This window comes from Miscanthus floridulus, chromosome 11 (assembly GCF_019320115.1).
Source record: "Miscanthus floridulus cultivar M001 chromosome 11, ASM1932011v1, whole genome shotgun sequence".
In the NCBI taxonomy this organism is placed as follows: Eukaryota; Viridiplantae; Streptophyta; class Magnoliopsida; order Poales; family Poaceae; genus Miscanthus; species Miscanthus floridulus.
Genome location: NC_089590.1, coordinates 50061018 through 50121177, shown reverse-complemented (window position 1 = coordinate 50121177; position 60160 = coordinate 50061018). Strand labels below are relative to the sequence as shown.

The window sequence follows — 60160 nt, the reverse complement described above, 5'->3', positions numbered from 1 at the left end:
GCATGACACGAACGCACGGCTGAGCAGCGATCGAGCTCTTAGCATCCACTCACTCCTTCCACCAGAGACTTGGGATCCCTTCCATCTTTCGCTCATTTGTAACCCCTACTACAAACTTTCAGTGCTAGTAACACGAGCAGCAGCGAAGATCTGGACGTAGGGACTTTCTGTCCGAACCAGTATAAACCTCGTGTCCTCTAAGCACACCATCCGAGCCAGACGCGCAATACTAGAAATTTACTCGTCGGTGGTAACTCGAAACACTAACACCAACGGTTCATAACACAAATCGACGTAGTGATAGGTTATCACCACCGGTTCGTGTTACGAACAGTTGGTGCTAATCGCCCTTATTTTCACCAACAGTTCGTAACACAAACTGACGGTGATGAGTATCACCGCCGGTTTAGAGCAAATCGCTCTAAACTGGTGGTGAAAGTGGCGGCGGTAGTAGTGAAAGTGCATCTAGCCCTTTAGTGAGTTTTGGATGATTGAATGACAACGTGATTAAAGGACTAACCCGTTTGCTAAGTGTGAACAGGTAATAGGTTATCTCATAGGTACTTAATGAAAGCCAAAATGACGTGTTGTTGTATAAACAATCTAGTTCAAGCATAAGACAACAATGCAAATGGAATTCATGTGAAGGCTTATTTCTTGTGGGATTTCCATGTACTATGTGAAAGCAAGCTCATGATTATTAGTTAATGAGACATAAGGGATTGCATATGGAATGGTCTCATATTTGAAGCTTGCTAAATTAAAATGAAAAAGATAACAATACATATGAATGGATGATTCAACACAAGATGTGACTTGATGGCTTGAGATGGTGAAGATGGCAAGGAAAGGCTTCGAGGTACTAAGCAAGGGTGAAGGGCAAGCGACGGCTTGGCGGCCGAAGAACCTAGCTAGGGTGAAGAAGAAAGTACTTGCATTTAGTTGAGGTACTAATCAAGCTAAGACGGTCATATTGATGTGAAGGATCAAATCTATGATGAAGTATTTGATGGAAGTGACTTGATACATTTGGGATTATTCAAACTTGATGAATGGAATCAAGTCACATGCTCAAGATGGCTATGCTCAAGTGAAAAGATCAACATCAACATGTTAGCACCCTTACTTGATGAAGATTGGAAGGGACGACATCAATTCAAAAAGAACAACTCAAGTGGTACAAATTCATATTTCCATTTATCTTGAGTTTAATAGGTATGCCGTACTATTAAGAGGGATGCATCATGTTGATAGATAATGTTTCATAAGTGCTCAAGCCAATCCATGTGAGTTTTGAGTATTTGAGCGACAAAAGTGCTAACTGATTTTTTGCTGGTCTTGCAATACCGGACGTGTCCGGTATTCATACCGGACGTGTCCGGTATTTGTCCAGCAGCAGTAAAACTGTTGTTCTCGGGTTGGTTCGTCGGGAGTTTCGACATAGGTCGGGAGTTTCGACGGTCGGGAGTCCCGGCATGGGTCGGGAGTTCTGACGTGTCGCACTTCGACCGACTTGGAGGGTTCACTGTCCTGGTCATACCGGACGTGTCCGGTATTCATACCGGACGTGTCCGGTATGGATGACCAGAAGCCAACGGCTAGTTTTCAAAAGCCGTGAGGGTCGGGAGTTCCGACGTAAGTTGGGAGTTCCGACGGTCGGGAGTTCCGACATATGTCGGGAGTTCTGACACCTCACTAACTTTAACTCAGTTACATGTTTTTCAAAATTACTGAGGGTCGGGGGTTCCGACTTGTGTCAGGAGTTCCGACGGTCAGAAGTCCCGGCGTTCTTCGGGAGTTCCGACGCCTCACAACTTCACTGTAACTTAGTTACCGTTGGCGCAGTATGAGTCATACCGGACGTGTCCGGTATGCTTACCGGACGTGTCCGGTATTGCAACGGCTATAAAACGGCTAGTTTTTCAAGGGGGCTATAAATACCCCTAAGCCTCCACCTTTGGAGGCTGCTGATTCTGCTGAGATAGACACATGTTTTTGAGCCTTGCCAACTCTCCTAAACCCTCTCTTAGTGAGTGTGTGATCCAAATTGCAAAATCAATTTATGGGTTAAGAGAGAATTTGAAAAAGACAGCAAGCCACCACTTGAGCACTTGTGCATATTGTCAATCTCATGATTCGCATTTGTTACTCTTGGACTCTTCGGTCCTAGACGGCTAGGCGTCGTCGGAGAGCAACCGAGAGATTGTGGTTGCTTCGGAAAGTTTGTAACGGTCGATTCCGCCGCCTCGGAATCATTTAGTGGAAGGAGGAAAAGGAGTTGGAAAGACTCCGGTAGAGTGACCTTCGTGGTATCCTCTAGGGCTGACCTTCGCTGGGTCGCCCGCAGCCCCCTCAACGGAGAGTAGGACTCAACGAGTCCGAACTTCGGTAAAACAAATATCGTGTCTCAATTCGCATTTCATTTGATATTTGTGTTGCTTTAGCTATTCTGCAGATACTCTGTGTGTATTACTATCTCTAATAGTTTCCTGCAGTTTGGATTGAAGATAGAAATCAAAAGGAGCAAATTCGGGGCTGTTCCACTGAAGTCGTGAATACCGGACACGTCCGGTATTAGCCCCTGCGCCAAACTGAATTGTATTGTGTTCTAACTTTTTGGTTGCAGGTGTTTGGCTCCTAGATTCTTTTAGTATCTTTTATATACTATGTGGCTAACTTGTGAGGGGTGGTACTACTCGTTATTTGGAGTTTCCATTTTGGAAACTCTCTTTACTTATCGTTTCCGCATTTAAAGGTGTTAATTTTCAGAAACGCCTATTCACCCCCCTCTAGGCGGCATCCTAGGTCCTTTCAATTGGTATCAGGGCAGGTTCTCACCTAAAGCTTCACCGCCGTGAGAAAAGGATGTCGATGCCTATCAAGTCGGAGCCGGTGCTTCTCCAAAATGATGGTTCAAACTTTCTACCTTGGTCAATACATGTACTCAATGCTTTTAGAGATATTAGTCCTCTTGTTGAGCATATTGTGGATGCAAGCATACCTCTTTCTATAGTTGATTGGAGCAACTACAAAAATTGTCAAAAGAGGAAGAGATATGCGTGCAACTCAATGCTCGAGCTATTAATATTATTTTGAGTACATTGAGTGTAGAGGTTCAAGATGAGGCAATCTTCAATGGACAACCACCTCCGGAGAGTGCTCATCTCATTTGGACTAAACTTTTTGATTTGTATGGAAAATCCAAATGTGATGATGCACTTGAGATCGAGTCAATGGAAAGTATGTCCATTGTGTCATCATACAGCGAAGAAGCCTCACAAGACCTCAAGAGCGCCGAGCCGGAGCAAGAAGTGCAAGCAGCGCATGACCAGCTGTCTGCCTGCACATACCGGACGTGTCCGGTATGGCCGAGGCAGCAGACCAGCAAGCTATTGTTTGCAATGATGCTCAAGCCCGGCGGCGAACAAGTGATGAGCCAACCTCAATATCTCATGATACTCATCACTTGTGTCTCATGGCCAAGAAAAGCAAGAAGAAGAATAACAAGAAAGATCAAGAAAAGGAGAAAGCACAAGTAGATGATCAAGATAAGAGTGATGTTGAAGTTGAAGACAACTACAACCTTGATCATCTCAACCATAAAGACAAGTTCATCATCATGAAGATAGTTGAAAAGAATGATGAGCTTGAAGAGGAGATTGAGAAGCAAGAGCAATCGCTTCAAAATCAAAAAAAGTTTCTCATCTCCAAATTGCAAGAGCTAAAGGCAATAAATGAGAGGTATGAAAAATTGTCAATTGAGCATGCTTTAGTTACTAACTCCTCTTCTAGTATTTCACAACTAAAGAAGGAAAACTTCGAGCCTCAAGGCAAGGCTAGATGAACTATCAAGCAAGTATAATGAGCTACAAGCAAATTATGTTCATCTAAAGTGCTCTCATGAGGAAGTAGTAGGAATCAAGCATCATGCTTGAGGTGGCTCATGAGGTTGTGATTACGTCGGTAAAATTCTCTCAACCTCTCACACATCCGCTCACTAGTACACCATCTCAATTAAATATTTCTTGTACTAATGAATGTGCTCCTCAAGCAAGCCAATCTTCGATTGAGCTAAATCTTATAGAAAACATAGAGCTCAAAGAAGAAGTGCAAAGATTAAAGAAAGATGTGATTCGGTTGAAGGGTAAGGAGAAAGCACAACCTTCTCAAGATAACCGTGATAACATGGTGAAGAAGCTTGAGAAGGGTTCAAACCTTGCTTCCTCCAAAGCCCAACAAAAGATTCACATCTCAAGGAAGGCCAACACAACCAAGAGCAAGAAACATGGAAAAAGGATGTGCTATGGCTATGGATTGTATGGACATGAGTGGGCTATGTGTCCACACAAGAGTTGGGCCAACAAGGTTGAAGCCGCAAATCAAAAGGCTTCTACCAAGGAGGCCAAGCAAATAAAGAGTCATGGACAAAGTGCTTGTCTCATAAGCAAGAAATTGGGGCATCCTACCAAGAAATGCCCAATGTACAAAGAAGCAAGAAAGGAAGCCCAAGTTGCAACTAGAAGATACTATGGGTGCAATGAGATGGGCCACAAGGTTGATAGATGTCCATACAAGCAAAGTAAGCATAGAGCACACAAAGGCCGCATATGCTATGCTTGTAGAAGAAAGGGGCATCTAAGCCATGAATGCCCAAATGGTAAAACTCCTAAGCCAAACACATTTGTTTATAATGATATGCTTAGGAAGACGACAAATGGAGTGAGCGCTAGTAAGGTGATGTGTTCACCACAAACTAATGCTAAAGCCATTTGGGTGCCTAAGCACTTATTGACTAACTCAAAAGGATCCAACAAGAGTTGGGTACCAAAGTGTGCTTAGGTTAATGATGTAGGTACTTGGTGATGAGATGAAGGCTTCGGGGTGGTTGAGCAAGCAAATTGACAATATTCACTCAATCTATCAACCAATTCTCATCACAATCTCTTATATGGTTGACCCGAAGATAATTCAATGAACATATCATAGATTTAATCCTCACCATTGGTAACAAGTACCTAAACCTTGTAGGATAGCCACTTTGTTTGTTTCGTGTTCTATAGTTCATAAATAGGTACATTTGTGAAATAATGAAAGTGGCTAATAAGATTCAATTAAAAGGAATTCTACTTTGCCATATGATGCTTTTAACGGCTCTCTAGTAAAGCAATTTCATTTGTTGAGATGCAAGTTTACAATAAATACTAGAGCTAAAATTACATGCAGTGAATTAATTGGTTCTGTCCTGCACCTATCGGACGTGTCCGGTATTACTTCCGGACGTGTCCGATATGGCCAGGGACAGAAAAGTCAGTGTTTTTGTTCTGTGTATTCCGGACGTGTCCGGTATACTATCGGACATGTCCGGTATTGCATGGACCAGAACACTAATTATGTTGCAACTGAGTATTCGATCCATACATTTTTCATATATCCCTAACATACTCAGAAGCTTGTGTTTTATCAAATCTAAGTGGATTATGAGCATCTCTTAAACTCACTTTTAAATATGGCAATCTTATTTGGTTCATGGTCAAAATGAAAATTGGCTCTCAAATTCTTATCAGAATAAAAGTGCTTGTTAAAAGTCATTCAAAATACTTGAAGCACTTATTTAGGGGGAGCTAAATTTCTATTTTGCACCATTGTGGACTAACAAATTTATCTAGCACTCTTTGTAGTCCTTTGAATGAAAAATTGAATTTGTATCAAGCATGATTACTTGGCAATCAAGGTCAACATAAAGATTATCATGCCATGTGTCTTCTTAGTGGTATTCTTGTGGGCTCAAGGCAAAGGTATGTTTTTACATACATGTATTGTAAGTGCATCTAAGGCCCTTTACATGTTAGAATGTGCATTTGTGTGACATAGGAGAGATGTTTTTCAAAACCCATAACTAGCATGTGTAGGTGGTGTGAATTTGAAAAACTATTTGAATCTTGGTCTTTGCGACCTAGCCCTGTCATGTGGTGATTATAGCTCTCCTTGATTGTTTGATCGGCTAATCACACATGACATGGTTTTCTTAAGTCCACAATCTACTTTATCTCACTTTATCTCTCTCAAGCAAGCAAATTATTGTTTATGCCATATATTTGGAAGAGAGAAAATAAATTGATGGCATTCGATAAGAAAAGTGATAGTACTCGGTTTGGATCAAGATCATACACCTTTTTGGACTGAGCAACAACAGAGAAAGGGATTGGAAGAGACAAAACACATTTTGGAATAATTTGGGCCAGTCCGTGAATACCAGACGTGTCTGGTATGCTACCGGACGTGTCCGATATGAGCGGGACTATAAAAACAGAAGTACCCCTTCAGCCCAGACTTGTCTGTCTCCTTCCAAACAAACCAGCTGATGCCCTTCTTCTCACCTAGGGTGACCAAGGATTTCACCAAGGAAAAGAGAGAGAGAGGGAGATTGCATTGGAGAAGGCTTGGATCAAGGATTGAAAGCCCGTGGATTTGGGTTTCACATCGCTCTCTCTTCTCTTCTCTTAAGGTACCCTAATCACGGACCTCGTCTGATCTACTTGGTCAATACATGATTTGAAAATTCCTTCGGTCAATATGCTGCATTGGTGATGGAGAAGCAATGCCCAAAGTTTGGTATTAATCCGTGTTGGTTTGAATCAGGGAACCCTAGTTAGGGTTGCTGGTGGCCCATACCGGACGTGTCCGGTATGCTACCGGACGTGTCCGGTATTACCCAGCAGAGCAGGCTCTCTGCTTCCTTTGATTCAATGCTATCCTAGAATTATAGATTAGGCACAGTTTCTTCTGTATCTATGTTTTGCAAACCTTGTGACAATGGTGTGTCGAGGTGATTGTAAAACCTTGGATAAAAGAATCTGTGTCTAATTACAATTCAAGAATAAGCTATGGGCATGTATCTAAAATTCTTTGGAAATCTTTGGATACAGGACAGCAGCCATGAGTGGATGACAGGAGCCGAGGTCCAAGCATAGGCATGATCCAGCACTTGAGAAGTATAAGAAGGCGAGACAGGATATGCATCCTGGATTTTAGCCAACCAGCAGGAGGTCCACTAGGGTTGCCTCTAGTGCAGTAGCTCAGTATGCAGAGGGGTCCGGGAGCTCTTCTTCTGACACAGACACTGATGAGTTCAGAGTGGAGTCTAGAGATGAAAGAAAGAGAAAGAGCACTGACAGAGGATCAGATGGTGACAGCTCAGATGAGGAGCAGGAGATTGAGGAGGAGGAGTCAGTTCCTCCAGTTCAGCACCAGCCTGGTCAGGGGATGCATTATGGTCTTCTTGAGACACGTCTGCCCAATGTGCCCTCCTATGTTCCCAGAGTTGACTACAGGGGAAAGGGTATGACCAGGAAGGCTAGAAATGAGCGAAGGGTTGATCCGAGGAGCTTACCTAAGGTTCAGTACGATCACCACTTCCAAACAGCCTTTCACTTGGACTTCTACTCCAGTGTGATTCTTACCAGGAACCCAGTAATTGTCAGGTCTCAGTGGATTGACTGGCAATATATTAGAGAGTTGCAGAAGGCCTCAGTTGATCATGCTATTGCCATCTACCAGAGCATAGGAGTTTATGAGATCATGGAGTTCTAGCATGACTGGAACATAGAGGTAGTAGCTCAGTTCTATGCTACTCTGTTCGTTGAGGAGGATGAGAGGCGGATGCACTGGATGCTTGAGGGCCAGTGGTACAGTGTTGACTATGATGTATTTGCCTGCCCACCTTGGCTTCTCTGAGGATGATCTCTAGAGGGACAGGATCCACACCGAGCAGGTGTTACCCCCTGAGTAGCTCGCATATATGTATCCTCCTGGTGGTGAGAGAGGAGCTGTGGGGAAGGTTCTAGGTCTTCACCCTACCTACAGGTACCTGGATAGGATGTTCAGGAAGACTATTGACTACAAGGGTGGAGACAAGGGCACCATTGCTGATTACTCCAGGAACCTACTCCACAGGATGGCACCTGATGCTCGGCCCTTCAGCGTGTTTGACTTTATTTGGTCCGAGATCAGGAGTGTTGGAGAGAGGCCCCTCAAGGGCTGTGGTTTTGCTCCTTATATCATGCATATGATTGAGCAGGTGACAGGGTACACATTTGAGTATGATAAGATTCACAAGGCCCTGAAGATTATTGTAGATTTGCCTGAGACAGGGTTACCTCCAGCAGGACCAGGAGGAGCAGCAGCACCAGAGGCAGATGCACCTGGGAGTGGTGCACCAGTAGGAGCTTCACCTTCACCACGTGCACCTTCACGTTCTACTTCATGCCGTGGCAGTCCTCCTTCGCCTATCCGCAGGCTTTTCAGCTCCATATTTGGGATGTGCCGTGACATCCAGACTAGATAGCAGAAGGAGAGGGAGGCTAGGAGGAAGGACACTCGGACTTTGAAGCAAATTGCTTCTAATCTTGAGCTTGATCCTCCTAGGTCTCCTCTATCAGATGAGGCAGCTAGTGAGCCTAAGACTGAGGAGCAGCAGCAGGCTAGATATGATAGAGAGTATGTTGAGTTCATACAGCGACAGCAGCAGCAGCAGGCACCTGAGCACCCTGACACTCTACCACTTCAGGCTCATGTGCCTACTCACTCTCAGTCACGTCCCAGCACTGCCAACGACTATGCTACAGATTGGTGAAGTGACTTGACAGGTGGTGGTGGCTACTACGGCTCTGGTGGCTACGACCCATCTGGTGCCGGTGGTTCTCGTGCGGCTGGTGTTACCCGCTCTGATGACGAAGATGCAGGGAGAGATGATGATGATGATGAGTGATGCCAGAGATTAGTGACAGCTTATAGCCCCTTTGTCCTTAGTATGTCATTGTTGGACCTTTGTGGTGATAGATGACAAAGGGCGAGAGAGACTGATTAAAGCTTCAGGATAGTTTCATTTGCTTATCTTTGTACCTGAAGATATGTACTGTAGGCTGTAGTTTGTTTCTGAGCTTCATTGATGTATCTTGGATTTGAGATAGATTGTATCATGTGAGAGATGAGACTTACTTATGCTTTATCTATGTATCTCTTGAGACATGATCTTTATCTATATATATCAGTGGTTTCTGGACTTGAGAAAATTTGTAATGAGTGCTATATGTGAATTACATATGTCATATTTATTTTCATAAGGACTATGCATGCTAGAATGAAAATATTTGATGTGATGCCTTTATATTTATTCTTGTATAATATATCTTGTCATATGCATCACGGTTTCTCTTTGTCACACACACATGCACTACATGGATGCAATGATTTAGGAGGAGTCTCCTATTTGTTTTAGTATGTGCAATTGACATTTGAGGTCATTTTGTGGATTCTAATCATAAGCACATATTAAGGGGAGCCTCTCATAAATCATTGAACCCAAAAGTTTAAATGTTTATATCATTTTGTAAGCTTTAATCAAGTTGTCATCAATCACCAAAAAGGGGGAGATTGAAAGTGCATCTAGCCCTTTAGTGGGTTTTGGATGATTGAATGACAACGTGATTAAAGGACTAACCCGTTTGCTAAGTGTGAATAGATAATAGGTTATCTCACAGGTACTTAATGAAAGCCAAAATGACATGTCGTTGTATAAACAATCTAGTTCAAGCACAAGACAACAATGCAAATAGAATTCATGTGAAGGCTTATTTCTTGTGGGATTTCCATGTACTATGTGAAAGCAAGCTCATGATTTTTAGTTAATGAGACATAAGGGATTGCATATGGAATGGTCTCATATTTGAAGCTTGCTAAATTAAAATGAAAAAGATAACAATACATATGAATGGATAATTCAACACAAGATGTGACTTGATGGCTTGAGATGGTGAAGATAGTAAGGAAAGGCTTCGAGGTACTAAGCAAGGGTGAAGGGCAAGCGACGACTTGGCGGCCGAAGAACCTAGCTAGGGTGAAGAAGAAAGTACTTGCATTTAGTTGAGGTACTAATCAAGCTAAGATGGTCATATTGATGTGAAGGATCAAATCTATGATGAAGTATTTGATGGAAGTGACTTGATACATTTGGGATTATTCAAACTTGATGAATGGAATCAAGTCACATGCTCAAGATGGCTATGCTCAAGTGAAAAGATCAACATCAACATGTTAGCACCCTTACTTGATGAAGATTGGAAGGGACGGCATCAATTCAAAAAGAATAACTCAAGTGGTACAAATTCATATTTCCATTTATCTTGAGTTTAATAGGTATGCCGTACTATTAAGAGGGATGCATCATGTTGATAGATAATGTTTCATAAGTGCTCAACCAACCCATGTGAGTTTTGAGTATTTGAGCGACAAAAGTGCTAACTGATTTTTTGCTGGTCTTGCAATACCGGACGTGTCCGGTATTCGTACCGGACGTGTCCGGTATTCGTACCGGACGTGTCCGGTATTTGTCCAGCAGCAGTAAAACTGTTGTTCTCGGGTTGGTTCGTCGGGAGTTCCGACATAGGTCGGGAGTTCCGACGGTCGGGAGTCCCGACATGGGTCGGGAGTTCCGACGTGTCGCACTTCGACCGACTTGGAGGGTTCACTGTCCTGGTCATACCGGACGTGTCCGGTATTCATACCGGACGTGTCCGGTATGGATGACCAGAAGCCAACGGCTAGTTTTCAAAAGCCGTGAGGGTCGGGAGTTCCGACGTAAGTCGGGAGTTCCGACGGTCGGGAGTTCCGACATATGTCGGGAGTTCCGACACCTCACTAACTTTAACTCAGTTACATGTTTTTCAAAATTACTGAGGGTCGGGGGTTCCGACTTGTGTCAGGAGTTCCGACGGTCGAAAGTCCCGGCGTTCTTCGGGAGTTCCGACGCCTCACAACTTCACTGTAACTTAGTTACCGTTGGCGCAGTATGAGTCATACCGGACGTGTCCGGTATGCTTACCGGACGTGTCCGGTATTGCAACGGCTATAAAACGGCTAGTTTTTCAAGGGGGCTATAAATACCCCCAAGCCTCCACCTTTGGAGGCCGCTGATTCTGCTAAGATAGACACACGTTTTTGAGCCTTGCCAACTCTCCTAAACCCTCTCTTGGTGAGTGTGTGATCCAAATTGCAAAATCAATTTGTGGGTTAAGAGAGAATTTGAAAAAGAGAGCAAGCCACCACTTGAGCACTTGTGCATATTGTCAATCTCGTGATTCGCATTTGTTACTCTTGGACTCTTCGGTCCTAGACGGCTAGGCGTCGCCGGAGAGCAACCGAGAGATTGTGGTTGCTTCGAAAAGTTTGTAACGGTCGATTCCGCCGCCTCGAAATCATTTAGTGGAAGGAGGAAAAGGAGTTGGAAAAGACTCCGGCTAGAGTGACCTTCGTGGTATCCTCTAGGGCTGACCTTCGCTGGGTCGCCCGCAGCCCCCTCAACGGAGAGTAGGACTCAAACGAGTCCGAACTTTGGTAAAATAAATATCGTGTCTCAATTCGTATTTCATTTGATATTTGTGTTGCTTTAGCTATTCTGCAGATACTCTGTGTGTATTACTATCTCTAATAGTTTCCTACAGTTTGGATTGAAGATAGAAATCAAAAGGAGCAAATTCGAGGCTGTTCCACTGAAGTCGTGAATACTGGACACGTCCGGTATACCTACCGGACACGTCCGGTATTAGCCCCTGCGCCAAACTGAATTGTATTGTGTTCTAACTTTTTGGTTACAGGTGTTTGGCTCCTAGATTCTTTTAGTATCTTTTATATACTCTGTGGCTAACTTGTGAGGGGTGGTACTACTCGTTATTTGGAGTTTCCATTTTGGAAACTCTCTTTACTTATCGTTTCCGCATTTAAAAGTGTTAATTTTCAGAAACGCCTATTCACATCCCCCTCTAGGTGGCATCCTAGGTCCTTTCAAGTAGTGTATATGGGCATTGGCTGAAGTAGTCGCAGCCTCAACCTCTGCTATTGTGGCATCAGGCTTGCCATAAAGAATGTTTTCAAGAATTATAGTTGCAAAAAGTGCAAGTTCCTGATTCACAAACCAATCTGGTCCCTGAGCCACTTCAATTGCAGCGTCTTGATGTCCACTTTATCCAGCAAAACTTGCCCTGCACCAACAATCATGACCACTTATTAAAAAATAAATAGACTGACAAGTGACAACAACATAAGGTGAACAGTTCATTTGCTCACCCTGATTAGGATCGTAAAACTGCTCAATGAGAGCAACAATCGTGCTCTTTCCAGACCCACTGCCACTGCCACTAATGACCGCTCCGGTCTTCCCAACGGGGAAGAAGAGAGAAAAATCGCGAAAAATCATGACATCAGGGGGGAGGATAGATGAAGGCCACCTCCTCGAACTCTATGTTGCCATGAACTTCATCAAGGCACCTCCCATCAGTCATGTCCTGAACTATCGTTGGCCTCTGCCTTATCACCTCGAACAGCTTGTAGCCAGCAATCTTCCCTTTGCTGAATGCTCCAAGATTTGAAAATGACTGCAAACCAGTGTTTCAGGTCTCCAGCCCCTCCTTCCCTACCTTCGTTGCTACATATTTTCATGGGGCTGAGGGGGGTCTACATGTGCGGCCAGGGGAGGGGGCTCGAGCCCCCCCCAGCCCCGGTGGCAGATCCACCCTGCTTCCGCACTGCAAGTCCCCCTTCTTTCTACCCTATGAGACATGGGAAACATACTGAGGTCCTTAAACATCAATGTGCCAGCGGCGATTGCTATCGTCTGTGGTGTAGTCTGCGTCGGAGGACTAGTCGGCATCGCTCTCTGCACCTGCCGTGGGAGGGTCGACAAGGGGCTAGGTCATACCCGCGACCTGGAGGCGAGAGGCACTCCAGCACCGCCGTGGGAGTAGCGGCGGATCCTAAAAAAAATTAGGGGGGCTGAACAACACATACCTCCTACCGCTGCTCGATCTTAAGTCTCAGGCCCACCTACACTATAGAACTTTGCCTAAAAATTCATGGGGGCTACAGGGGATTCCACTGCTCCGATATGGGTAGGGGGCTTGAGCCCCCGCCCCACCGTTGGATCCGCCCCTGCGTGGGAGGGAGCGTGGTGTCGGCGGTTGGCGTCGTCCACGTGGTGCTGGAAGTGGGCAGGGCAAACAAGCACGAGAACCCGTAGAGTGGGGTTATTTGGACGCGGATCCCTCGGCTGGCCTTGGTCGGCGCCAAGCTCCGCGATGGCGATGAGGTTAGTGTGTCCTTGTATTAATACTTTTTTGGCTGATTGGAGGGGGAGGATCCAATGCTGCCATCTGTGTTGGTGTGTAATCTTTCTGGGCTAATGCCCTTTCCCATAAAAGGTCCGAGAACTTCTCTATTATCTCTAAATAAAAACGATGTCTATTCCTAACAGCAGCGTTGATTTTTTTAGGGGATCTAATAGCAGCGTTGATTTTTTTAGGGGATCTAATAGCAGCGTTGATGAAGCCGTGATTTTGTTCAAGCCCGTCTCCCAGAACCGAGGCCCATGCGTGGAGAATAAGGACCCTAGGACTCCGCTTCTAATTTTGCGCCTCGATTATTTCGTTCGGGCCACGTTTCACTCGTGTGTCAGTTTTCGGCCCGTTCGCTGGTTGGTTTCTGAGCTGGTTTAGACTAACTAATACTGATTTATTATGAGAGAAAAATACTATTGGCTAACTGGTTTGGATTGGCTAAAACCAACCAGCGAACAGGCCATTTGGTTCAAGTCGGCGATGAACTCTTCTGCATGACCGAGACAGGAGTTGCCTGCTCGGTTGCACACACCTGCTACCAACCAGGTGGCTGCTGCCAGGTGGCGTATAGTGACCCTCTGATGACCGTGCGTTCTCTCCACCGCACTGACAAGCCGTTGGTGCGCCGTGCCGTGCGCATCTAGAAGAACGATGAAATTCAACCCACCTGCTGGCTGCAGCTGGCTTCCTTGGCTTGTGGGCGGCACCAGGGCTTCTGGACGGGAAAAAAATCGGTAGAGATGCGCTCATCATGCACGTACGCAGTCCACACCTGGCCAGCTGGCCTCTCCGGATCTTTTGTTTGCGAATTGCGATCGATCGCACATGCCCTGACACTGACATTCTTACACGGCGGGTGCCGGGTCTTGATGAACAGTCGAACTGTCGAAGCATGAGTGGACGACGGATGTCTGTGGCTGTGATGCACACCCTGACAACCGTGTTCGATCGTTCTCACCTCTCCATCGATCGGCGGCGTGTGTATGTATACGACAAAACGCATCCATTGACTCGCCCCGTACAACTGTACAAGGTACTACCAACTACTTACAAGTTACAACTGATCTTTGTTGGTTATTACAAACAACGTTCACCTTATGTTACATGGCACGTACGCACGCACGCAACCACGGGGAGTACACGTACGTCCCATCTCTTGCAGCTGACAAAAAAAAAGAAAAAAGAAATCACCATCCCATGAGTATATTTTCTCGTCCCGGAGAAAGGCAGCTCGTCACGAGGGCTTCTACTGCGATGCCCCTGCGCCCTGCCCATCCTTTCTCTTTCCGCAGTGACACTGTGACAGTGACATCCACCCAATCGGGCTACTACTAGCACCAACAAACATAGTGCCACGTCGGCATCGAGACTCGCGTTACCTGTGACCTGTGAACAAACCCTCCGCCATCGCCTGATCCATGCATCATGGACATGCAAGGTGTCCCAAGCGCTCCACGCCACATCTCGATGGGCCACTCCTCCTGTTCCACTGGCCATCACCTGCGCCCCCAAACTCGTGCCATTAATTCCCCTGTCACGGGGCCATGCATCCTCTTCCTCTCTTCTTCTCAACTGTGCTTGATGGATCGATCAGGATCACCGATCATCGTTCTGTTCGACTGGCCTGAAACGATCGTGGATTATTACTGCTGACTGGTTTGGTGTGAGAGAAAAATACTGTTCTGGCTGAAAATTTGCGATCGTTTACGACCAAAGGAACAGGATGAATGACACCCTCATGCACAGGGACGGACCTACAGGGTATGCAGGGTGGGCCACCGTATACCCTGGGATCCGCCAGTCATAGAGATAGGTAGAAATTTTTAATGTAAAAAAAATTGCATAAGAAATTTTTTTGATTTACCAAATTATATAAGAATTTTTTTGCTGCGCATATCCAGAGATAAAGACCTAGGTCCATCGCTGCCCAATGCCATGCATGCTTTCTGCCTCTCCATCGCAGTCGCCGGCCGGCCAAGGTAGCGCTACGCAAGCAATCGATCTGGCGTGGTCGGTTGGCAACCTGCGCCTGTCGTCGCAGCCAGCGGTCTAGCTAGAGCGAGCAATGGAATGGACTGCATGGAGAGGGAAGGCTCGACGATGGGCCTGCATGCAGGCCCACCAGCAGCTGTCTGGAATCGGAATACGGACTTGTTTTATGTCTAATCTGTCTACGGGTGTGATGCGCAGTTTGTCCCCCCACAACGACTTCAGCTGAGCTGATCACAATTCGATGCATTTGCTGACTTTCCCCGCTAGGGAATTTCCTTTTGTTCGGTTTGCTGTGTAACCCGGGGGTGTTTGGTTTAGTCCGGCGAACTTTAGCAGGCTAAACTTTAATCCATTTAGTCACTTTTTAACTAAATATATGGATTAAATGGGACTAGAAGGGGAGCCAAAGTTTAGTCACCAGGGGGAGCTAAACTGGACTAAAAGTCAGGCTGCCTCACATTTTAGTCACTTTGTAGCCAAACGTCATAATTAAAAGAAACTAAAAGACCTCTGTTGATGCAAAAGTGATCTGCAAACACAAAGGGCTAATACCCGAATCGATATCCAAAGCGTGCCAGTCGATTTGACCTGCTAATCGACAAGGATGAAGAAACGAACACTTTGATCCTGACAACAGCGATACGCCCGGAAGTCACGGACAAGAGGTGCTCACGCGGAACTCGAGAATCGCCGAAGATCGCACTGAAGCGATGCAGCTCGCCGAATCAATGAGAACTCGTAAAAAGGAAAATATGCAAATTGACGAAGTCGCCGAAAAGTAGATGCAAATAGGAGTAAAAGTTGGTTTTGATATTGATTGATATATTCTATTACATTGCCCCTTACTCCATATTTATACCCTGATCTAAAGAGACACAACCAAACACAACTAGGACACCAATCCCATATCTAAGGAAACACGTGACTCTTACACGAATCATAACCTAACAAATACAGAAAAGGAAATCAACTCCTATCTATTTCCCTGTCCGCCTCAATTACGATGGAAATCTCACTGTCCTCCTTCCCATCGGCATACTCCCTATTTCATCGGCAGTAGGCTTCAAGTCTTCCTTCATCGGCATACTCCCTGCTTCATCGGCAGTAGTCTTCAAGTCTTCCTTCATCGGCATACTCCCTGTTTCATCGGCAGTAGTCTTTAAGTCTTCCTTCATCGGCATCGACAACAACTCCTCCAACCTCATCGGCAACGCCCGAGTCCAAATCAACCTTTCCATCGATCATCACCAGCTATCGGCAACCATTTTTACAAACTGGCTTTCATTGGCTATCAAAGTATTCAATAACTTTCCCCTTGCCGATTAGTCCACTCCGATTATTTTGACACGTGCAAAAAACGGTGTCAACACATGCCCCCCAATTTCGGAGTATAAAACCATTAATGCTCCGAAATTTACTCCAGATAACGCTTGCCTTCGCCCAATTACCGTAACTCATTCTCCAAGCCAAAACTTGATTTCGTTATCAAATCCAATCAAATCTAATCTTGATTCACGCACTTCAGTAAATATCGCACAATCGCCAACCACTCTTACCTTGATTATGATTGAGATACCAAAACAATAACCCATCGGCAAGATCTTAACATGATAATGCTGCCATTTTCAGAATTAAAATATCATGTATCGATATCCCTTCCAAGTCATGATTACTTGTTATCAACTCATCTGTACAATCCCCTGATTATCGCGCGAATAGTTACCATATCCCTCTGCACCGCCTTGACCTATATGCGCGCGTCATAGAGATAAGTCCAAAATACCCTTATTCTGGGCGGCTTATAAATAGATTTCTCCGGAACCCTCATTTTCTATCTTCAGCCTCCAATCCTTGGCATTCTCTCTCTCCGGCGGCGACTCCGACGAACAACCGCGCGACCTCAACCAACAAGAACCCTTCTCCGGCGCTAACTTCAAGTTCCCGGCTCGTATCTCCACCTTCCTCAAGACAATGGCCATCAACTTCGACGTCCCCGCGGTTCGCTCCACTTCCATTACCTTTTACTTTGATCTTTTTGCAAATTTATTCAGTTGGTGATTTTTCCTTTCTTCTGTCTTCTGGATTCCATAACCTTAGGAACTGCGCAACAAATTAATTATCCCAACCGATCAGCCACACGTCCAATGCCTTGGACCAATGGGCAACCCAGATCCAACCGATCTGATCAACGCAGAGGTTAACAGAATCCCCTTTAGAGCCCAAAATTTCTCTCTGAACTTGTGGAAAGACACATTCCGATCTTGGCCCAAAACCACCAAAGGGTGGAAAGATTGGTATTTGAGGGTTAATAGATCGATGCAAGTATACTGGGCAGAACGAAAGTTAGACCAATGTATCAGGCTCTCTATTGCCGATATGCAGAAAAATGAATCAATGATAATTGCAGCTGCTTATTTCTGGTCAGATACGACCAATACTTTTATGTTTGGACATGGCCCAGCTACCCCTACCCTTGCCGATGTCCACATGCTTACTGGCTTGGACATCTCAACTGCCGATGAAGGCTCCATCTATGGTAGAAAGCCTGAATATAGAGTGAATACCCGTAACATCGGCGGTTGGACAGGATATATTCAAGAATACCAGAAAACCGGGACACCTAGCCAGAGGGAACATGCCACATTCCTGAATATGTGGTTAGAAAAATTTATCTTCTGTGGTCGATCAGTAGGACCAACCAACGCCTTCCTCCCTGCAGCTGAACTTCTGGCTAATGGCGTAAGGTTTCCTCTTGGCCGATACCTTCTGAGCTCCACTTATCATCTTCTTCACCAAGTGTCTCAGAAACTTCTGCTTGGCGAACCCATCGGCAACCTGGGAGGCCCGTGGTGGTTCATCAACATGTGGCTGAATGCCCATATGCACAAACGTTTGCAATGGGACTTTTTTGCTCAACAATTCCCACGAGAAATTGCTGAAGATTATGTGCTCGGGGATGATGAATCGGCAACACGCTCACCCCTCAATTTTGGTGAAGCCATAATTGTCCTTCCTGGAACAGAAGCCAACGAAGACCAAATCGGCAGATTCTTTCAAAGCTTCTATAATGGTCTTTCTCGTGATCATAGGGCCTGGGTGCCTTATATCGACGAAGAAAACAGATTCCCCCTTCTTTTCAACTTTGCCGATGACACTCTGAATCAAGATAATGAGCTCATGATGGCTATCATCACTCCCAGGGCAATTCCAGTAAACACATTCGGCAGCGGGAAAAACACCAACATTACATATGAATTTTACAACCCATCGGCAGTATCCCGCCAATTGGCTTTTGGGCAACTGCCAATCAAACTCTGCTTTGCCGATGTGATCAAACCCAGGGAAACAATCACCTGCGGAACAGACTGGAACAAGGTAGTACAACTTTCTCCTGATGCCGATACCACAGATGTTGATATATCCACCTGGACACCAATATCTTTCATCACCGAGTCATACAAGCAATGGTGGCGAGAGTGGAAAGAGCAACTGTTCGCGACTTCTGCTCACACATATCGGCACATGATCGATTCTGAATATGCCATCCCTGACGACGCGGTAAGTTTCCTTGAACTCCCTTCTGCTTTTCCTTTCATTTATCAGTAACTGATTCCCTTGTAACAGGTTAACAACCCAGCACCATCGGTGAGCAAAAGTGGGAAACCCTTCAACCTCCGGCCTGTTTCCCCAACATCGCCGATCGGCTACAACGCTCCCACCTTAGCCGCTTTGACCCACCAGAAGATTCGTACCAAGACCATCACTTCTAAGTCCAAATTGGCTACATCCAGGGCTACCCCATCGGCCGCTGCTACAACCTTGGTCAAAGCCTTTAAGGTAACAACCTTGTTTATTTTCACTTATGCCGATCACAAACTATATTAACCTTAATCATCAGGGGGTAAGAGCTGCTACGGGATCAGTCATCGGCAATTCCGCCGATATCAAGCACCACTCCTTCAGAGGTAGCTTCTTGACTTTACATTTTATCTGTTAAATATCATATCTTACACTTGTTTTGCAGCAACAATTGGGTACATCGGCAAACGTACCAGATGCCCAAGCTTCACAACCAACAAGTGTCGATGCCCCCCAGCCAATCGTTGCCGATGTCCAAGCAAAGCGCAAAGCTTCAACAGATACTGAAGCACAGCCAAAACGACAAAGGTCTATGCCGATCCCTACATCTGCCCCAATGTCATCGGTCATCATACCTCAAGAGCCCACCACCGATGAAGTCACAGAGGATATCCCATCGGCAAGCTCAGCCGATCCACACGACATACTCCAGGTTGCTTCCTCCAGTCAAGCACAGGAAATTGCCTTGAAACAGGTAAACCGATCAACCTATCTGATTTTACAATACTCATACTTACCCCTGATTGATCTCCTTGTCTTTCTCTCAGGAACAAGATTCCCCGAACAGCCTATTTTCCTTTGCCATTGACATTTCTGACGACGATGGAGAGGAAACAAGTTCTTCCCTTGCACTGGGAACAATATCGGCAGAGACTAAATCCAAGTTGGAAACCCTCCTGAACTTGCTACAGCAAAGGTACCGCCCAACTGGTAGATGACTCGGACCCCGCAAAGGCAATTTTCAAAACAATTCGTGGCCAGGTCCCTGCCGATGTTGAAGAAATACTCTTCCCAGCAGCTCACTTAGAAAGCCGTCAACTGCAATATCAACGGGCTGCTCAGCGCATTGCCGATAGAGCAGCTCAAGCTCAACTTAAAGAAGAGATGCTACAACTGAAACAAATCGCTGATGAGAAGCACAAGGGCATCGTCAACTTGCAGACTTCGGGTGCTGCACTTAAGCAGAAAATCTTGGATCTATCGGCAAGGAAGGCAGCTCTATTGGCCTGAATTGAAAGAAATCGATGCAGCCTTAACTCATGCTCAACAAGAAGAAAGCCAGCTACCCAATGCCGTCAAAGCCCTTCAGCAAGAAAGAGATATCCAAGCTCGCAAAGCTTTAGCCATGAAGAAGAAACTCAAGCCTGTGGAGGGTGCTGCCGATGACGATATCAAAGAAATGGAAGAAGCCGACCAGATTCGCCTGCGTGCGATATTAGCTATCCAATCCTTGCTGAACGTGTAATCTTATTTATTGTATCGGCACTTTATGAGACATTGATACCCTTGCATAATTCTAGCCGATAGTACTGTTATCGGCACTTATACTTTTATGCATCTGTCCAGATACTAGGGTAATATTTCTTTAAATATTTTCCATTTAACGCTCTGGGAAACACAACCCCTTCGAGGGTTTCTAAAATATATGCATTACCAGGAATAGACTGATTTATCCGATATGGACCTTCCCAATTAGGAGACCACTTTCCAAACTTTGAACTTTTAGTCCCAATCGGTAAAATCAATTTCCAGACCAGATCTCCATCGGCAAACTCTTTTACTTTCACCTTCTTGTCATACCATCTAGCTACTCTTTTCTTATTTTCTTCAATACTAACTAAAGCCCTTAACCGATGACCCGCCACATCTTCCAACTCATCTTTCATAAGAGTATTATACTCATCGGCTGTCAGCTGATTTTGAGAACGTATTCGTCTAGAGCCAACCTTAATTTCCCAAGGCAACACTGCATCGTGTCCATATACTAACTGATAAGGCGTTACTTTGGTTGCACCATGGCATGACATCCGATATGACCACAAGGCTTCATTTAATACTGTATGCCACCTCCTAGGATTTTCTTCAATTTTGCGCTTAATGAGTTTGATGATCCCTTTGTTAGAAGCCTCAGCTTGACCATTAGCTTGAGCATAATATGGAGAAGAATTTAAAATTTTAATTCCCATACCTACAGCAAACTCATCAAATTCTCCTGATGTAAACATAGTACCCTGATCGGTAGTGATAGTCTGAGGAATACCAAATCGGTAAACAATATGCTCTTTCACAAAATCAATCATATTGACCGATGTCACCTTTTTTAAAGGAATTGCCTCAACCCACTTTGTGAAATAATCGGTAGCAACCAGAATAAATTTATGTCCTTTACTCGATGGCGGATAAATCTGACCAATGAGATCAATAGCCCATCCCCGGAACGGCCATGGTTTGATTATAGGATTCATAGCCGATGCAGGCGCTCTTTGAATATTACCAAACTTTTGACACCCCTGGCATCCCTTAAAATATTTAAAACAATCTTCAAGAATAGTCGGCCAATAGTACCCATTCCTTCTGATCATCCATTTCATCTTGAAAGCCGATTGATGTGCCCCACATACTCCTTCATGAATTTCACCCATCAAGCTTTTCGATTCATCATTGCTAACACATCTGAGTAAAACTCCATCTATAGTTCGATAATATAATTCATCATCGAGGAGCACATATTTGGTAGCTTGGAACCTTATACGTCTCTCAACCTTTCTACCTGGATCCTTTAAATAATCGACAATCTCTTTCCTCCAGTCATCGGTATCAACTGCCGATGTTAGCACTTCCTGAATGGCTGATACCCTGAAGCATGCTGAGCTAGTCGATTAGCTTCCTCATTATGCAATCGAGAGATATGTTCAAGACGAAAATCTCTAAATCCTTTCAACAATTGCAAACATCTTTCATAATACGAAATCAAAGCTTCACTTCGGCATTCATAAATTCCAGCTAATTGATTTATAACTAGCATAGAATCGCCAAAGATTTCAACAACATCGGCACGTATCTCCTTCAGCAATTCTAACCCCTTTATCAAGGCTTGGTATTCAGCTTGATTATTTGTCGCTGTAGCAACAATCGGCAACTGAAAACTCATACTTCTTTCCTTGAGGTGAAATTAACACAATGCCGATACCCTGCTCCTTCACCACATGTGGACCCATCGAAGAAAAGTGTCCAGGGAGCAATCCCCAGAGAATCCACCGTATTACAATGCTGAGTGACAAAATCAGCCATCACTTGCCCTTTAACTGCCTTAGTTGATTTGTAGCGTAGCTCAAATTCTGATAATGCTAAAATCCACTTTGCCGATTCTACCACTTAATATCGGCATCGACAGCATATACTTGACCACATCGTCTTTGCATATGACCGTACATTCGGCAGATAACAAATAATGCCTTAATTTGACACAAGAAAAGTATAAGCACAGACACAATTTCTCGATAGCCGAATACCTCGTCTCAGCATCCACTAATCTTCTGCTCAAATAATAAACAACACGCTCCTTCCCTTCAAATTCTTGAATAAGAGCTGAACCGATAACTGTATCATCAGCTGACAAATACAACCTGAAAGGCTTCCCATGTTGAGGTGGAACTAGCACTGGAGGATTTGATAAATATTTCTTAATTTCATCAAGGGCTAATTGCTGTTCAACTCCCCATACAAATTCCTGATCAGCTTTTAATTTAAGTAGTGGGCTGAAAGCCTTGATCTTACCCGACAGATTAGATATGAATCTTCTAATGAAATTAATCTTACCGATCAAAGATTGCAATTCAGTCTTATTGGCAGGAGCAATCACCTTGTTAATTGCATCAATAGACTTCCTACTGATTTCAATGCCCCGTTGATGCACCATAAAACCCAAGAATTGTCCTGCCGATACACCAAATGCACATTTATTAGGATTCATCTTCAATCCATGCCTCCTTGTGCACTCCAGTATCTTTCGCAGATCGGCTAAATGTGCTGTGATATCTCCAGACTTAATCACTACATCATCAATGTAGATCTCCACTAATGTGCCGATGTACTCATGAAAAATAAAGTTCATAGCCCTTTGATAAGTAGCACCGGCATTTTTCAAACCAAACGTCATGACTATCCACTCGAACAACCCCACATGTCCTGGACATCTGAAAGCAGTCTTGGGAATATCCTCCTCAGCCATGAATATTTGATTGTAACCTGCATTACCATCCATGAAGCTAATAATTTGATGTCCAGCCGCAGCATCAATCAACAAATCAGCAATCGGCATTGGATAGCCATCCATCGGTGTGGCTTTGTTGAGATTCCTGAAATCAATACAAACACGAAGTTTCCCATTTTTCTTATAAACAGGAACCACATTAGAGATCCACTCTGCGTATCGACATTGCCGAATAAACTTTGCTTCAATTAATTTAGTTATTTCGGCCTTAATGTCAGGAAGTACATTAGGGTTACATCGGCGCGCTGGCTGCTGATGTGGCCGAAATCCAGATTTGATAGGTAACCGATGTTCAACTATCGATCGGTCTAATCCAGGCATCTCAGTATAATCCCAAGCAAAACAATCTTTATATTCTTTTAACAAATCTGTTATTCGCTGCTTACACTTGGAATCTAACTTAGCACTAATAAAAGTAGGTCTTGACCTATCACCATCACCGATATCTACTTCTACTAAATCATCTGCCGATGTGAACCCTTGACCTAATTTTCCATCATCGGCAAACCTATCCATTAAAACTCCTCTTCAGAACCGACTGCTTGGATCGGTGGAATTTCATAATCAGCAACTCTAAGGAACTCTTTTTCCCAAGCTTCTCCTGATATGCATTTAGTTCGCTCATAAGTATCTGATTCTGCCGATGCGATGATATAAGAAGAATCACCAGGGACGACCTCAATCTTATCCCCAATCCATTGTACGAGGCATTGATGCATTGTAGAAGGAACACAACAATTAGCATGAATCCAATCCCTCCCTAGAAGCAGATTATATGCACCCTTGCCGTTGATAACAAAGAACGTCGTTGGCAAGGTTTTGCTGCCGATGGTCAATTCAACGCATACTGCCCCTTTAGCCGGTGACACATTGCCTTCAAAATCTTTCAACATCATATCGGTTTTGGTCAAGTCTTGATCTCCCTTACCAAGTTTCCGATACATCACGTAAGGCATAATATTAATCGCAGCCCCTCCATCAATAAGTACCTTAGACACAGGCTGCCCATCAACTCTGCCCTTCACAAATAAAGCCTTAAGATGCTGTCTCTCGTCATCGGTAGGTTTCTCAAAAACAGCCATCATTGGATCTAGCGTTAGCTGAGCTACTTGATCAGAGAAAACAACTTCTTCCTCATTATCAGATAGTGCCAGAAACTCCATCGGCAACATGAATACCATATTAACATCTGCCGATGGACCCTTATTTTTGTGTTTTACCTGCCACTGCTGATGACCAGGCCTTTCATTGGAGGAATTTTCCTCCTGGTATAAATCCTCCTGACGCTCACGTTGCATCCTCCTTCTCTGCGTCTTTGTCAGACCCTCTGGGCACCATCGAGGAAACTTGGTTTTCCAAACCGGCTGATAACAAGTCCTAGTTAGTTCTACGCGACGTATATTAGGGTCCCTGTAGAATATCTCCTCATCGGGAACTCTTGCGTTTGCCATTTCCTCAAGCTCCTCTTGATTCCTTGGAAAATATCCAGCGCGTTTACCAAGCCTCTCATGTACACTAAGTCTGCCCCCCAGCCGATCATGCACTGATGCTCTGCCTTTGATCGGCTCGTTGATAGACAAACCCTGATTACCACGTTGAAACCTCCTTTCTGAACGATTGACTCCGTAATAACCATTACACTCAGGGCAATTTTCAACAGTTGGCAATTTAATACCTTCTTCCCAGCAATGGATGAAGAACGGACATCTCCAATGATCTTTATGTCGATTCCACTCTTCCTGACGTCTCATTTCTTGCTGTTGCCGATATCGGTCATTACGTTGACGCCAACCCTCCTGCTGCCTTCGATGAGTAATCACAATGCCAGGTCGAGGAGGTTTTTTGGAACTACTGCTTTCCCCTAGCAAACCCTTACTCTTTGCATCATCGGTAGTTATCCGATGTTGGGGGTCTACTGACGCGTTTTTCTCAGCAGCCTCTGACGTCAATACCTTGGTCTTTCCTTTGGCATCCAACATATTTGCTGGAAAAGGGTGTTGATCAATTTTCATCGGCTTCTGGGTCTTGGAAGTACCAAACTTAATTCTCCCAGATTCAATAGCCGATTGTAACTGTTGCCTGAATACCTTGCACTCATTTGTACTGTGTGAAGTTGCATTGTGCCATTTGCAGTACAAAATCTTCTTCAACTCTTCTGCCGATGGGATCACGTGATTAGGTGACAGCTTAATTTGGCCCTCTTGAAGCAGAAGATCAAATATTTTATCGGCCTTGGTGATATCAAAGGTAAACTTTTCTGGCTCTTTTTGACCAAAGGGACATGATATCGGCTTTTTATTCTTAACCCACTCAGCTAAGCCGATAACTGGTTCTTCATCAGAGTCAGAATCTCCTACTTCTTCAACAAATGATACCTTTTTACTCCAGTTCTTTTTAGGTTCAAAAACCCTAGTATCTTGATCAGAGATCCTTTGCACAAGATGACTGAGGCTTTCAAACTCCTGAGAAGCATATCTGTCCTTAAGATGTGGCAATAACCCCTGGAAAGCCAAATCGGCAAGCTGCCGATCATCCAGCACCAGGCTGTAGCACTTATTTTTTACATCTCGTAGCCTTTGTACAAAGCTCTCTACCGATTCATCATTACGCTGTCTCAATTTTACTAAATCGGTAAGCTTCTTTTCATGGATTCCAGCAAAGAAATACTTGTGGAATTGTTTTTCTAGATCAACCCAAGTAATAATAGAATTTGGTGGCAATGAAATGAACCATGTAAATGCTGATCCAGACAAAGATGATGAAAATAATCGAACTCTTAATTCATCTCTGTTAGCTGCCTCTCCACATTGAATAATGAAGCGATTGACATGTTCCATTGTTGATGTATCATCTTGCCCAGAGAATTTAGTGAAATCCGGTACCTTGTACCGATTTGGGAGAGGAATTAAATCGTATGCAGGAGGGTATGGAGTCCGATAAGAATAAGTATTGACCTTGGGCTTTATCCCAAACTGATCCTTCATAATCTCTGCTATCTTATCGGCCCAAAAAGCATCAGCCTCCTGCTGACGAACTGGTTGAATTTCTACAGGAGGTGCCTGCTGACATCCTTCCACATATCTTTGTGGCCCACGATCTCCAGCAATCGGCATATTTGCCGCTACTTGTGGTCCATTAACCTGTTGGAAAGGATTCATCGGCTGGGCTGCCGATGCTTGATTCTGGAAACCAGCTTGCACATGACCTTGTTGAATCCCTGCAACCTGCTGATTTCGCTGAACTGTATGTTGAACAGGTAACTGTCCTGACCAATCATTATTAGAACTCATCGGCACAAAACTTACCGATGGCTGGTAATTTGCTGATATTGTTGGATAATTATAACTGGTTTGAGGCATGAACTGAACCCCAGTTTGACTCATAGCAGGGGCTTTCTGCTGCATCGGCAGTACGCTCGCCGATGGACTTGAATTGAATGTTTGAATCATAGGCATCTGGAAACCTCCTGGAGTTGGTTGTACAGAAGTAGTTGCGGCATATTGAGGCACTTGAGCCATCGGCGAAACGGCCGATGATATAGGCGCTCTTCCTGCTGCATCAAATACTTGAGGTAATCTAGGATTGAAAGCAGATGACTCTGGAGGCATGCCATATCCCCACCAATTAGTAGGAATCTGGTTATTCTGAGACACAGGGCCTGACATAGCTGATGCCGATAGATCTGTATTAAGCTGAACTCGCCCTCCTGGTAACACCTGATCTGATTGTATCGGTGTAGATTGTATATTAGGTGAGCCTGCCAATACTGGAGGGGAAGTAACTTCTGTACCCACAACGGCCGAAGGAGCCGATGGAGTTTTGACAGATGCCGGCTCTGGTTGATGATAGGCAGGCCCAACAGTAATGTGGTGCCGCTTGTCCTTCTTTGAGAGTTCGAACCACAGCATTATGAACAGTATTGGACAGCACATTGGAATGATTAATCAAAGCATGATTTACTGCAGAATTAACCATCTCTTGAAGTTTACCAGGATTGGAGTCAAAGGTAACCTGCCGAGGCAACGGCAAATCTTGCTTCTGGATGACTTGTCCACTCTTGTTCAAGCTAAACGATCTCAGACAAAGCTGCTTGTATTCTTCTACAGCCTTTTCCATAGCCTGCCTCTGTTCTTCCTTGAGATCTTCTTCTGATACTGCGATAATGTTCCCTGGATCGATCTCGGAGTTGAACATATTGGTTGAAGCGTCCCACCGGGCGTGCCAAAAGATGTGTTGATGCAAAAGTGATCTGCAAACACAAAGGGCTAATACCCGAATCGATATCCAAAGCGTGCCAGTCGATTTGACCTGCTAATCGACAAGGATGAAGAAACGAACACTTTGGTCCTGACAACAGCGATACGCCCGGAAGTCACGGCCAAGAGGTGCTCACGCGGAACTCGAGAATCGCCGAAGATCGCACTGAAGCGATGCAGCTCGCCGAATCAATGAGAACTCGTAAAAAGGAAAATATGCAAATTGACGAAGTCGCCGAAAAGTAGATGCAAATAGGAGTAAAAGTTGGTTTTGATATTGATTGATATATTTTATTACATTGCCCCTTACTCCATATTTATACCCTGATCTAAAGAGACACAACCAAACACAACTAGGACACCTAATCCCATATCTAAGGAAACACGTGACTCTTACACGAATCATAACCTAACAAATACAGAAAAGGAAATCAACTCCTATCTATTTCCCTGTCCGCCTCAATTACGATGGAAATCTCACTGTCCTCCTTCCCATCGGCATACTCCCTATTTCATCGGCAGTAGGCTTCAAGTCTTCCTTCATCGGCATACTCCCTGCTTCATCGGCAGTAGTCTTCAAGTCTTCCTTCATCGGCATACTCCCTGTTTCATCGGTAGTAGTCTTTAAGTCTTCCTTCATCGGCATCGACAACAACTCCTCCAACCTCATCGGCAACGCCCGAGTCCAAATCAACCTTTCCATCGATCATCACCAACTATCGGCAACCATTTTTACAAACTGGCTTTCATTGGCTATCAAAGTATTCAATAACTTTCCCCTTGCCGATTGGTCCACTCCGATTATTTTGACACGTGCAAAAAACCGGTGTCAACAACCTCTTTTAGTCCACCAAACCAAACAGGGATGACTAAAGTTTAGCAGCTGGTTTAGCTGGCTAAAATTTAGCAGCTTCAATCCAAACATGGCCTTGATTCGCTTGGCGACGCTAGCAATAATCTGAGCACCAATAGAAAAAAGGCAGACACCGGATGGAATGATCAGCAGCAAGCCAGCAAATTTGCAAATACACTACTCGTAAAAGATTAACAGAAGATAACCAGGTTCTGTGTGCTTGGATGCATGGAGTGCATGCAGTCTGAACTGACCATTCAATTTGAACCTTCTCTCCTAAAATCCTAACTGCTGCTTGGATGGATGCCAATTGATTATCGGATGACGACGCCCATGGAGTTCTTTAATGCCTGCAGGAGGCTTATAGAGTGCGCAGCAAGGCAGCCTCGACAAGTCATCCCACGACACCACTGCCTTCTCCTTGTCTGAGCGTCCGACGCCCGGTTCGTTTGAGGTACTTTCCAGCTATCAAATAACGTATTTCTCTCATAATATTTCAGCATAAGCATCAGCATACGTTAAATTTCAGCATAAACGAATAAGGTGTGACTCGCGTACGCGCGTCAACCTGCAGAGCGAGTACTCCTAGGCCATGTTTAGTTGGTCGAATTCGGCGCCGCCGGATTTACTGTAGCGCACTGTAGCGCACTGTAACATTTCGTTTGTATTTGGTAATAATTGTCCGATCGTTGATTAATTAGGCTCAAAACGTTCGTCTCGCAAAGTACAACCTAACTGTGCAATTAGTTTTTGATTTCGTCTACATTTAGTACTCCATACATGTACCACAAATTTGATGTGATGAGAAATCTTCTTTTTGCATAGTGCCAAAATTAAAAGTTAAAAGCAACTAAACATGGCCCTAGTAAAAAAAGGAAGGATGGCATCGTGTCTGAACTCTGAACATGCCACTGCCAAGGGGACGGAAGAAAAAACAAAGGGGATAACTGTACTCTTCACAGGGGATAACTGTATTCATCCCACATTCTCACCGAAACCCAACAAAGTCAGCAGCGGCAGGCTGCGACCGCGAGCTCTCTCCCTCTTCTCTTCATCATTTGCGTCCCAAGGCCTCGTTTAGATTGTAAAAAAATTTCAAACTGATGAATAGTAGTACTTTTGTCTTATTTAACAAATATTGTCCAATCGTGGACCAACTAGTCTCAAAAGATTCATCTCGTGATTTCGAACTAAACTGTACAATTAGTTATTTTTTTACCTACATTTAATACTCCATGCAAGCGGCTAAAAATTGATGTAATGGAGAGAGAGTGAAAAAACTTGGAATTTGGATGGCATCTAAACAAGGCCCAAGTTTCTGCAGGGCGAATCGGCAGATGTTTCCGTGGAAGCTTCTCCGCAATTGGGAGATTTATTTCTTCCTGCGCCGCCCGTGAGTTGTGACAGGAGCAGCAGCCGGAGAAATTTCCAAATATTGGTCTAGTGGCTAGTGCTACGTACTCCTATCCGTTAATTTGTTGGTTACGCGAGCGAACCGTTTGTTGCTGTTGGGGCTCAATTGTGTGTGCTGTCGCAGCCGGCAGTTTATTTTATCCGGAACTGACTCTGGTGGTTACGCTTACGCATCATTGGTTCTACTTCTACAACGGGTACCGTGACTCTCTCTCTCTCTCTCAAAAAAAAAAGAAGAACAGGTACAGTGAGCTGCGGAGTCTTGACTTCCACGGAGGGGGAAAAAAGGCTGTGTCCAGTAGGTAATAGCACGTGTGACTTGTGAGTTGTGATCATCCACCTCACCTGTTCACTTATAAGCCAGTCAATTGTGTTTTTCTCTCACGATAAATCAGCATCAGCTGAACTTATCAGCTCAGAAACCCACCAACGAACAAGCTGCAGGTAATATACTGTAACGATCGTATACTCTGATGTCATGTCAGGATATAGGAGTATGTGTTTACTTGCGCTTTTCTCTATGAAGGGATGATGTTACCTATGGTCTTCACGCGCCGTGCCACATCCATGACTGTCACACCTTATCAATGTTTCTAATTGGTTGATGGCGCATGTTCGACGGCCGTAGTAAAGTTCACTACAAGTGTGGCACCGTCATAATCACTGATGGCAAAGTGAGGCTAGGGACCAAAGACACTCTGAGTTTAGCATTTTGCAACAAAACCTATCGAGGTTCCAATCGGCGTTGGGGTCCCCTAGTTTATGCAGCCTCATGACCAGGCATAAGCCCCCACGGTACTCGTTTGGATCCAGAGCGATTTTAAGAATCCCGATAGAAAAAATCACAAAATCCTAGAATCTTATCAAAGACCCATTCGAGAGGATTCTAGCACACATGCACAAAGAATGCAAGAAACATTAGAGATTTTTTTTAATCTAGAATTCGAATTTTAGAATCCTATCAAACATGCCGCTCGTAGTACTCCTGCCTCCGTCGTGATGGAGGCATGCTGCAGCTCCGGCTCGGCAGGACTGCAGGCACAGCGGCACGTAGCCACGGACGCGCCATGTTCCAGGACACAGTTGTCGTGTGCACGTGTCAGCCGCTTGTGGGAGTGTAGCAGGACTTGCAGAGGTCCAGGAGCACTGCAGTGGCCACTGGGGTAAGGGCCAGCAGCACTGCACGTCTGCACCAGGCACCAGCACCTGGTAGCGGCAGCGGAGGCTGACACACAGCAGAGTCCAGGGAAAGCGTGCGAGGCCCGGACAAATCGGTCTCCATCCTCCAACTCCAAGGACGCGGCCGCGGGGGGCCGACGTGCCGCCTGACGCCGTTACCGGCTACCGCCGGCGCGCTGATGAGGTTGCCCTGGACCCCGGGCTGCGGTAATGGCCCCGATCGACGCGTTGAAATTTGGCTGAATTCGATGAAAAATAGTATTTTAGCTGAATTGTTACGAGAGAAAAATATTATTTTAATTAAAAAAAAATAAGTTAAATAGTATAAATTATAAGATAAACTGAACGGGGCAACGACAAAGCAACCACTCCCTATTATCTATACTGATGATTGTGATTGATGAGGGCATTCTGCCATCTAGTACTGCGCTGGAGTAGTTCGATCGGGCGATGTATTTGACGGGCTGACGACGGTTGATCAGGTCAGGTATAAACGAGACAAATACATGAGTGTAGAGCAGCTGGCCAACTGGCGGCCAAGTCAATGTAACCTAAAGATTGAAAATGTACGGATTGCCAAAAAAAAAACTAGTCCTGCCCTATTTTGGCAACTACTCGAATACCTATTTAATTGATTATACGCGCGCCAGAGCTGGCGCAACAGTTGGCATAAAAGGACTAGATAGGGAAGTGATGGTGTGGTACTCGAGACTACCAGCTCGTTCGGCTGGTTAACTTTTTTTTTAGTTGAAGCAATATTTTTGTCGAATAAAAAACCCGCTGCTACCATGTTTTTAGTTGCTACAGTGCAAAATTAATGTCGGCCGAACAGCTCGTACTCCCCCCCCCCCCTCCCCCCCTAACAACAGAAATGACAAACGTTTGATGACAGCATCTGGGACGAGTTTTCGTGGCAAAAGTAGCTGCCTATGCTTCGTATCACACTCCACGTATATAAGCTAATTATTATGTAGTGTCTATATATATATATCACCCATTGGGTCATTAGTGGTAAATAAGTCGGATATACGCGGTACTTTTAGTAATAATGGTGTTGCGGTGATTTTCAAGCTCTTTAAATTGTTGTTAGTTCAGATTATTTTTAGGATATGCCTATAAAATAATATAATAAGTAAGAATCACGTGTGTCCTTTCAACCTAGAAGCTTCTTTTATCGAGCTACTACGATTCGGGTTCTGCACACCGGAATGATTATTTTCTTGCCAAGACAGCCTGTTCGCTTGTTGGTTTCAGCCAGCCTAAACCAGCTAGCCAACAATGTTTTCCTCTCACAACAAATCAGCACCAGCCAGCTCAAACCAGCCCAGAAACCAACCAGCGAACAGGCCGAAAAAAGAAAGAGCCCCATTTCGACTGGAAAATGTGAGTACTATGTTTTAGACAGTTTATTATCCAACTCCCTCTATGAAAAGATCAAAACTCATTTAAGAAGCTTTTCACTCCCATGGTGTAGACATTTACTACCTGCTATTTTCCTCAAAGCATGAGGGAACAAGGCTATGCCTCAATGCCTTAACACATGGTCGTTGAAGTTCTTGGTTCCGCCGTAGCTCAGCTATCTACTCCCTTCATCCTAAAACACAAGATATTCGAACATTTAAGGACCAACTAAAGAGTATGATAAAAGATTAGCTTATCTTCACTAATTTGGCTGTCAACTTATTGCTTAATTTCCTAGTAACACATAACTTTAAAAGGCATGCATATATGTCACCGATTTCGGCTACCAATTACAAGAGTCATTTTGCACAAAATGTTGTTTTAAATACATGCATGTATCAGGTTTAATTGTTTAAAAGGCAAACACATATAGGTTGAGCAATATAGAATACCTTATGATTTCAGATAGAATTGTATTTTCTGATAGTAGGATTCTAGTGGGAAGTTTTTATCCACTTGGATCTTGTTTAGGTTGGATAGGGAATTTGAGAACTACTATCTAGATTCTCTTGATTTTTTAGATTTTCAAGTCTATCCATTGGAACACACTATAGAATATAGTATACTCCCTCTATTTCAAAATAATTGCACATTTTGATCCTTAAAAAGTCTTCTTTTAAAATAAAAAATGACTAGATATATAGAAAATAATATCAACATTGTATCACCAAATAAGTTCATTATGAAAAATATATTCCACGATCAATCTAGTGATACTTATCACGTATCAGAAATATTAGTATATTTGGTTAAACTTCCAAACATTCAACTACTCGAGAATGAGATACGCTTATTTTAGAGGTGAGAGTATTGGGTTAGATAGGGATTTTTTAATAAAATCATTAGATTTGCTTTGATAATTTAATGTCAATTTTGGCAGAAAATATGTATGCGTGAATGCGTTAAAAAATGTATGCGTGCACGTACGTGTGGTTGGATACACCCATACAGGTTCTAGTATGTACACTGGTGTGCATGCTATAAGGGACCTGTTTGGAACACTAGAAAATTTCCATGTTTCTATGTTTTTTTCTGTAAAATTAAACTCTGTAAAATTCATGTGTTCCAAAAGCATTAACCACTTTCGTCAACGCTCTAGAGGCAGAGAATCTCGAAGACCAGAGCCAGAGATTAATCCCAGCACGCATTATGAGCATGCCTGTCAATTCACCCATCGCATGCGGTTGTGGATAAACCCTGGCGATCGTGTCATGTCAACCTTTACCTGCCGTGCCGTGCCGTTAACTCTGACCTCTCTTGGTCTCGCTGAACGCCGTCAGGCGTCAGCCCGTCACTCACCCAGGGCCCACCGAAGGCACAGACAAAAAAAAAAAAAAAAAACTAGCCACAAGCCAAAAGGCTGCTTGCAGCTTGGCAGTTATAATAACAACAGAAAAATAATCCCGATAAAAAAAAAAGGGAGAGGCAAAAGCGAAAACCCCTCCTTCTCCCGCAAGAACTCGAGCGGTAGCGTGGCCGCGGCAGCCGGTTTGACCCGCCCGCGAGCTTATAAGCGGTTTCTCCGGGAACGTCTTGTCACGCAAGTCGCTCGAGTTTTCCCGCGCCGGCTGCCTCCGCCTGCTTCCTCGGTCTCAGATTCCCGCGTTCGAAAGCGAGGGACCGACCGGACGGCGGGCGGAGTACGCTTCTTTCTCTCATTCCCTGTCCTTGTCTCTCGTGCTCTCCGTCCGTTCCGTTCCGTTCCGGCAAAAGCGGCCCGCGAAGATAGTTTGGGAATCGCTGTTCGTTTCTTGATTCCGGCGGAGGAGGAGGCCGTGCATGTGAGGGCGGCGCCGCGCGCGGCCTCGGATTCGGACAGAGCGTCCGTCGGCCCGACCCCGACGGCGGCGGCGGCCGACCGATGGAGTCCGTGAAGGGGTGGGTGGCGGCCAACTACGCGGAGGCCATGGCGTCGATGCAGCACTCGCTGCGCGTCGCCTACGTGGTCTTCTCCTTCTGCGCCGCCTTCTTCCTCGGCGGCATCAAAGGCACGCCCTTTCTTGTAATCAATCGCGTCTTGCCTTGCCATGTTCTGATTTGGAGCCTTGCTTTGCTTGCTTGAGCGTGTTCTTATTTTTGTTGCCGCCTTCTCAAATGGATGTGCAGCGATGGTGGTCGGACCCGTTGCCGCCGCGCTGATGATAGTGGGCAACGTCGGCGTCATACTCGTGCTCTTCCCGGCGCACGTCTGGTGGACAATCTACTCGCTCGTCAAGTAAGGCGGCCAGCAACTAGTTCTTGTGTTCTTGCTTTGATTATCTACTCCATTCCATTCCAGCAAAATCCGTTGTTGTTTTTTTCCTGTTCGATACTTCTGAATAATAAATTTGATTTTCTTGCACTTTTATTTCTTTCCAAAATTCCTTCTGTCGCCAATTGCATCTTCTCGAGACCAATAGATGATCATACTGTTTGACTGATCGTTGTTGCCTTGCAATCTGCATTCGCAATCCAGGACTGACCGTATCAACGCGGGCCTGAAATTAGCCGTGCTCTTCGCGCTGCCCGTGCTGTTCGGCCTCTGGCTGGGGCTCGGCATCTTCGGCAGCGCGCTGGTGGCTCTCGGCTACGGCTTCTTCACGCCGTGGATCTCCACCTTCGAGGCGTTCCGGCAGGAAAGCGAGGCCAAGAAGTTCGTGCACGGCATTGTGGTAAGACATAGTATCAGACATCAGATCATCTCCTGCACGACGCAGGTCAAAATATTCAGGTCCCCGCAGCTGTTAACCATGCCTCCCAACAACACTGTCTGAGATGGTTCTGGTTTGAGCAGGACGGGACGTGGGGCACGATCAAGGGCAGCTGCACGGTGGTTAGGGACTTCGCCGACATATGCTTCCACTCCTACCCCATCTACCTCAAGGAGCTGCGCGAGTGCTGCCAGAATCGTGAGCCCCATTCGATGAGGTATCTATCTGTCCTCCCACTAGCCACCATTCTTTCGGTTGTTTTAGGATTAGCTCTGTGCTGTGTAATCCTCGTGACAAGGATGGGATTGTCATGACAAGGACGTCATTAGCCTTTTGCCATAAAATACCCTGCTCTGGCAGTGTGTCATGTGTCGTGTTAGTGTTACTTAAGTATATTCTCTACAAATTCTATCATTATGAATCATTTTTTTTTGGCATGATCTCACACTGTAGTTGCTTGAAATTGAAACTTAACATTGTAATTGTTAGATTACCGCAATAAAATAAAATGTACTGCTGGTTGTGGATGCTATTTTTTTTTCAAAAGGATGGCAAGAGATCACTGTGAATTATATTAGAGTCTTATGGGTATAACAATCTTCTTAATGTTGTTCTTGTAGGTTGCTTGATGTGCCCTCATGTATAGTTGTTGCTCTCCTGGGGCTAGTCGTTGACATACCGCTTTACACAGTGATTGCGCTGATCAAGAGCCCCTATATGCTCTTCAAAGGTTGGCAGAGGCTGCTGCATGACCTTATAAGCCGAGAAGGCCCGTTCCTTGAAACAGTTTGCGTGCCAATCGCTGGCCTGGCTATCCTTTTCTGGCCACTGGTGGTGGTTGGGAGCGTTCTGTTGGCTATCGTCTCAAGCATTTTCGTGGGGCTCTACGGAGCAGTCATCGTTTTCCAGGTTGCTAGATTATTAACAATTTGCTAAACTCACAATGTTTGTGTGAATGATTTTATGATGCAAGTACTTACAATTTTTGTACCTTACTGTCGCAGGAGAAGTCCTTCCAAAGGGGAGTTTCATATGTTGTGGCCATGGTTGCGGAGTTTGATGAGTACACCAATGACTGGCTTTACCTCCGCGAAGGAACAGTTCTCCCAAAGTACTGCATTTCCCCTTGATTGTTCCAATCTGACAATCCTGATGTCCTTTATCATGTGCTGCTTCCTTGCTGTGCAATTGTTTAACCTTTTGTGTTTTGGAAAAAAAAACAGGCCGTCCTATAGAAAGAGAAAATCATCCAACTCCACAGAATTCTCAGTCAGAACAAATGCCTCTGTCAAAGGAACTGGTCCCAGTGAAGCACCGGCAATGTTGGTTCCGAATTTGGCTCCTGCAAGATCAGTAAGAGAGGCTATACAGGAAGTCAAAATGGTCCAGGTATGTTCCTTTCATGTCATTCCATTTCCCAGCTTGTCTACAGTCTGCATGAAAAATTTTCAGACACATCCTTGATTCGCACTTTCACCTTAGAAAAAATTGTAATACTCACTGCAAACTTGGAAAAAAACGCATGTTCCATGTCCTCCTGTGTAACTATCCGGTAGTTGTATTTCAGTCATTTTATGACTAGTGAGTTAACATATTCAGTAGTCCTCCAGCATATTTTGAAGAGGGAAATGCTCCAACCCTTTCAATGTTTCCCCTGTCTTCAGAGTAAAGACAGTGCTGACAGATTTCAAAGGGCACATTCCTTATTTCCTTCTACAGTACTTTATGTGTGTTAACGACACAAAATAAAGACACACCCTTTTTTCTAGCTGTGTCCATGCTATCTTCTGTATCCAAGAAAGTTATTTTCATGAATGGAACTATAATGCTCCAAGTAGGGGATAGCAAGACAAATTTGCGTTGCTGTTGTCACGCTTTCTTCGGTAGGTGAGCCAGTTCTAGTTGAGGAAATGGGATAAATGATATGGGCATGCAAAGAGTATGTACAGGTAGACAGTTTAATTGTTGCATTGATGGTACCATAGATAAGGATGGCAACGGGTCGGGTTCGGATCGGGTGGAGTCTCCGTGCACCCAAAACCGAAACCCGAAATCAAAACCCGAATCCGCCCCGAAAACCGATTCGGGTGGAAATCCATCACCAAAACCAAACCCGCGGATACCCGAAACCCGAACGGATACCCGAAACCCGAATGGATACCCGAAACCCGCGGATATATATACACATATTCACATGTATAAACAAGAGGCAACAAATAATAAATATTTTCATGAGTCAACTTTAAATAAATTTAATAATCTAAGTAAACAAATTATTATTAGTATATTATAAAACATGAGTTTTAATTCCAAATGATTTATTTCGGATATCCAATGGATATCCACGGGTGGAAAACCAAACTCGAAACCGAACCCGATTGGTTTTGGGGCTCCGAACCCGAAAACCGTGGGTGAAAAACCATCTCCAAACCCGAACCCGCTAGAACCCGAAACCCGCGGATATCCGCCCCAAACCCTATCCGTTGCCATCCTTAACCATAGAGTATAGATTAGGCGAGCTAGTTCTAAGTGAAGCAATATCATGATTCACCAATGAAAGGAACCTCACAAGAGATGCAACTGCTGTGCATTTTATATGCGTGTTTGCTTTATACTGTAGCTAACTGTAAAGAACTGTAACAAGCACTTTGGCTTACTCTACATAAAGAGAGACAATAACACAGTCAATCTACAATTCCATGTCATGCTTCGCCTGGAATTTCATCGAGTTAAAAGACGCCTGAAGTCCTAATTTGGTTCCTGGCTTTGCAGATTTGGGAAAACATGATGAAGTCATGCGAACAGAGGGGCAGGGACCTTCTGAACCTGAATGTCATAACGACCGCCGGCCTGACAGAGTGGTTAAGGGCAAAGGAGAGCGGCCACGAGACCATAAGTCTGGGCCTGCCTTCGTACAGCCTGCTGTGCACCGTGCTGCAATCGATCAAGGCCGGCTCCGGTGGGCTGGTGCTGGACAACTTCGAGGTCAACCAGCACAACAGGCCGCAGGACCGGCTGCTGGACTGGTTCTTCCACCCCGTGCTGGTGCTGAAAGAGCAGATACAGGCGCTGAGGATGACCGAGGAGGAAGTGAGGTTCCTGGAGAAGCTGACTGTTTTCGTTGGCAACTCCGCTAGCACTGGTGGGTGGGATAATGGCGCCGTGATGCCCCAGGATCCTGTGAGGTTGGCACAGATTCAGGCCATCAGTAGAAGGTATGCATGCTGCATCTTCTTCCTATGCGTGCTGAATGAGGACAATGGTTTCTGCTCATTTCAGTAGAACTGTTGACATCCACTTCATGACATTGTGTGCTGAAGTTTGTGCCATTTCTCCATGTTCTAAATGCTGCCGGTTTCTTTTGCAGGCTGGTTGGAATTGTGAGGAGCCTGTCGAAGTTCCCGACGTACAGGAGGAGATACAGGCACGTTGTGAAGCTGCTCATCGCCTACTCCATCGAGAGGGAAAGCTCGTCGGCTTCAGGGCACTCGGTCTCTTACTTTGAGATAACACAGCTGGATGTGTAATTTGTGAAACAAGCAATCTCCGATTGTAATTAAGCTGTTTCTAGAATCAGGTAGCTCCAGTTCCTTTGTTTTTTCGTCCCCCTTCAGTAAATATCTTTCGCACACCGTTGTCAGTGCCTTCGTGTGTTTCAACTTTCAAGCCTAGTGAGGTTTTTGTAGAACACTAGTCGTTGCAGGAGATAGGCGCTCCATTGTCCATTGCAGATGCTGATCAGGCGTGTTCACGTGCCAAAGCTTCAGAGTTCAGACATAAGTCAGCCGCTGCACTGCTCAATTGTACACATTTTCTTTTGTACTGTATATAGCCTGTCGATCCAATGCACATGTGCTGTTCTTTTGTATCTCTTCCAAAGCTGTGCAGCCTTTTGTCACACGGTTCATCGAGTCCCTGTCGAAAGCTGGCACGGTTGCACCTGGCATTACAGCAGCAAGCGAGAATTCGTAGTAGTCGTAGAGTCTGCTGTCTGCCGGCTGCCGGTGCTTAAACCAATAAAAAATCTTGGGCATGTGCAAGCGTGCCCCGACTTGGAAGTAATCCAGCTCAGCTGCCATCCAGAACCAACAGCCGGATCAGCCTCATCCGTTCCTGGCTATAAAGTATAAACACCCAGATTTTCTCCTCCTCTCGGCTAATCCCGGCGAGATTCACGGAGGATTAAGCCCGTCTGTCCTTGACTCGTCTCGTCTGGTAGTGGTAGCACAACTTTCTTGTGTGCCCCGGCCCGGCCATTTGGAGGTGTCAGGTGTGTACCAGCTGCGTTGCTGATACAGTGATACCAGCTGGACATCTCGGATTTGTCGTTGAAACTGGTGCCTGAAACTGTGATTGTTCTGATCACACATAGTTCGCGGTAATGCCCGGCCTGCTGTCACTAATAAATGTGTTTCAGTCGAGACCGTCGTCCGTCGTCGCCTGAAACTCCAATGAAATTCCTAGTGCATAGCGTTATCAACGGCAGTACAGCACGGTGACAGTAGGCGACGAGGTCTCGTGACTCTCGTCGGTCCGGTCGTCACACCCATGGCAGCGCGAGTCCCAAATGTTTGCCCATACCGCCGCAGTCGTTGCAGTCGGCGGCCGGCCTCCCACGCCACGGGCTCCGTCGTCTCTCCACCCACCATGGAGAACAACCACCAGGTCATAAACAACCACAAGAACTAGTAGTAGTATATAAAACACAGCAGGGCCCTTTCATCTTGGAAGAACATGTACAAGAGGGTTTTAATCAGTCCCGACCTCGAAAGTGAGGTGACAGGAATGGCACAAAAACGTTGCTGTTTTGGATCGAGTCATCAGTCATGGAGGCAGCAGCTCGCGTCGATCCCGCCAAATTGACGCGAGGCAGGAATGCCACAAAAACGTTGCTGTTTGGGTACGGTTCGCTCGAACTTATCAGCCTAGAATCTATAATATTTTTCTCTCACAACAAAACAGCTTCAATGGGCTTATCAGCCGGTTTAAGCCGCAACAGGCCATTGCCGCCGAACGAAAGCTCTTCTTGATTATCTTTGGCCTTTGCTTTCAAGTCTTAGAATAAATCAGGAAACATTTCCCGTTGACGCTGGCTTTCATCCTTAACAGTTAACCTAGTTCACGGGTGCTGAATTTTCTTTATCAATAAACTAGTCACATATCTTTCTTAAAATCTGTATTGTTTATAACTGAATTATCAAAGCATATATGTTATGATTTTTTAGTCAAAATACAATAAATCTACGTGTAGAAGCAACTAAGATACTTCATTACCACCTTTTGTCCCAAATTATAGGTCGTTTTGGCTTTTCTAGATGCTAGTTTTTGTTATGTACCTAGACATACAATACGTCTAGATACATAATAAAAGTTGTGTCTGAAAAGCCAAAACGACCTATAGATTAGAACAGAGGGAGTAATAAGATGTAACATCCTTGCTACCGCTATTTAATATGTAAATCATTCAGAAAACATCTATCGTGTTTGCTGAATAAAGGAAATTCAAATTAATGACATGCTCATTTCTCTCCCATGCATGTATATCTGGTCTATTTGGTGGAAGGCATCGTATATGTATACCAAACATACTCATACATATACTTTCTTATTATGTATTACATCTAGTTGTGATAGACTTCAGTAACCATTTACTCTATGCGATTTTCCATCCCTATTATAGTTTTACCCTTTCCATGTGTCGGGTTCATAAACCCGGGGTCCCTCATGGACCATCTTCTCAACAAAGACTCGGCCTAACAGACAACGTTGTGAGCAACGCGCAACTCATGAGCCGGCCCAAATACCTAGACAACCGGCCAGAAAGACGATCCAATCTCCAACCGGAAGGCCTGGCCAAGGAGGAACGGCGCCAACTTCCGACTTTGGCCCACCTCTCGGACCGGAAAGCCTGGCCAAACACCACTTCCGACTCCGACCCGCTTCACCGACTAGGAATGCGCCGAACCTCTGCTTACAGCTCCTCTCCGACTAGCGCAATCAGAGCCGACTGGGGCCAACCGACCGGGGACGCCTGTTCGGTAAGGACCAGGAAATAGACGGAGAAACTAAGGCAGCACACTCAAGTCAACCGCAATATTGAGGACCGTACCCTGTACACCTGCAGGACAGTACCCCGCGACCTCCCTGACATGACAGAACCCAAGCAGTATTGTAGGCGCCGACATTTTTCCCTGTAGTGTTGTGGGAGCCATCGACTCCCATACCAGACAAATACGGTAAGGCTCCACATGCCTCTGAGGCATCAACAGTGTTGTGGGTGCCGGTATTTACCGTACCAGGCGAACATGGTAAAACCCTCTGGGTAACAACAGTGTGGCAGACACCGACATCTGCCATACCTGAAGAAGACGACACAACCTCCCACGTGCATCTGACATTAAAACAGTATTGTGGGCGCTTACCATCATCTTATACCCGTCGGCGTGGGCAACAAGACTTAGTAAGCATACGCACTCTCTCCCTCTCACTTGTAAGGCCACCCCCTTCATCTATAAAAGGGGATGCGCTCTCTTCAACATAGTTTAGTTGATTCAAATCGATCGAGTTCTCTAGCACACAACAACAGAACCGCCGGGTTCAAACCACAAGCACACACTCGAACACTTAGCTCGTAGCGGGGCTTCCGTCACTCTCGGCCCTTCAGACCAGAGTCCAACCAGACCTCTTGTATCCCCCGTCTTTCTTCTCCTCGTTTGTAACCCCACTGCAAACTTCGATTACCTGGGCTTAGGAATAAAGTCACCGACCGACTCAAACTGGACGTTGGGCACGTTGCCTGAACCAGTATAAATCCATGTGTTATTGAGTGCTAGGCCACCTCCGATCACAACGTACGGCAAAACTATAAATATTTACGTGTTGGTCACTTTCTGCATCGACACCATGGCACCTCCATGTGTGTTGACATATGTTTAGTTGAAACTTTAGTTTGAGCTACGTGTTTTTATTTTTTATGAAAACCAATATGCCCATTGCTTCATGCATACACATGTATACAAGGACGTTGTGACAAGCATCGAGCACGTACACTTTGGCTTTAGTTTTCTATATATATTGGCAGTGGGAGATGTGTGTTATATATAAGCATGTGTAGAGTACTTCAGGATATATTTTACAAATATAAGAGGTAGGCAATGCATATTTGGGGTTCTTCTAGGCTATTTTTAAGAACCATTATGCTAGAGAGAAACAAATTGTTGGATTGTAGCAATTATTGGCATATGGATTGTTACAATCTACAGCCAATTTGCTTCATTTGGCAGAAATATGCAAAGTAAAACAACAAAGGTCTAATAATTGCCAGATCCCGCTAATTTAGAAATGACAGAATGAGCACATAATTTAGATGTTGATTTAGGATTTACCTTTAAGTTAATTTTCAATGGCCAGATACAAGATATATCTGCTTTAGGTTATTTTTTATGATGGAAGACACTCTAGATCCAAATTTAGAAAACCAGTTTAATTTTAATAATAACGTATGTGTGTAATTTAAATGCAAGTTAGAGCGTTACTAAGTTAATGACAGTGGCACTAACAATAGTGGCGAATGAAGTGGGATAGCTGTGAGACACAAAAAGGTCATCCTCTAAGGGAACAAGGTGTGTTCAGTAGGGATCTAGATTCTCCTAAAAATGTGCAAATCCAAATTCTCTCTATAAACATTTCTATGTTGAAATAGAATTACTTGACAAGAATAAATGAAACCATTTGGCTATCGATCAAGATTCTTCTTGAATTGGACTATAATCACTGCAAAACATCTATTTGGTTAATTCTCATTCCTAGTTCAAAACAGAGAAACATTTATACAATGGGTGTTCTGCAAAGAATCGCTTCACTAAATAGAGTGTTTGATAGAGATTCATGAGGTTCACTTAAGGATCTAAAACATTTCTAACGTCTAACCGTACCCTTAATATCCTCTAACCAAACACAAACTAGTGAAGAATTCGTATGCCCTCATTAAACGTTGAGATGGGACAATCTTATTGCCCAAATTAGGGGTGAAACCTTTCCACCTTTGTCTATCTCCAAACTAAGGTCCCTTGAACACGGAAAACTTTCATGTTTCGTGTGTTTTTACTGTAAAAATGAACTAATTTCTATAAAATTTCTCTATATTTTTGCGCACCTAAACATAACCGAAGAGTCGGTTCTCAAATATAAATCGGTTCCTCTTTCTCCTCAGCTTGAGGATGCCATGTCAGTGTCGGCTTGTCCAGTGATGTTGGGTGGTTTGAGGATGCCATGTCAGTTAGTCTGTGCATCGGGCAGTGGAGAAGGCCCACGCCAACGCCACCGTTGGACTCTGTAAAAATGGTCCCGGGAGTCAATGCACATCAGATCCTGCCACGTAGGACAGTACTGCTTTCAGACCCACATGCTGTGGCAGAAAATTCTTGTTGATGTACAGCTACAGGACACTGCCGAAGACCTGGACGACTGGATGAATGAATGAAGAGCCTTAAAAAAACACGACTTGGTCCACGGTGAACACTGTAGATGAAAACGGTCGGAAACGGACGAAATTTTTTATATATTTTTTTTTACGAAAATGGGAGCAGGAGCGGTAAGCGAAAACTTAAGCCTGGATTGCACGCCGCATATAATAGCTCAAATATAGAAACCAAAGTGCATTAGTAAATAGATAATACACCTAACAGACCACACATAAATATTATTACATTGTTTCCCTGCTGTCATAAGTACTCCAGGCAGCAAGCTGATCACTGAATCACGGCAAACAGGTTCTTCTGATTGATTGATTGATGTTTCTGTTATGGTCAAATAACGAATACTGTCAGACAATACTTAGTAGCAAAATTTGTTCAGGTCGTGCCTATACTGAACCAGTTACTCGAATGCTTGAAAGTTCAGATTAATAATAATCGATACGAAAACACATAATCAAATGCAAAGCAGTCTCCAATCGATAACTTTCTAACAGCAATTTGTACAAATTAGTAGTTGGACACGGCATGACTGGCTACGGTGCAAACTACGCTAGGCCTACGATGGTTCCGACGTGCGCGAGCACATCGACGCTCGTGAAGAAGCGATTCAGCATTGCCAGGAGCACGTCGATGGTGAGCAGGCTATCGGAGCCGGCGCAGTGCGCGCAGCCGGCGCCGCGCTCCACGTCGAGCGCGGTGGGCACCTGCTCTAGCCACCACGATCTCCTCGTCCTCCAGCCCACGACATAAGCCGGTCTGAGGGCGCGGCTGCCAGCGTCCGGCACCGGAGGATTGGAGGAAGAGAAAGAGGGCGGCGGGCGGAGGAGGTCGCGTCGCCCTTAGGGATGAGGCGCGACCGCCGAAGTGCCCAGCGTGCGGTGCGGGTGCTGTATTGTGTCTTGGGCCAAGTTGGGCCAGCTCTATGGATGGACTGAGATCTTAGCCGACCTATCCCGGATTTAATAAAAACAGGATGCAAAACGAGATATCCGAGTCGAAAACGGGATACCGCAAATACGGACGAATAAACGATCTGTCGTTTTCGATCCCGGTCATATTTCACTCCGTCCCATTTTCAGCGGAAAAAAACGAAAACACACGGAAAAAACGGTATACGGTTGCGTACGGAACGAGATTCATCCCGTCCATTTTCGTCCGACCAACAAGACGACGACTTCAGGTCAGGTGCCACCCCACCTGACCCACCCGCCTGCCGCAGTGCCGCGTCCCGGCGTTAAAAACGCACACGCGCCCCCGCCCAGTTATTAGTGCGCCGCGGCCGCGCGCTCCCTCCCGTCTTCCCTCCTGCCGCTCGCTTTTCGGGATTTCATTTCGTATCGTTTCACTCGAGGGCGCGCGTGGGAGCGGGCTGGATTTGCGCGTCCTGTACCGAGCGCCCCATGTGACAGGTCGCTCGCTTGCCCCCGCCGCTGCCTCCCTCCCTCCCTCGTCCCGCAAAGCAACCGCAGCGCGCCGAGCGGGGTCCCCGGCCAGCCAAACCCTCCCCTCCCACCCCAAAAAGCCGAGGCCGCGAGCGCGGCAGGCAGCGAGCGGGCTGCGGGCGGAAAAGGCTAGTGCGCACTCGTGCTCGTGCTCCCCGACCAGACTAGACCAGCGCGCTAGCCGCTAGCGCCAGCAAGGCGAGTGGCGAGGCGATGCTCGCCCGCCGATCTACTACTACAGCCACTGCTGGGATCTGGCTGTGACTAATAAGGATGTCGTCGGCGTCGCGGAGCGGGAGGCGGCGAACCGGGAGCGTGGCGCTCGGGGACCTTCTGCGGCGGGAGGCGTCGGCGGAGCGGGCCGCGCTGGGAGGCGGCGGCGACGGCGAGCGGGAGCGGCGGCCCTCGGTCGCGGCGGGGCAGGCCTGCCGGGCGAAGAAGGGCGAGGACTTCGCGCTGCTCAAGCCCACCTGCGACCGGCGCCCCGGCGCGCCGTCCACCTCCTTCTCCGCCTTCGCCGTAAGCGCTCCCCGCCCACCTCCCCTCCTCGACCGTCTTCGATTTCCCAATGAATGGTAGTAGTATTGCTACTATGCTCCGGGTTCGTTCTGAGAGGGCGCCCCCCGCCGGCGCCGGTGTCTGGTCTCGTTCGTTCTCGCAGCTGTTCGATGGGCACAACGGGAGCGCCGCCGCGGTGTACGCCAAGGAGCACCTCCTCGGCAACGTGCTCGGCTGCGTCCCGACCGATCTGAGCAGGGACGAGTGGCTCGCCGCGCTCCCGAGGGCGCTCGTCGCGGGGTTCGTCAAGACCGACAAGGATTTCCAAACCAAAGGTAACGGGAATTCCTTTCATTCATGGAAATAAATTGATTGGTGCCTGCCCTCCCTAGCAACTATAGCAAGTACTACCCCGCCGTACTACTAGTTGAGTAGAGTACCAGTAACCTGGCATCTCTATGGCCAGGCGTTAGGTGATTGTTTCATTCAAATTGACCGTGTAAATGGTTTGGTGGTACACCCTGCAGTAAGATGGTACAAGAGCTGAGCCCCGTTTGCCTGTTCCTTGTACATTTTTTCAGCTCATTCTTCGGGGACAACCGTGACGCATGCCATAATTGATGGCTCCGTTGTAACTGTTGCATCCGTTGGTGATTCACGTTGCGTCCTTGAAGCTGAGGGATCCATCTACTATTTGTCGGCTGACCATCGCTTTGACGCTAATGAAGAGGAGTAAGACCGCTTTCTCATGGTGTACTGTTGTTCTATAGTTGGTTACACGTTTGGCTCTTCTGACTTGTTAGTTTTTTTGATTTGTAGGGTTGGACGTGTAACCGAATGCGGAGGTGAAGTTGGAAGGCTAAATGTCATCGGTGGTGTTGAGGTTGCTCTTTGCCTTTTCACTCACCCCAAAGTTTTCCATCTAATTTATGCAGTTGGTAGCAAAAAAAAGAGATTTCTTTATTATTGAAAAACAGCTAACGTGCTTTTATTTTTTTTGTCTTTTGGTGAAATATTTAATACTCTTTTTTTTTTGTTAAAGTTCCTGAGGCAGGTAACTGTTTTTTAAAGGTGTTTTTTGTGTTCTGAAAAAAAGGCTTTGGCAGTTTGGTTCCTGTCAGTGACTGATTTGGTGTATAGCAAGCTATTAGACGTTAGTATTTTCATTGGGTAAGTGGGGCTTTAAGTCGTGCTAGGTGGTAGCTTAGCTGGATGGAGCTCTTGGATTGACTGAGAAATTATGCTTGTGCAACTTAGCCACCAACTCTCAATTCTGCATATTTTTATTATTTTAATCTATGTGACTGATGTATCAAACTGTATGTGAGTACCGGCTTGAACATTTTAATACCTGTTGTATGTTGGACATCTTCCATAGGTTTTCCTTTAGAGTCCTATCTTTTGGTTTGTAGATGCGATTCACACCCCCTTTTGATCCTTAATTCCTTTTTTTTATCCATCCAGATTGGTCCCCTTAGATGTTGGCCAGGTGGTCTATGCCTCTCAAGATCGATTGGTGATCAGGACGTAGGTGAATTTATCATTCCGGTTCCTTATGTGAAGCAAATTAAGGTACACTGCTGGAAAGTCACTTTACACCATTTCTGGAGAAAACTGAATTGTAAACTCTCACTGTAGTGATATCACATTCAAGTACCAGAAGTTCTGCTGTTTGGATATTCTCATTATCATTATCATCTGAATTTTCTGTCGTTATATGAACCTATCCTTGTAAATTAACTGTAATGTTTGAGGCCAAACTGTATTCTATCCTGTACCTGTTACCTGACTATTCAGATGATACATCACTTTGTCTAGACATATATTTTCCAGTATTTATAAACTGACTGCCAGATTTCGTTCTTATCTCCTTTGTCTGCAAAGTTTGCTCATTGTTATACGCAACTATAGTTATGTTTTCTTTTCTGAGAGGATTATTCTGTGATTTTCTCTGAAGTGATTCTTTGTTCATTTTAATCTGATCATATTTTGAAAAATAATGGTGTATTGCAATGCTTGTAGCTGTCTAATGCTGGAGGCCGTCTTATTATTTCAAGCGACGGTGTTTGGGATGCTTTAACTGCGGACATGGCTTTTAGATGTGCACAAGGGCTTCCTCCTGAGGCTGCAGCTGAGCAAATTGTTAAAGTACAATACTAATACCCTTCCCCACCCATGTTAACACAAGGTCTGAAATCCTCAGTTGTACTGTTCCTAACCGGTGTACTGTTTGCAGGAAGCAGTTGAATCAAAAGGATTGAGAGATGATACAACTTGCATTGTCATTGACATAATACCACCAGAGAAACCAAAATGCACTATAGAATCTCCAAAAACGCCAGGAAAAGGCCTTGTACTTCTAAAAAAATTCTTTTTAAGGAAAACGGCATCTGACTCGTTGTCTCTCGCTGATACGGATAATTATCCTGAGCCAGGTTTAGTGGAGGTCTTTGAGGACGGATGCCCATCCCTTTCAAGGAGGTTTGTACCCTTACCTCATCTTGATTATGGATGCATAATAGCTGGTGAATAATTATACTGTAAACTTATGCTTTCCAATTAATAAATGTACTGTCATCTGTGGAGCACTGTTTCAATACTGGTTCAAAGATACTTGTATTTACTACTCCAATAAAGAAGTATGATGTTTCCTGCTGCTAACGTGATTCCACTTGACCTGGAAGTATTTTTTGATAGTGCTGGATACCATACCTTGTCTACAAAAGTTTAATTCCTGATAGAGCATAATGAATGCTGTTGTCAAGTAGGAGTATATGACTCCTTCACAAAATATTAAAAAAAATCAGGGTATTGCATTCTTGGGTTGAATTTCTAAAGGGAAGTCAATAGTATTACAGTTTGTGACTATGTGCTATGCTTGTCTTCATTAATTAAGTGCATGCTGTTATGTTAACACTTAATCAACCATGTAGTTCCTCACACAGTAATCAATTACTCTAGTCACAAATAAGTGACATTTTGGACATTGACCTGGTCTCCAAAGCAATACTTTTACTAGTGTCCTTTCTTACAGAAGTATTTATATTCAACATAGTAAAAGTAATACTTTTACTAAACCACATTTCTGAGACAATACTCATCATTTTTTCAAATATCCAAACTCAACACATAGAAAGTAATATTCAATCAAATTTTGAAATGGTTGAATTAGGACAACCCCAAAACGTAACTGTTTTCTGTAGTGTTTTCATTTCATGTCTCGAAATAGAAGTAGATGTTTGTTGGAAGGAACAAGATCTCATCAAGAACTATCGATCATGGCAATATTGTGAGAAAGCCATGACATCATAAAATGTTGAAAACAAGCTTGTTTTGTCAAAATATGGAGTTGGATTCTAGAAGCATTCGAAACTTTAGATCATGATGCTATGTCTGACGTTTGGTTTCCGATGAATGCAGGCTTAATTCTGAATATCCTGTCCGAGATATGTTCAAACTTTTTGCATGTGCAATTTGTCAAATTGACTTGGAATCTGGTCAAGGCATATCCATACACGAGGGTTTGTCAAAGTCAGGAAAGTTGCATCCCTGGGATGGCCCTTTCCTTTGTCACAGTTGCCAGGAAAAGAAAGAGGCGATGGAGGGGAAGCGTCACTCACGAGGTATAAACTGTCCTAGTTCTATTTCTATAAACTGCCCTAGTTCTTTTTTCATACAGCTTACCAAATCCATAGTGCATTAGCGACAAATCAAACATTACATTCTTACATCTGCAGATTCCTCGTCAAGAAATAGCGGGTCAAGTGAATAGTGACTGAAGCCAAGAGTCATCTTGAGGCAACCACCTAACGCTGTGACGAGCTAATTCTTGTTGCAGTTGTCATTCTTGCAGCACTTCCTCTATTACATGGAATTACCATTGGATAGAGACACATGTTGGAAGGTGCCATGCCTAAATATGCTGGAGTTATACGGTACTGGACTGTAGACCAAATTCAATCGCCTCTAGATACCACACCAGCGTCTTCGGCAGGGCTTGTGGCAGTATCTCATGCAGGTAATGATGGCAAGAGATTGTTAGTGAAGAATGTCGACAGTGGCCAATAGTCATGTAAATTATTCATCCTATAGAGGTGCAAGTGACAAATAGCCACGGTTTTGTAATTCTCAACTAGGATTAGGTATTGAGACCCTGTAATTCGTCTGGGCAGACCTCAAACTAAAGGTCAACCACGTAGCCTGGCCTATTGTAGAATGTATCTTGCCCGACAGTTTTCATGATTCAACCCTGTAATTAAATCTAAGATCTTTGCAGACCGCCGTGATTCTTCGGTGGGATAGGCTATTACATGTGACACTTCCCTGACTGCACCGGCACCTTTACCTTAGGGTGTACCGGTTGTTTGATTGTGTGTCTTTTTATGTTTAGCAGGCGAGAATGTAATCTAAAGCTTTAGTTTTGCATGTGTAGAGTGTGTATGGGTGTTTGGGTTCTTGTTTGGTGTTATCTTATCTTAATATAATGAAGTGCAACTCTTTTGTATTTTTGAGAAAAAATATATTATATATATACTAAGTGTTAAAAGAAGCCTCACGTTTATTGAGAGGCTATAAATTACGAGATAAACCGAAAAGAGAAAAAAATGCGCTGATCGAGATTTTATAACGATCTAACGGTTTAGATTAGCCTAAAGAATCCATAAAAAATATATGCTATCATCATATAACTAAATTTGAAAAAGGGATTAACTCTGTAGTTTGATTACCATACGGATAGCAAAGTAAAATATCTGAACAAAGAATCTATTATCAGATACAAGTAAATAGCTAAAATTGCAACAAGAATGTATTTATGGTAATTCGTGGTAAAGGATCATGCAACCATACTCCGTGTTGCAATCTGCCCGCATACAAATTTAGGCCTCGTTCGCTGGTTTGAAACTTTGCTGAAAAACACTATTCTGACTGAATTGTTGTGAGAGAAAAACACTATTCCGGCTGAAAAAACAAGCCAAACAAATCGAATATGGGGTAAGTCGAACAGGGCCTAAGGCAATATAAAGAAAGAGTCCCCGTGTCATGCAACCTCATTTACTGTGTTTGTACCTATACAAGAACTAGGTCTCTAAGAGCAAGTATAATAGTAGGTTATAAGCTGCCTATATGCTGAGGTGGAAGAGAGAGAAAAGGAGAGAGAAAAGAAGCAGGCTATAAGCTTACAACTAGCTTAGGCACGAGAACAAACTTTGTGAGAGAGACATATGAACCATGTATTAATAGTAAAGAGCTAACTATTATTTGGGTGGGCTGAGAGAATAATGCAGAGAAACCTTACACTGTATTATTAGTCTTGCTCTAGTAGTCTAGCGTTTATTTACTTTAAAATTTAGTCTCCAATGTTCTTTTATGAAATGGAACACTTGATTGCATTTGGTCTCGAGGAAGTGACGCGCGAAGAAGACTTCTGTCATCAAGTTGTGGATACCGTGGGTGGCCAACCATATGGAGCATACAGAGCCACGTGGAGAGCGTATACTTTCATCGTTGACATGGTTGAGCTCTCCGGTCCTTTCTCCAATTTGGCGCTCCCTGACATCATTGATCCTCGCCTCTGTTAAGGAAATTCACAGAGACGAACAAGAGGATGCTTGTCACAAAACTTAACCAAAAGATGCCCATGGAGCATGCCCTTGAAGTGGTCTCTAGGACCTCCATTGTTCAGATGATCAAACATATTCCATCACATGGGTAACCTTTGTTGAGGATGTTGTTCTAGTGGAGGGTGTATCTGATGACGAAGAAGATGCCTTAGATACACATGCGACAATTGAAGAATACTAACCGTTTCTACCGCTCCGGTCAAGGCATAAAAGCCGTGTATGATTAAGGCCTTAAGGGTCCACCGCTAGAGGCATCATCTCTCTGGACAACACATCTAGGAAGGGTGAGGGACATAGGGTCGGTAAAAATACTAAAATACCGATGGACCGTCGATAGGTAAAGATTACTAACAGACAGGCGGTCGCAATTTCTTATTTCCTCGTCCGAAGGTCGGTCGGTATTTTTATTTTGGTTTTCTGGTGGACGGTCGGTAGGTATATCTTGTTCTTAAGGTCCGCCGGTCGGTCGGAACACTGGATTGGGCTTTGAGCGCCTGTGGGGAGCCCAATTTGTGCCTAAATTCCACCGGAGCCCACCTGCCAGAAAGTTTGCGCAGCTCTTACATCCATCTGGGCTTGGAAAACCTTACTGCATCTTCATCTTTCACACCCCGCCGCCACCCGCCCCACAGCGAGCACGCTAGCCTCTGTTAATTAGGATGACTTTACTTCAGATTTAGGCCCCGTTTGGTAGGGTTTCTCCATCGGCTTCAGGAACCATTTAGAGCCGTTTTCTATCAAACGTGATAAAGTAAAATAACTTCACTTGTGAAGCCCCTAAAAACATGCCCTCACAGTGATTTGGGGTGGGATGGAGCAAAAAAAAAAAAAGTGGCTTCTCCCGGCTCCTCCTCCAGACCCCTAAAAACATGCTCTCACAGGGAAGTCATTTTGCCAAACGGTTTACCAAAACCGCTTCAGCTTCACCGGTGGAACTGTTCGTGGAGCTGAAGCAAAAAAAAAAAAAAACTTCACTAGTGAAGTGAAACCCTGCAAACCCTGCCAAACAGGGCCTTAATTAACTTGGGCCTCTGTTAACTCACTTTTGTGTCCATGAATCTATTTTAGCATGGTCAAAATCCGTTCTCAATTTACCCTTTCCACCACTTTATGTGATTTTGAAGTACGCTTTCGCCACTGAATTGAGCTTCTGTATTTGATTGTATGACCCTTTATGGGCTTTACACATGTGGCATGCTGATCTTGCTTTACACATTCTGTGTTTGCTTTCGAAGTACACTTTTACCATATTGAGCTAGAAACTTCAATAAACATGTGTAATATAGCTATGATTCTGTCACATCAGAATGAATGGGAGACTGGAGTCGTATGTAATATAGCTATCATGATCTTGATTTTGGCTTTCCTATCAATACATGAAAAGTCTGAAACAATAAACTCAAGTATTGAAGGCTTAATTGCTTAAAATAAAACATACAAACAACTAAGGGGTAAGCACTGGACGGTTTTTTGAGGCAAATTGAATCGTGATACTGTGTCATCTCATTCTCTTTGTAAGATGTACATTGGAAGTTGTACTTCGTTTATACCACTCATTCTATCACTTTTTTCAGAAACTTTTGGATGCTGCTAGCACTTGTCAACAAGAACCTGATCATAGTGCTAATGGATGTGCAACCAAACTATATGGCTGTGGACTTTGAGCTTTTGCCCAATTTCTGATGGTTTTAGTGGACAACACGTGCTATGTTAAGCTAGGATTAGACTTGCTTTTGATCATCAGCTAAACGCATATACCTTTGAACAAGGACTAGTCCCATGTCAAGTGACATTGTAATCACTTTTGTATGACAAATGCTTATGGATATAATATAATTGTGAGCTATGATCAGCTTATGTGTCATGAGTGTGTATTGTCCAAAATGGGGAATGTTGATTGTACGGTTAATTGATTGTATGGTTAATATTGATTGTATGATTAATATTGATTCTAAGGTTAATGTATAAACAAATGATATTATGTGGTTATTTTTCTGTATGGATAACGTCGACAGTTGGTCGCTATAAATATATACAGTCACACCATTGGTCGGTATAAGTTTACAATTGGCGTCAAACTATGCGTCGGTATATCTACACTATACCATCCAACGGTCAGTCGGTATAGGTGGGTCGGTCGCTATAAGTTTATACCGACGCCACTATCAGCGACATAAAGGGTCGGACGGTATAGATCTATAGCGACCGACCGTAGGTCGCTATACCCACTTATACCGACCCTCCGTAGGACGCTATAGATAGGTTGTGGTATAGTGAGGACCTTACATGTCCTCCTATACACCTCCTATTCGCTAGCGACCGCCACAACAAGACGTTGATGTGCCTGCCTTGCATGGTGCAATGTTTGCTGCTGTACCTCCTCAAGCCACTCATAGTTTCAAAAGTCATGCCTTCTTGGACTTACTATTTGAGGTTTCTTAGCCTCTTCGCTAGGTTTTGTCCTCAGTGTTGTTGTTGGCGCGTGTTGAGAGCGTATTGTTGGTACTAGACTTGTCTCAGTTAGTCATGCTAGATGTTGTTTGTCCATTGTTAACTTTTCTGAGGTTATTGTTAGTCCAATTTAAAGCTTTTTCTTGATCGACATAATCTGCAGATCTCCTGCTTAGTTTGTTAAAAAATAGTGTAGCTTCCCATTGCATTTGTCGGCAGCTATCAAAGAATCTGATCGACTTGATCATCAACTTTTCATAGAAGATGACATGAGGTAGGAAGGTCAGTTTGTAGGCCACGACAACAAGCATATATTATCTTAGTATTTGCCCAACAAAAAAAGCAATAATGGCTTAAAAATCATGGGATCAATCCAAAAAAACATGCTACACCGCCGGATTTCATGATAATCTATCATCTTAGATGAAATCTAATAGTCCATGACTAATATAACTGTAAGGTTATAATAATAAAAAATACCCTACATTGTTGGATTTTATGATGGTATAATAGTTTAGATTAAATCAATGAACCCATGCCATTGTGAGATTAATCAAAAACAGAGAAGAAGAAAAGACCCTAGATCATTGGATTTTATGATGATTTAACACCTTAGATCAATCAAAGAGTCGATGCCTAATACAATTACGGGACTAATCAGAAATATAATTACCTATGTTGTTATATTTTAATCTTTCATGATGTTTTGACGGCTTAGATTAACAAAAAAGTTCATGCCTAATACGATTAATAGAAAATAATTTCAAAAGAATAAACAAATTAATAAAAGTAATAACTTGATTTCCGTACGAGTTGAAAAGAAAAATACCTAAATATAGATTCATATAAAACATATTTTCTAAAGGCAAAAATTTTACTAAAAATTATAAAAAGTTAATGTTTTGATTTTCAAATGAACATAAAGAAAAAAGAGTCTACATAAATTATAATGACTAATATAGCTAAACTAAAAACTAAAATTTGTAGGAACAAAATAATTTTCATATGTGAAAAAGTACCTAAATAAAAAATAATTTATTAATAAGTAAAACTATTAGTCTACCACATTCATTTTTATTGACATGGACAAATGAGAAACAACCAAACATAATAACGTGTCAATTCTAGCAATCGTTACTCAAATCTCAAAACTTTAATGGCAGTTACCTAGGGGCTTATGTGTGATTGTCATATCATTATATGATGTGTATGCGTGAGAAGCTCATAATAGAGAAATGAACATTATTTGGTTTTTTCAAGAAACTAGTCAAAAGCGGAATAAATATGGTCATATTATGATTGATAATGGCATGTTAGAGTGGCATGGGTAGTACACATGAAATCAACACATCACCAGTGGTACAAGGTGATCCAAAAATTAAATTCTAAAGAGACCAAGGAGCTAAACAATTCTTGAGACTTGGACAACAATTTTCTTTACTGAGAATGAGTAGAAACTGAAACTTACATTGATTTGGCGGCTGTAGAAATTTGTGACCACATGGTAATATATATATTGGAAAAAAAAGATAAGAGAGAGAGAGACAGAGACAGAAATAGCTTTAATCTAAAAAATTCATTGACAATATATAGCTACATGGAGTCCGTGCGGATGGATGCAACATTGGTGCATGAAGAGGGAATCAATTTAATCAAACAAAGAAACACAATTACTACAAAGGATATTTTCAAGTAAGAAAAACACTAATTCTATAATGAGAAAATGCTAGCTACTACCCGGCCCTATTTGGCTAGTTGTAAATACTATAGTGATATTCCAGGCCGTAGTGATGTGGCTATGTGAAGTTAAGCCGTGCGAGTTCAGCAAAGGTGCTGCTCCTACCGGGATTCTTTGACTGCAGACGATCTGCAGTTCATCGTTATCTATCATCTCTTCCTCTATTTTCCCTTGATGGCCTACTCACTAGTAGAGAAACGACTTTTGATCCACTTCGAAATTTGGCTTTAGTCCCGGTATTTTTTTTGCGTCCGGGACTAGAGAAACCTTTAGTCCCGGTTGGTGTCTCCAACCGGGACTAAAGGTCCCTGCTCAACAGCTACTGCGCTCGGCACAGTGGCAGTGGACCTTTAGTCCCGGTTGGAGACACCAACCGGGACTAAAAGTCCTTCAACCTTTAGTCCCGGTTGGTAACACCGACCGGGACTAAAGGTAGACCCTTTAGTCCCGATTGGTAATATCAACCCAGACTAAAGGACCCTTTAGTCCCGGTTGGTATACTCCCGGTTGGAGCCACCAACCGGGACTAAAAGTCCTTCAACCTTTAGTCCCGGTTGGTAACACCAACCGGGACTAAAGGTAGACCATTTAGTCCCGATTGGTAATATCAACCCAGACTAAAGGACCCTTTAGTCCCGGTTGGTAACACCAACCGGGACTAAAGCTTGAAACTGTAACCGGCAGTCTTTTGAGCCGGGACTGACAGCGTGCTGTCCCGGTTACATTTATTGCCATGCTCTAAGCTCTAAGCTCTAAGCTCTAAAGCTCTACTCCCGGTGCTTTACTTGTACCTTCTTGCATTATGAGCTGATGACCATAAATGCAACCGGCACTTATTGCCGTGCTTTATGAATGCAACCGGCACTTTACTAGGGACAGCTCTAAAGCTCTAAGCAGTCTTTTGAAACAAGTAAGTTTTAGTGCATTTATTGCCGTGCTTTATGAGCTGATGACCAGCACTGAACTTTTAGTCCCGGTGCTTTACTTGTACCTTCTTGCATTTACGAGCTGATGACCAGCACTGAACTTTTAGTCCCGGTGCTTTACTTGTACCTGCTTGCATTTACGAGCTTTAGTCCCGGCTTGCATTTACCTGCTTGCATTTATTGCTGACACTGAAAACGAAGACCTTTAGTCCCGGCTGGTCCGATGCAACTGAACACAACCAAATCAATTAGTCCCGGCTGGTATTACGAGCCGGGACTAAAGGTATACCTTTAGTCCCGGCTGGTATTATCAGCCGGGACTAAAGGTCTTTTAGTCCCGGGCATTTACAGGAGCCTCGATGGGCCGGCCCAGTACGCAATATGCTAGAATTGCTGGCCAGTCCAACCTATTAGCACCACCTCGCTTGCTCAGAAGAGTGAAAGCTAACTTAAAAGCTCAGCTCTCGAACCAAGCAACACGAACTTGAACAGGATTGTATCGCTGATCGTTGACTAAAGGTCCTTCGTACTATAGTTTATATAAAATGTTGAACATTATAAACGTACGTATATTCTAGCAGCGTAGAATGCGTATTCAAAAACCAAAACGAATCATCAATTAAAAATAGGAAAAAAAGGAAAATAGAAATAGAAACAAAAAAACCTGGTAGCAGCGTGAAAATAGAAAAAAAAGGAAAATAGAAATAGAAACAAAAAAAAGGAAAAAAAAAACCTTTAGTCCCGGTTAGGGTTACCAACCGGGACTAAAGAGTGGGCACCCTCCTGGCATGTCAGGAGGCACCGGGACTAAAGGGTGGGCACCCTCCTGGCATGTCAGGAGGCACCTTTAGTCCTGGTTGGTATTACCCACCGGGACTAAAGGTCCCCCTTTAGTCCCGGTTCCTGACCCGGGACTAAAGGACCCCCTTTAGTCCCGGATACTTGCTCCCGGGTGGGGAACCGGAACTAGAGGGGGTTCCCCACCGGAAGTAAAGTCCGTCTCTGTACCAGTGACTGTTACGTTTGAGTATGAATCTGAGCTTCCGGAGGCTTGACTGTATATATGCAGCAGTTAACAGTGGTATAAAACGACGAAGAGGTCTCCGTACGTGCCTCTTTGCTGAATCGCCAAGCTGCTTCATTCGGAAGGTCAAAGTGCTGACTGGCTAGCGCCATGGACTTTGGCACGATGATCGAAGCATTGACCCAGCAAGTCTCTGTCCTACTTGTTGGCTTGTTGGGTCTTCAAGCTGCAAGCTTATTAAGCTATCGAGCTTAATAAGCACGCCCATCGCTAGCGCACGGAGCAGGCCGAGCCACACGGTAAATAGCTAGGCAGCAAAGTTCGTTCCTGTCTAGTCCTAGGCAGCCAATCGAGTGATGGATCAGAAGAAGGTCATGAGGTCTCACTCGTCACCGTGGCGTGGATTGGCGGCGCGACGGCGGTGGTGTCAGGCGGCCGCGCGGCCGACGACGGTTCTTGTGATCGCGGTGACCGTGTTTGCCCCGCTGCTCCTGGCCGTCGTCCTCTTCGGCTTCCGGGTGACGCCCTCGGGCGCCAACGGTACCTGGGTCTCGGCCGGAGTACGCGTCGTCCTCAAAGCCGGTACGTACGTACTCTCCCACGGTGTCATGCATGCATGCACATGCATGGCTCGCTAGCTTACTATTAGCATGCAACCACTGAACCACATGACAAGCAGTTGGTGCTAATCATTTCTATAATCGTATCCCTGTCAACAATAATATACATGTGCACGAAATAATTTAAGGGGAGCACCTGCTTTAATTTTTCTGCATGCATTGCATGGCAGTGTCCGACCAAGGCACCGGTCGTGGTCCATTGGCGACGGTGCCGGATCCCAGCGACCGGCTGCTGGGCGGCCTCCTCTCGCCGGACTTCGACGAAAGCTCCTGCCTCAGCCGCTACAGCGCCGCGCTGTACCGCCGGCCGTCACTGCACGCCGTTTCCTCCTACCTCGTCTCCGCTCTGCGCCGCTACGAGTCGCTGCACCGCCGCTGCGGCCCCGGCACTCCAGCCTACGCGCGCGCCGTCGAGCTCCTGCGCGCGAACGCCTCCTTTGCTACTTCGTCGTCCTCCGCCGCCGCCTCCGGATCATCGTGCAGCTACGCCGTGTGGACCCCGATCGAGGGCCTCGGCAACCGCATCCTCTCCATCACCTCGACCTTCCTCTACGCGCTGCTCACCGACCGCGTCCTGCTCCTCCACAGCAGCGGCGACGACCTCCACGGCCTCTTCTGCGAGCCGTTCCCGGGCTCCACGTGGATCCTGCCGGCGGCGGACAAGGACGACTTCCCTATCCGCGGCATCGAGAAGCTCACCGACTGGTGGCACCACGACAGCCTGGGCTCCGTGCTGCGGCGCGGCGAGGATCCCGGCGTGGCGCCGTGGCTGTACGTGCACATGCGGCACGACTACACCAAGGACAACCGCGACCAGCAGTTCTTCTGCGACGACGTGCAGGCCAAGCTGGGGACCGTGCCGTGGCTCGTGTTCCGGTCGGACAACTACTTCGTGCCGGGCTTGTTCCTGATGCCACGGCACGAGGCTGAGCTGGCGCGCATGTTCCCGCGCCGCGACGTCGTGTTCCACCACCTCGGCCGCTACCTGTTCCACCCGAGCAACACGGTGTGGAGCATGGTGACCCGGTACCACGACTCCTACTTCGCCAAGGCGGACGAGCGCGTGGGCATCCAGGTGCGCAGGTTCTACTGGGCGCCCATCTCCACCGACGACCTCTTCGGCCAGATCCTCAACTGCACGCAGCGCGAGGACATCCTGCCCGGTGCTGCCGGCGGCGTTCCCGCGGCGGCCAAAGGCGGCAGCACCGCCGGCGGCCAGCCTGGGAAACAGAAGGCCGTGCTCGTCGTGTCCCTGCACGGCGAGTACTCCGAGAAGCTCAGGGACCTGTACCACGAGCACGGAGCGGCGGGCGGGGAGGCGGTGAGCGTGTACCAGCCCACGCACCTGGGCTCGCAGCGCTCCGGCGAGCAGCAGCACAACCAGAAGGCGCTGGCGGAGATGGTGCTGCTCAGCTTCTCGGACGCGGTGGTCACCTCCGCCGTCTCGACGTTTGGGTACGTCGGGCAGGGGCTCGCGGGGCTGAGACCTTGGGTGCTTACGAGCCCCGTCGACAAGAAGGCGCCCGCCGACACGCCGTGCCGGCGCGCCGCTACCATCGAGCCGTGCTTCCATGCGCCGCTGGACTACGATTGCCGGGCCAAAGCAAAAGGTGACGCCGGCAGGAGGGTGCGGCACATCCGACACTGCGACGACTTCCCGCGGGGTGTGCAGTTGGTGGAATGATGAACTGCTGTCACATCGGCGGTTAGGAAGCCACCAGGCACCACCAGTTTCTCGTTATATTATGATTAATTGTGAGAATAAATACAGCATTCAATCTAAGAGAGGTTACTGTAAAAAAACAATTAAGTCAGCTGACCCACGCAAATGGCGTGGGAAGCTACATTTTTCTACTATACCATTTGTATTTTTACACTAAAAATAGTTTTTGTCAACAGTTTTGTTTCTTTAAGTTGTCTCATTATATGGGTTCTTACTCCATGCCTTTCTGTTACACTTATAGGCACAAACTTCTAGCTATTGCTGATCAAGACCTTGGCTTAAACCTATTATCGTCTCTCTTGTGTCTTCCTTTTTTTCCCACCCCAATCACACGGTTATGCGATTTATGTTGATGCCGCGCGCCGGCCAAAATGAAGGTAGTATTTATTTTCGTTTTGGTGTGCTCCGGTACTTAAGAAAATCACAGCCTAAGTCACTCAGAATTTGTTCAATTTCTTAACCTTCTTCTAAATTAAAATTTTAGAACATTTTGTACATTCGATTGCGGATTCATAATTGCCTTTTTGATCTAAAACACAGTTTTTTTTGTGATAATATCTAAAACATAGTTTTTTTGTGATAAGATTTAAAAACATACAGCCTGTTCGCTTGCTCGTATCGACTTATAAGCCATGGCTTATCAGCCAACGAACAATATTTTTCTCTCACACCAAACCAGTCAACAGTACTTTCAGCCATGACTTATAAGCCAAACCAG

The 60160-nt window shown here is 44.9% G+C and overlaps 3 protein-coding genes and 1 long non-coding RNA gene across 4 annotated transcripts; all 4 read left to right on the top strand.

The window, feature by feature from the left end:
• Nucleotides 1-19083: 19083 nt before the first annotated feature.
• LOC136494453 (uncharacterized) lies at nt 19084-19667 on the top strand. The gene is made up of 3 exons (XR_010768606.1): nt 19084-19123; nt 19183-19491; nt 19565-19667. It is a non-coding gene; the product is annotated as an uncharacterized lncRNA (long non-coding RNA).
• A 13996-nt stretch (nt 19668-33663) lies between these two features.
• Nucleotides 33664-38802, top strand: LOC136493069 (uncharacterized membrane protein At3g27390-like). The gene is made up of 9 exons (XM_066489108.1): nt 33664-34220; nt 34339-34447; nt 34688-34883; nt 35006-35139; nt 35543-35831; nt 35927-36033; nt 36146-36311; nt 37695-38137; nt 38290-38802. The coding sequence occupies exons 1-9, from the start codon at nt 34094-34096 to the stop codon at nt 38447-38449; spliced, it is 1731 nt and encodes a 576-aa protein (XP_066345205.1). The 5' UTR covers nt 33664-34093; the 3' UTR covers nt 38450-38802.
• Nucleotides 38803-44672: 5870 nt separating this feature from the next.
• On the top strand, nt 44673-49666 carry LOC136490675 (probable protein phosphatase 2C 40). The gene is made up of 9 exons (XM_066486877.1): nt 44673-45360; nt 45503-45674; nt 45921-46071; nt 46159-46222; nt 46804-46911; nt 47362-47487; nt 47576-47820; nt 48760-48962; nt 49077-49666. Exons 1-9 carry the CDS (start codon nt 45115-45117, stop codon nt 49109-49111), a joined length of 1350 nt encoding a protein of 449 aa, XP_066342974.1. The 5' UTR covers nt 44673-45114; the 3' UTR covers nt 49112-49666.
• Nucleotides 49667-57455: 7789 nt separating this feature from the next.
• LOC136490739 (probable fucosyltransferase 7) lies at nt 57456-59486 on the top strand. Its single transcript, XM_066486936.1, has 2 exons — nt 57456-57681; nt 57890-59486. The coding sequence occupies exons 1-2, from the start codon at nt 57456-57458 to the stop codon at nt 59401-59403; spliced, it is 1740 nt and encodes a 579-aa protein (XP_066343033.1). The 3' UTR covers nt 59404-59486.
• The last annotated feature ends 674 nt before the right edge of the window (nt 59487-60160 follow it).

Bases quoted from the DNA above. Each gene is read 5' to 3' on its own strand.
- LOC136490675 (XM_066486877.1), top strand. From the start codon at position 45,115: ATGTCGTCGGCGTCGCGGAGCGGGAGGCGGCGAACCGGGAGCGTGGCG. The intron at 45,675-45,920 runs GTAACGGGAATT...ACATTTTTTCAG, and splicing joins CAAGGATTTCCAAACCAAAG to CTCATTCTTCGGGGACAACC. The intron at 47,821-48,759 runs GTTTGTACCCTT...CGATGAATGCAG, and splicing joins TGCCCATCCCTTTCAAGGAG to GCTTAATTCTGAATATCCTG.
- LOC136493069 (XM_066489108.1), top strand. From the start codon at position 34,094: ATGGAGTCCGTGAAGGGGTGGGTGGCGGCCAACTACGCGGAGGCCATG. The intron at 36,312-37,694 runs GTATGTTCCTTT...CTGGCTTTGCAG, and splicing joins AGGAAGTCAAAATGGTCCAG to ATTTGGGAAAACATGATGAA. The intron at 38,138-38,289 runs GTATGCATGCTG...TTTCTTTTGCAG, and splicing joins ATTCAGGCCATCAGTAGAAG to GCTGGTTGGAATTGTGAGGA.
- LOC136490739 (XM_066486936.1), top strand. From the start codon at position 57,456: ATGGATCAGAAGAAGGTCATGAGGTCTCACTCGTCACCGTGGCGTGGA. The intron at 57,682-57,889 runs GTACGTACGTAC...ATTGCATGGCAG, and splicing joins ACGCGTCGTCCTCAAAGCCG to TGTCCGACCAAGGCACCGGT.